The 64053-nt window shown below is 37.8% G+C and overlaps 2 protein-coding genes across 2 annotated transcripts; both read left to right on the top strand.

The window, feature by feature from the left end:
• Nucleotides 1-21427: 21427 nt before the first annotated feature.
• Nucleotides 21428-33634, top strand: MFAP5 (microfibril associated protein 5). The gene is made up of 9 exons (XM_019713463.3): nt 21428-21567; nt 22131-22190; nt 23210-23245; nt 26039-26083; nt 26416-26448; nt 26889-26924; nt 29683-29770; nt 30340-30413; nt 31691-33634. The coding sequence occupies exons 2-9, from the start codon at nt 22133-22135 to the stop codon at nt 31801-31803; spliced, it is 483 nt and encodes a 160-aa protein (XP_019569022.1). The 5' UTR covers nt 21428-21567; nt 22131-22132; the 3' UTR covers nt 31804-33634.
• A 13106-nt stretch (nt 33635-46740) lies between these two features.
• On the top strand, nt 46741-55760 carry AICDA (activation induced cytidine deaminase). Its single transcript, XM_019713475.3, has 5 exons — nt 46741-46879; nt 51328-51475; nt 53401-53671; nt 53984-54099; nt 54517-55760. Exons 1-5 carry the CDS (start codon nt 46764-46766, stop codon nt 54568-54570), a joined length of 705 nt encoding a protein of 234 aa, XP_019569034.3. The 5' UTR covers nt 46741-46763; the 3' UTR covers nt 54571-55760.
• Nucleotides 55761-64053: the final 8293 nt, after the last annotated feature.

Genomic DNA, 64053 nt, shown 5'->3' with positions numbered 1-64053 from the left:
TTTTTAAAATACGTCATATATTCTAGAAGCTTTCAAGACAGGTTTTAAAGATACAAGGTATTGTACATACCAGCTGCCACTTAAAAAACCAGTGTAAACCTTGGGCTAATTAGTATACTTTAACTTCGTTATCAGAGACTTGAAAAGATAAGAGTACATTTCAAGGTTGTTGTGAGAATGAAATGAGATTATACATTTAAGAGCGTTTTGTAAATTCTCAAACTATATTTTAAAAAGCTATAGTCCAAAAGAGCCTAAGTATATGAATATCTTCCACTAGGTTACTACTCTGTTAAATCTTTCTAGATCATATAGAATAAAACCAAAGGCAACAGATGACTGCTACGTACTTCACATGGAAGATTCATTGCCAAATAACCTCAGTCATTTATTACAGCCTGAAATCCCAGATATGAGATAAAATAATGTCCTAACCAGTTTGCCTACTTGCAGGTCACATCTCCCTTCTCAGTGGCCTCAGCCAACAAATTCTTTGCAGCACTCCTTTCCCAATCTTTTGAGACTGGTTTTTCTGCTGATTTCCCTCAGGGAACCTAGGGTGATAACTTCTGGAATGGATCAGATTTCTAATTCCACTTACCTATGTGACCTTCTGAAGAAACTTCTCTGTATTTTAACTTACTCAACTATAAAAAATTAATTATAAAATATTTTATAAAAACTAAAAATAGTTACCTACTTTCAAGGAGCATATTATAGACCAACCCTATGGTAAATAATATCTTTGAGATGAAATTGAAGTGCATCCTATGCCTGAACCAAAACACTTACAGATTTTTGTTCATATTCCTAAACACGTAAGAATCAATGGAGACCTTTAAAAAACTGATTAAATCAGAATATCTGGGATTGGAATCCAGTCACCAATGTTTTTTAAAAGCCCTCCAGGAAATTCTAATATACAGCCAAGCTGAAGACCAAGGTTTAGACAACAGAGATGTTAGAATAATTAACTATATATGACAGTATTGAAATGTACGTGTTACCTAGACATTTCAATTAACCAATCAGATTAGCTGGTTAGAATATTAGCTAGATTTGCAGCAAGAAACTTTTTTTTTCCCCTTCTTCCACTTATCCCTGCCCCACACTCGGGTTCAAGCCTTTGTTTCTCAGTCTAGTTGTGTAGGACACAGCTCCCTGGCCCATGCTGGTATTATGAGCCTTGCACTCCCACCAGCTGAGACAGTCAGTCGCCGGTGGCCAGTCATCAGTTGGCTGCGCACAGCAGCTCACGGCAGCTCATGGCAGTTCTCGCCGGCTGCCGGCCACTCACACTGGCTGCCGGCCACTCACGCTGGCCACTGGCCTCTCCTGGCAGCACATGGCAGCCGGAGGCAGCACATGGCAGCCTGAGGCTGCTCACCGCAGCCCAGCTCCAGCGAGAGCCGTTGTTCACAATCTTAGCTGTAGAGGGCGAAGCTCACTGGCCCATGTGGAAATTGAACCAGCGACCTCTGCATTAGGAGCGCAGGGCTCCAACCACCTGAGTCACTGGGCTGGCCCAAGAAACATTTTTAAAACTTATTGGTAGACAATATGAAGATACTAGGGGGAAGGCACATAAAAACGAGGGTTTGATGAAAACAAAATCCTCTCTAACAAAGTTGCCCAGCTCCAACCAATCCCATGAATGTCTGATTCTACTTGTGTTGCATTGGTGTATATCTACATCAGCCAGAAAAGCATAACTCACCTAGTATCTAGATTGCATATCAAGAAAAAATGTTTCAGTAGCCTATAGACTCCATCTGGTGCAAATATTTTCCTCCTGGGTTCAAGACAAGGAAACAAGCTGGCATTTGATCAGAACCTAAAGGCCTCAAAGTAGTAAAAAAGGAGAATTATAAACAAGAATGAATACAGGATTGTTATCAGTACCTAAAATTGTGTTCTTTATGGGATATCTAACATGGTTACCGTAAAATTCATGTGGCTGGAGAAAAGGTAGCAAGCGGGTGTCTTATATCAGAACCTACACTAGCAAATAAGAGAGAGTATGAACAGCTGCAGTAGATCTAGCTCACCCCACTGTTTCCTCTCTGCTAGCCGGCTAAAACCAGCCCGACAACAGTCTTCACAGTTAGAATAGCTAAACACTGATCTAGCCTGTCTCCACCCACATCCCCCTCCTTTTCCTCCACTCCATTTCTGCACATTAAACTGAGTGCCTCTCTAACTATGCTAAGAAAATGCCAATGCCAGACACAAAGAAGGATGGGGTGGGGAAAGGGAGGAAAGACTGTTGGCTGAAGCAGAGAAGGAAAGGATGTAAAGAAAAAAGACTAAGAGGAATGATGTGGGTTTTCCCCACCTTCTTTGTTTCTGGTTGTTAGTAATATTTCTTTTTCTCTACTACATAGGAATAATCTGGTATGCTTTTTAAAAATGCAGCTTTCTTGGCTGTCACCCTGACCTGAATCAGCCTGTGTATCTCCATTTTTTGAGCCAAACTCAAAGTTTATGGAATCAACCGTAAGTCTGCATTTTTAATAAGTATACCAAGTGATTCTTACATCCATGGAAGTTTGAGAATAGTGACTTAAAGAAACAAATAACCATTTATAAAATGCTCTTTATTTAAAGCACTCAACATTTATAAACTCATTTTAGCCTCAAGCATCCTTGTCAAGTTGATGTTGTTAGTCCCCTCTTACAGAAGAGAAAATTGAGGCAATAGGATAAAATCACTGGTGGCTATTTCCTAGTCTCCTGATTCCTGGTCCACTGGAGTATCCTAAAAGTATATCAATCTGGGAAGAATGGAAGAAGAGAGAATGGAATAAGTAAATGTAGAAAGGCAGTGTGTTCTCTTCTAAAGATTAGAGGGACCATCAAGTAATAAGAGGAAAAAAAAGAAAACAAGAGTCCCCCATTATACGCAGGGAAACATGACTGAATTGGTAGACATTTCAACCACAGAAATGTTGATATTCAAACCACACAAGGGCTGTGTAGATCTGTCACACATCTATGTCACCAGCAGCACCTTGAATGATTAACAACGTTTACAGACTGAATGAATGAGAGAATGTTGGAAGCATCCTAATGACCTACACCACCATGATTGTCCTGGTTTGTTTTGCTGTCTTTTGCACACTGAAGAAGTTAAACTAGGGAGCATTGTTCATTAGTGTAAGTTCATTTAGTTATCTTTAGTGCTAAGAAACAGTGCAAGTTATCTGTTCTGTACAAATCTTTTACATGCCCTATTTCTTCATTTTGTTTTTAAATCATTTTATTCTCTTGGTTTTCAAAACCATATTGGTCATTGAGCTAGAATTTTTTTTTAATCATCCTTGTTTTTCCAATTTAACCTTTCTTCCATCAAATCCACCTGAATCCCCAAACCACTCTTTCCTTGATTTTTCTTCTCTCTCAGTGCCTTTCAGTTTGGGTTTTATTCTAACCGCATAGTATAAAGTCAAAGGAGACAGTAAAGAGAAAGAAGAAAAAAAATGGAAAAGAGAATCTGTGTTGAGTGACACAATGGAATTACTAGGCAAATCTCTAATATATTTGTTCCAATCCTTTTTGCTTGTTCAATAATTTTTTTTGGACAACTGGGGCAGAAAACTTAGACCAAAATAGAGGATCTGTAATACTGGCTTGCTTAGTAAATAAATCGTGAATGAGGAAATTACCACAGAAATAATTGAAGCACAGATAGTGATATTTCTGTCCCCAGTCTTACAATAAACCTAATATGTCTTAGAACATACAATGTCCTCTGAGCATTTATATATATACGAATACTACCAACAACCCTACTGGGTTTGAGTCTCTCCATTTTACAAATGAGCAAACTGAGGCACAGAGAGGCAAAGTAACTTGTCCAAACTCACACAACTAGCAAGTGGTTAAACCATTATTTGAATCCAAGCAAAGTACATGCTCTTAACCACTTCTTATAATCCCTCCAAAGACTATGAAATTATTTTGTCTGCAGTTCCCCCCACTTCTTAGTATGTAAAGTTTTATTTAGATATCGATGCCTGCTGTTTTTGCTTATGTCTCCAACACCATACACAAACATTTGAAAAATAATAGTACATATATATTAGAATTTGTCGCAAATGATCTAAGAGTCCATTAACCAAGTATATCTATAAATATTCAACAAAAAATTATTACTAATATGTGTTGTTCTCCAAATATATACATAGATTCTATTTTGATTAACAAAGTACAGATCCATTTAAGTCATAAATGAATTTGCTAAACGCATAGAAGCTTTTTATCATTATGCTTTTTCTCAAAATTCAGATACTAACAATACAACTACTATCTTGAGGGAGACTGTGAAATGTTTGACATTTAAAAAAGGACCCACCATTACGTTCTTCTGTAAACCTGAAACTAATATAAAAAAAAAGGTTGAAAAATAAATAAATAAATAAATAAATAAATAAATAAATAAGGACCCGCTGACACATTGGGACAAAAAGGGTTTAGCAGAAATTCAGGGTTTAGCAGAGAAAGCAGGTTTTAGCTCCTAATAAAGAGGACAAAAGTAGGTCAGTGTCTCCTGGCAGTCACAGCTGGTAGAGAATGATGTCACCAAGAAATGGGGTGGGGGGGCAGGGGAGGTGGAATTTAAGGTGGGGAAGTAGAGAGACACTGAGGGGGAGAACTGTGGGGCAGGAGAGGAGGAATTTACAGAGGCGGGCTTAAGGCAGCCTCTTATAGGCTGATTGCAGAAACAGCTGAAGAACAACTTCCTCCTCCCCTCTCCCTGCCTGCTTTCTCTCAGGCCTCATTCCCTACCTCTGTATCACCATCAGACCTCCTCTGCCAGATACAAAGACACCCGAGAAAGGAATGAGAAGAAAAGCCTGGAAAAAAAATTATTTTGATAACAGAATTTTAATCAAATAGGGGAAACATGGAAGTAATAACAATGGATGGAGGCAGATTAAAAAAAGTAGAAAGAAAAGGAGGAAAAGATGGCTAAATGAAACAAAAGACATTCACGAATGAAGCAAAAGTAGTATTGGAAATACAATTCTAATAATTTCTAATTACATTGAAAAACTGAAGTGATCAACAAGCTGAGAAAGACATCATAATGTTTGCATTTTGAAATCATCAAAAATATGTACTTGTGGCAACAAAGCAAAACTGGGATGCTCCCCACTAAGACTTCTCTCCTCAGCCCACATCCAAGTTCAAAGTTATGCTGCCTCTGTGTTTATCTGTCTAGATCTAGAAGAAGATCTCGTGACGAAGTTAAATCTTCATTCTAGGTATAGGGGGTCCCTATAAAATTTTGTTAGTAATCATAGTAATAACAATAACTATCCTTACAATATGGAGATAGAATATATTTCAACACCCTTGCTTTTGAAATGTCATGCACGTCACATATTATTTTAATCACCAAAAAAATAATTCTCAAATCCTTTTTAATTAATCTCTGATCAAAACTGACTGTCTTTCCATATGTCTGCTAGCTTTCCTGACCAACCATAACAACAACAATAACAAAAAACAACCTTTTTTTCTTATCTAAGAACTGTTAATGCTCCTTTCTGGATAATTGTTAAGTTTTTAAATATCCCTTGGTGTAACTAAAATATACCTGTAATATACATATCATGATAAATCATGTCTAGAAAGAAATAAGGGAGAAAAACTAGGAACTATCTCACCAAGGTAACAGAACTAGGGTACATAGTGTCTCTCTCTAGAAGAATGTTGCTTTTCTTTCCTTCCTCTCAAATTTCTCTCTTTTCTAAGGAAGGAATTTCTATTGCTTCTCTTGTTTTCTTGTTCCCCCTTTCTCCAAATCTCCTTTTTCTTTTCACTTGTTGTAATGGCCTCTCTCTTTATTTCCATCTGATGGTGCCCCCATATTTCCTTCTGATTTTGTTGTGTCTTGGCTTAGTCAGCCAGACTTCCACTAAACTTTCAGAGCTGGAATCGGAACAGTGCTTTTGGCAAAAAGTCAGTCACACATACCACACAACCACAAACAAGCACTCTGACTGCAAAATCCTTTCAACAATACATTCCCGTTTCTTGCAGTCAGCAGCTCACACAGACCCATAATCTGAAATAAGCAACACATACATTCACATACATTCTGCATGCACATGGCTTCTGCAGTCAGCTCACAAAGACACAATATCTGCAGAGAGGTCTTGCAGGCAGCATACAGACTGCATTCTCCACCCCTTTCATGAGCTCTTCCTGACTGGCTCTCCCAGCCCCTCCTCCCCTCATGCTGCCTGGCAATGACTCCCCTCCTTTTCCTGCAGTTCTTGAAGTCGTAACTGCAGTGCCATCCATCACCCTCCCAACAGATCCTCAGGCAAAGCAATTGTTTTTTGAAGCTCCCTTTTCCCCTGACTGGGAACTTGCTGTAGCCAAAGGATTGTCAGAACAGTCCTTCTGGAACAAAATAATGTAGGCTGGTCCCTAGTGCCCTAACTCGATTCTACAGATTTTAATTTTGACATGAAAGGCTCTGGGAGAAGGCAGGGAGGAAGGAAAAATAAGAGGGAAAAAAGGGGGGAGGGAGAGGGAGAGGGAGGAACAGAGGGGAGGAGAGAGAGAGAGAGAAAAGAGACTTTAGGAGGAAAGAGTGGAGAGCAGACAAGAAGAGAGGAAATGGACCAGGTGTGAAAGTAAAAGAAGAAACAAAGAAACAAAATAAAATTATGAAACATTACTTATAACAGTTTCTTGAGCTTTTTGTTACTCAATAACTTACTGAGGTGACCCTAGAAGTAGAACAGAACATTTCTAGAGAAAGTTAATAGGAAAATCAGTGATAAAAATAGCAATCTTCTGATAAGATTGTACATTTTGAAATTTCCTAAAAAGACAAAATATCTCAACTATCTGCCACAAAGAAGATTTAAACTAATTAGTATTTAGCGGTGCTTGGAGAGAAAGTACATTTCAATTTCAGTTAGAACAATAGGTGATTTGTCCCAAATATTGCAGTATTTGAGATATACTAAAATTTTATCTGTTGTTTATCTAAAATTCAAATTTATTTTGACCATCCTGTATTTTATCTGGCAATCATGTCCTCAGGGGATTCTGATACATGATCGTGTTTGAGAAATACTGGTATAAAGTAAGAAAACCTGCATTTAGTTTCAGATCACCTATTGCGAAGTGGAGATTCTCACCCCCACCATAGACATACCAATTGAAATCCCCGAATAAGAATCTTTATTTGATATACAATAGATGGTTTTGATGTGCTAAAGTTTGATGATGATGACCACTGACTTCCCCACAATTCTTCCATGGAATCCTCCCTAAATTTGCATTAAAAATTGTTAAATTAATTGAACAGGGGGCCATTAGACTGAGGTGGCTCTAATGCCATGGCAGTTATGTAAGCAAACCAAAATCTAAGCCTATAAATGAGTCAGGGTTAGGAAATCAAAAGCTAAGGACAACCAATCACAAATAGCCAGCTAGGCTTTAAGCTATAGCCAATCAATAATTTCCTTGTTTTCACCTTTTCTCTATGAAATTCTCTCTTGGAGCTCCTGTGGGTAGAGCACTCCTAATTTGGTGTTGCCCAATTCAGTTTTTGTTCAAATAAACTCAAAAATGTTAACATACCTCAGTTTATCTTTTAACAGTTCTAGTGTCAGAAGAAGGAACCAAAGGAGACACCCGGTGGCCCCCAGGAGCAATGAACAAGCCAGTGTGCTGCCCACTGAGCCCACTGAGCTCCCTGCTTTCTCCTTGTATCTAGTGGTCATAGTTAAGTCCCTCTCGGATCCTAGCTCCCCAGCTTTTGTGTGACAAGCTGTCCGACTTCGTTTGAGCATTTCTTTTTCCAGACTGAGTCCAGAAACCAACCAGAATTGGACATGGTCCAACTTAGAAACCAAACTAGTTGGGGATGAAGCTGGACCTGACTTAAACTTGATTGGGTCCAGTGTGAGGCCTCAGGTGAATAAAATTTTCTTTTACGGCTGAATAAGTAGATTAACCTTACAAAAGATAATCTTGAATTACAGAGGCCATGGTGGGAAACTTAATCTGGATCCATTTTTGAGGTGCCCTGGAGAAAAAAGCGTTTCAGTCAAGCATTCACTATAAAAAGTAGAGGAAAAAATTTTTTCTACAGTTTCTAGTGATCAGAATGACATCTACTGGGACAGCCCATTCTTTCCAGAGCTTGCAGATGGGATCCTGGGAAAACTGGCATAAGCCAGCAAAGGGTGAGAATTCTTACCTAAGTCAACTCTCCCAGATCTCTATCTGTGTTGCTTGCTTGACAGAAGAAGGCAGAATTTCATGTTGCCCCTTCTGTAGAAATTCAGAACAAGTCATAAGATGTGCCTCTGTTGTATGCGGGCTCAAGAGAAACTTTTGTGTTATCCCCCACCCCACTACCTAAAAAAATTTAAATTAGAGGCCTTGTCCATAATGAGATTATCAGAGATAACCCTTTGACTTATCTATAGGGCAGAGCAAATGAACATCTACTCTTCCTGCAATGACCTCCTCCCTTCTGATCCCCTAAGTTGCCTCACCTCATCCTTAGCTCACAATGCTATGTGTACTTCATTTTAACTCTCTGCCCATGAACTTCTCCTGTGAGGTTCCCATACATACATATGTAATTAAATTTGGTTATTTTCTCTTGTTAATTTGTCTCATGTAGATTTGATTATTAGACCAGCTGAAGGAAACTTGAAGGGTAAAGTTTCTTCCTCCCACACATTTCCTTCCCAAATTCAGACTCTTGTGAATTTGGTTTTGGAGTACCCATTGATTATTGATTCTTTCTCTCCCAGGGACAACTATTGCCTCCTGTTTGACTTATTTTGTGTCCTGAGAACTTGGCTTGGCTTTCTACCTGCTTGGGGCATGCAGTTTGGCGACTCTTGTGTGTTCGGGTAGCTCAACTATCAAGTTAGAAGTCCCAAAAATATGACTGGACAGAGATGTGAGTTGCATGCATTTGTAACTCGATCTGGCTGGACAGAATGTGGGTTGTACTCCATTTGTAGCTGAGCTGCTACTGACTATTGCCGGCTCTCAGAGGAATTGTCTAAGTCTCTCTTTTGGCTATCTTTGGGAGTGGCTCTGTATCTTAGGAGAGTAGTATCTTTTGTACCCTCTTTGAGGACGCCTCTTGTGTCCATGGGGTTGTTCAACATTGCCAAGGAATATTCAGTTTGTCCCAGCTGAAACCTAACAAAATAGTTTAAAAGATTTTTTTTTTCTTAAGGTAGCTCTATACTGTGTTTCCCCGAAAATAAGACCTACCCGGACATCAGCTTTAATGCGTCTTTTGGAGCAAAAATTGATATAAGACCCGGCATTATATTATATTGTGTTATATTATATTATATTATACCCGGTCTTATACTATAGCAAAATTAAACCAGGTCTTATATTAATTTTTGCTCTAAGAGACGCATTAGAGTTGATGGTCTGGCTAGGTCTTATTTTCGGGAAACACAGTAGTCAGAAGTTGGCTCAATAGGAAGCTGATATTCAGAGCCTGATAGGAACTTTTTGGGGGGTCATTCTCTCCTAAGCTATAAAGAAGCTATGTACTCAGAGGGAAAGAAAAATATTCTGAGGCCATTGTGGAAACATTATTTTTTTTTAAGGAAGGCGCAGCTCACAGTGGCCCATGTGGAAATCAAACCCGCAACTTTGGTATTATTAGCACCATGCTCTAACCAACTGAGCTAACCAGCCACACACCCACTCCCACCCCATCCCATGTGGAGGCATTTATAAAAACATTCCAAAGACACACAGTTCTAAATCTAAAACATAGAAATCTGGATTTCCACCTTAGTTGGAAATCTCCCTGATATAAAGAAGCAAATTGAAAATAATGTAGGTGGTGTGGTGGGTCAGCCTCTCAATATCACTTAGGTTGCAACCCAATTCTTGGAGGGACCAAACACAACTGTTCTTGCTTTATAAATTGAATTCTTACAAGAACAGAAATGGAAGCTCTAGAAGCAATACAAAGCCACCTATCGTTTTCACCAATCCCCAAACTTCCCTATTCATCTCAAAAGGCTTGCAGATATTGTACAAGATCTGGATTTAGGAAACAAAAGCACTTCTTGGAGAAACTAACATCCTTTCTCTGTGGCTTTGAGGTGTAAAAGTTCTACAGTGAGTGGGCTTCTCTAGAAACCCAAATCCATCTCTTTGAAATGCAAACCTCAGATATTTAATGTCAACTGTAATTGAAAAACAAAAAAACAAATGCAAAATTCAGGGAGGTAATTCATATGGGGGGGGGAGAAAGCTATTTGGAAATTAAGGAAGTAAAAAATTTTTAATGTCTTTTCTTAAACCATCTGAACAGGTAACCTTTACTTATTCCACCTGCCAGAAACAATTTGGATCCAACTGTCCTTTTATTAAATTAGTGAGTTTTGCATTATTGTACCTGCCTCATAGCTAAAATTTTTAAACAAAAGTCATACGATTTATGCATCTGTAAGTTTATGTATGTCTATATATATATATGTATGAAGGAAAAATATACAGATAGAAATTATGAAATTTATCTGTGAACTTGCCAATCCACAGAATGGTAGTGTAACAGACATCCAACAATTACTTCTTAGTTTTCACTAAAAGTTAAGGTTTCTAAGGTTAGAAATTATAATCAATATATGTAATTAAAACCACTACAAATAATAAAGCTGAAATAAAACAACTGTGTAGGGAAAGTAAGTAATAAAAGTAAAATGCAGTGGGGTTTTTTTTGGTGGGGGGGTAGATAAGGAAGTCTGAAGAACACGATTTGTTATGGAGAAAAGCGCAGTTTTGTCTTAAAGTTGAATGACTGGTTGTTTCAAAATGAGAAAGAGGAAAAGTATAGGCCAAAAAAAATGAATGGAGGGGCCAGCCCAGTGGCTCAGGTGGTTGGAGCACTGTGCTCCTAATGCCGAGGTCGCCGGTTCGATTCCCACATGGGCCAGTGAGCTGCACCCTCCGCAACTAGAATGAAGTCAATGCAGCTGCCAGATGGCTCAGATGGCTCAGCTGGTTGGAGCGCGGGCTCTCAACCACAAGGTTGCCAGTTCAACAACTCGACTCCCACAAGGGATGGTGGGCTGCACCCTCCACAACTAAGATTGAAAGGACAACAACTTGACTTGGAAAAGTCCCGAAAGTACACACTGTTCCCCAATAAAGTCCTGTTCCCCTCCCCCAATCAAATCTTAAAAAAAAAAAAAAAAAATGAATGGATGGAAAAATGTTGTATAAGATTTGTCAAAAAGGAATTTTGAGAAAAGAATTTTATGTGTGGTCAAGCTGGCTAAGACTGGAATAAATTTAAGTTTTTAAACAATGAGTCTTTGTATCAAAAGTATAGTAATGAAAAGTTAGATTTTGATTTTCTGTTAAAGGACAAAATCTTCTTGGATTATTAACCTGCACATGGTAAAAGATTTTGAAAGGTTTTTCCTTACCTTTCAAGTAATTTGGCTGGAAAGCAAAGATTTTGTGTCTTTTCAGGACTGATTTACTTGGGAGAACTGCATCTTCTCTACATTAAAGAACTGGGTTTTGTTCACAAGTATGTAACCTTCTGTATTTGCCTTTAAAATCATGTACTGTAACTTTGGTTAAATAGATAAGTATGATTTTATAATGATCTGTGATTCAGTTCAATAAAATGTTCAAATATTTTAATGTTTTTGAAAAATTCCCCAAATCAAATTCTACATGGACTCAATTTGACCTAAAACTAACATTGAGGTATCCAGAGGGCCCCTGGAATACCTCAGAGGATTTGTCTCTCACCTTGTATAGGAGAGATGATAAACTAATTTGGTTTGTTTGGTATGTTAAATTAAGTGGGAAACATTGTCAAATATGTGATGGTAAACCTCCTTACTTTATATGTGTATGGAGATGCATTACTAACATAGATATTCCAGAAATTATTTGAAGTTCATAGAAATTGGTCAATACTCTCATTGTCCAGTTATTATCTTAAGTTGTTATATGCCACAGAAATAACTATATTTCCTTATCAAATGCATTTTCATCAGATCTTTAACCATGGCTTTTTGTTTGCTTTAGTTTTAGTCCTTTAGTCACTTACAGTTATAGTTTTACTCTGATGTTTTTCATATTCAGAGAGATTCATGAAAAGGATTCTGACAAGTATTCTAGAATACAATTTTCTGATGACTTTTAAGATCATACCAGTGAATTTCTAGAACAAATGGAAGAACTGGTTTCAAGAAGAACCAGAATTAATAACACAGGATTGAATTAACTAATGGGGATGATTATTATTTTTATAACTTTTTCTTTGAAATATTGCTGGTTCCTTAATGTTTTATTTTCCAAATTTAAGGAAACCTTTTTCTCTTGAGCTATCTATGACTTACACCAACTTTGTAATGCATACTTTTGTAAACAAAATTGAATCATTTACTTTTCCTACCAACCTGAATCCTTCAGGATTCAGAGACTTAGTGAATATAAATTCTCCTCAACTTGTGATGGAGTTATGGCCCCATAAACCCATTGTAAGTTGAAAATACCTTAAGTCAAAAATGCATGTTAGTGCACTGAACCAAATATGTGGGTTTTTCCCCCACATTGACTAATTCTCAAACACCAGCTCAGTGACACTGTCTACCTGGAGTTAGTGTCAGATTCCACAAGTTAAGGGTCAGTCTCACCAAGACTGCCCCCACCAACTCAGATGCCAATTGCAAGTCCTACTTCCCATACTTCTGACCAGCTGGCTATAAATCTGGGGTTCTTACAACTCCTTCCCAGAGTTCAACAGTTTGCTAGAACAGCTCACAGAGCTCAGGAGAGTGCTTTACTTATTAGTACCCATTTATTGTAACAGCGAAATGGAAGAGATGCATAGGGCAAGGTATGAAAAACTCTACTACATACTATATGATTCCAAGCATATATGTTGTGGAAAAAGACAAAACTATGAGAAAGTAAAAAGGGCAGTCATTGTCAGGGCTTAGAGGGCAGAGCAGAGCACAGAGTATTTTTAGGGCAGTGAAACTAGCATGATACTATAATGGTGGATACATGTTATCATACGTTTGTCAAAACCCGTAAAATATACAAGAGGATGTGCCAATTTATTACAATTGATAAACCTACATTGACACGTCTTATCACCAAAAGCCCAAAGTTTACATTAGGGTCCATCCACTTTGCTCTTGTACATTGAAATGAAAAAAAAAAAAAAAAAAGCAATGGGCTTAAGTAGGAGCATGCTTCTTCTCCAGCCATCTTAGAATTACTTGGGATAGAATTTGCTGGGTTGGTGGTGATCATGCTTTTCAAACATGTCAATCATTGAGGATATCCTAACTTATACCCAATAGCTAACTTGTACCCAATATCTGACTGGTACCCAACAGCTAACTTTCCATAGTCTTAAGCAGCCATTGCTACTGTTGAAAATGGGTTAAATCACTTGTTTCTTTATACGTCAGGGAATAAAGAAACTTCAGAATCACCTCTCCCATTAAATTCTTGATTCCTTGAATGTACTGTCTGATCCATCTTTTTAAAATTACCAATACTTAGTGAAGTGCCTGGCATTGAGAAGGCAACCAAAGTATAAATGGAATACAGATCTGAGTTATTAGGAATCTTCCATCCTGTCAGGCATAGCTCAAGGGTCATGCTACATGAACTACATCAACACTCGGTTGGAATAGTAAATAGGATGTAGGAAAAAGCAACTGGAACTGCAAAACTGGTCTAGAAGTTATTTGTTGCCCTCTTGTGTCCAGTTTTAGGAAATACAGCCTCTCCCCTCCACATTCAACACATCTTTCTGCTGCACAAAGTGTAGTCCCCTGTGCTTGCTTTTGGGCACACAACAGTAAACAAAGCATCGGTCCACAATGAGCTGCTCACTATACTGGAGACACTTTGGAAAGTAATCCAAAAGGGATATTGCCTAAGCTGAGTTATACAGGAGAGTAGAAATTAAGCAGCTGAACAATAACGATTGTGGGAAAATAAGGATTACAGTGGAGGTATTACAAATAGAATATAGCATGTGCAATGGCTTAGAAGCAAGAAAGAGTTTGGAGGTTTTGCAGAACTGTAAGTAATTCGGTATGTTTGGAAAGCAAGGTGCAAATGGATTAGGGTAGGTGAGTTGCAGCACTGGTGATGAGAAATATAAAAATTATAAATAGCTATGTATGCCATACGAAGAAGTTCCATCTATATTCTAAGAATAATGAGGAGATTCTTCAAAGTTGTTAGACAAGAGAGTGACTTAATCAGATTAGTGCTAGAAATATTACTTTTGGTGTTTTGTATTATGAATATGAGTGGGGGAAAACTGGAACTGGGACACCAGTTAAAGCAATGATTGGAAGAACTAAAGTGGTGATGGCAATAATGGATTTATAATAATGGATGTATTTGAAAGGTATTAAGGAGGTAAAATATCTTTTAAATAATGGGTGAATTTGAAAGATATTAAGGAGGTAAGATCAATATCATTTTGATGACAAAGGATGTTTGTGGTGTGTGTGTGTGTGTGTGTGTGTGTACCTGTGTGTGTGTTGGGACCTAAGGTGAGGGAAAAAGAGAAACTGAGGAAACTGAAGATGACTCACATATTTCAATTGGGTAACTGAGCAGATAGTGGAACCACTGTCCTTATGTGGGGGTGGACTATGCAGGGAAAATGATGACTCAGTTTGAGACATGCTAAGATATTGTAATTTAGCTTGCTCAACATTTATTCAGACTTTTCCTTCTCGTACACCTTTCCGCATTACAGAGTGGAAAACTAAAAACTACAAACCCTAGTGGGGGTGGCCAGATGGCTCAGTTGGTTAGAGTGCAAGCTCTCAACAACAAGGTTGCTGTTTCAATTCCTGCATGGGATGGTGGGCTGCGCCCCCTGCAACTAAGATTGAAAACGCCGACTGGACTTAGAGCTGAGCTGCGCCCTCCACAGCTAGATTGAAGGACAACGACTTGGACCTGATGGGCCCTGGAGAAAAAAAACACACTGTTCCCCAATATTCCCCAATAAAAAATAAATTTTAAAAAGAAATAAACTAAAAAAAACTACAAACCCTGTAGACTGTAGTACAGCTAGAGTTTGAATGTGATTTAGGTTCCAACAACTACATGCACTAGTGGCAGACTGCAAAACCAAAGTAAGTGAGGAGAGAGGCAGGGAGTGAGGGTCCATTTTGCTGGTGTGGATTGTAGCAGACCCACTGAGGTTCTAGAGCCTGAGCTATGACATCTCAATTTGGAAGGGGACCTCCAGGTGGAAGTCTCTTGCTAGTTACTCCTGGAAGCTCAGTGTACAGTCTGTTCTTTAGCTTTTCCCCTTCCTGCTTAAATGAGTCTGCTCTCTATAATTAAAGCCTGACTGACTCAAGGTGCCAATGGACATCCAAATAGAGATGTGCATTTGTACATTCAGACAATGGAGATAGATGTAGATTCAACTGAGGTATAAATATGACAGCATACACCAATAGATGGTAAATAAAGACATGGGAGTGGATGTGACTAATGAGGAAGAGAGTATAGTCAAAAGAGAGAGGTGGCTGGGGCAAGAACCTTGAAAACCACTGGCATTTAATTGTAATCAGAAGAAGAAAAAGAAATGTATAACTTTACTAACAATTGTCACCCCAATAAACTTTAATTAAAAAAAAAAAAGAAATGTAAAAGAACCCTGAGTGGAGCTAAGAGGAAAAGAAGGGACATGATGTCACAGATCTCAAGGGAAGAGGACATTTCACAAAGGAAGGACTGGTCAGCAGTGCCTAATGCTGCAGAAAATAAGAGAATAAGACTGAAATTTATAATATTGAGCATAAAAGAGGTATTTGTGTTACAGCTTTTCTTAGACTTGTGAAGAGAGGTGAGTTAGGTTTCAGGGAAAGGGCAAGATACAAATGTTCCTTGTTTGGAACTTCCCTAGTCTGTTGAAAAGATTCAGTTTAACGAAGTTTTGGTGTGGTCTGTTAAAACACTATTAAAGGAACTGGGGAGAAAGCTCTTCAAACGGAAAGATACAAAAGGTTCATGATAACCAATCAGTATGTAGGGTTTGAAAGAGTAGCACTGTACCAGTCTCAGGACAGCTTCAATAGCTTTCTTCACTCTTATACCAGAAAATTTTAAAGGTACAGGTGACCCCACTGAACAACAAGCAAATTCCAATTTCCCTGTGATGAAATTCTGTTCCAACTTTTATTAATCATCCACTCCATCATTCTGTTCCTAGAACTATATCAATGCCAAGTCACTAGAGAAGAAGTCTATCTCCAAAGAAATAATTCCAAAGCTTGCCTTAGAAAATGTAAGCAATATAAAAGCAAAATGTTGTCTGTTTTACTTATGCTATGTTCCAAATGCCTGTAACAGAATGGCTGGAGAATAGAAAGTTTCTCGTGTTTGTTGAATGAATAAATAAATTTTAATTATTCATGGTCATTTATTCAGGAAGTCACTCACTCTTAAGATACCATTTAAATTAAGCTCCAAAATAAATTCATTTTTATTCTATCCTAATTTTTGTGGAAATGGTAAATACTTATAAAGTTACCAAAATCTTCAAAATAGTATACATTTTTAAATTATTAAATTCTTCCTTCAGGTTTTCTCCTCTAAGCAAAATAACTTAAATTCCTTTAGTTCTTCCTTACAAACTATATTTTCAAAATGTTTAATTCCATGGTCCCTCACCAGATTTTCTACATTTCAAGTAAATTGTAGTACTAAATTATATAAAGGTTTGATTCATAGTGAATATTAAAGAATCATTCTATGGTTTCCACCTGAGTTCTCATGCTCTCTCTCCCACCCTTTCTGTTTCTCCCTCCTTTTTTTTTCTTCTTACTGTCCATCTCTCTTCCTTCTCTTCTGTCTCTTCCCCTTATCTCTTCTTCCCTTTCATCTCCCTTTTTTTCTCTATGCTTCCCTATGGGTGTACTAATTTCAAAAGAAGCATAATCATACTTGCTTTTTAGCACAGTGTTTAGCATATTGTGTTCCATAAACATCCGTTATTATTATGAACTTTATATTATTAAAATGCACAAATGTCATTATATTTATATAATAGATTCAATAATTATACACAGTATTGTAGTTATAGGACATATTAGTTATCTCTTTAGCTGCTTAAGACAACAAACATTTATTTTTCCAAAATTTCTGTTGATTAGAAATCCAAGCACAGCTTAACTGCATACCTCTGGCGCAGGATATTTCACAAGGCTATGTAGTCAAGGTGTTGGCTGGGACTGAAGTCTGATCAAGGATCCACTGAGAAAGGACCCACTTCCAAGTTCATTCACATGGCTTTTAAAGGCCTTAGGTTGCTGTCTGTTGGCTAGAGACATCTGTTCTTGCCACATGGGTATTTCTATAGAGTAGCTCACATCATGGCAGCTGGCTTTGTTCAGAATAAACAAGCAAACAAGAGGTCAGGAAAGAAGCCCAGAACTAGAAGCCAGAGTCTCTTTGTTATCTAATCTGGGAAGATACACCCCATTGTCTCTGCTGCATTCTATTTGCTAGTAGTCCCTAAATTCATCCCACACTCAGGGGAGAGGATTACACAAGGGGATCACTGGGGGCCATCCTACAGACAGCCTAGGCACATATAATCTATAAAAATATAAATATGTATTAATCGTATAAATGTACTAAACTGAATAATTATATTAGTGGTTATTATTTGTTAATAATTATATACATTTGTTAATAATCATGTAAATATAAACTTTCCTGGGTTTTTTTCATATATGCAAATTCCACGTTTTCTCTGTTTTCGTTTGTTTATAGGTAGATTGGAAAGATGGAGATTTCTCGCCTGTTAATGAATTTCTAGAGTTGTTCTATTTTGTTTGTGTGTAGCCAGTTTTAGCAGTTATTCATAATTTTTGTTGTGGGTTGTTTCAGGAACCTTAACAGCATCCTGAACTTAGACCGAGCATTTTACATTTACATGGTCAAGAGAGTGTGGATGTAACAATACAAGACCAGCAGCGCCATCAGAAAATTTCTACAAAGAAGAATGATGAGACAAAAGCACTAATTATTGTAGATATAAGTTACTTATGTTTTACATGCACTGATTTTAATTATAGCTTTTCTACTAAGATTCCTTCATTTCTAAAATAACCATTGCCCATTTCCTCTGCCTATTTCCTTCAGCTCTGTTACCTTCCTACCGCTTCAGAACATTGGCTAGTAGTTCCACTTGCTGTACTCTCAAGCTACCTTCTCCAGAACTTTATCCTCTACTTCTTGTTTATATATCAAAATAGAAGTCTTCATCTCAACTCAATTCAAATGACCAAATTTTGAGTTATGCGCTAATCATTATGTCAGCTAGAGATGAGTAAGACTTAACCTCTGCAATCAGAAACACTCAGTCTAATGTAGAATATGAACATGTAAAAGAAAAAATATAATAAAGTTGATGCCATAATTATAAAAGCAAAGAGGGTAGCTCAGTAAAGGGAGAATGATTAATTCTTCAAAAGCAGAGGGAACCAGGAAAGGTTTCTGGGAAGAGGCAGCATCTAAGCTGGGTTTTGATGTACATATAAGCATTTATTTACTGGAGTTGGGAAAAGGATATCTCAGAAAGAAAGAACAGAAAGTACAATGCACAGAGGCATGAAGAACAGAGCGTTATAGGCTACTAAGAAGGGGGAGGTTCTCCCCAGCCTAACTTTTCTGAGGACATATGTTGGCTGGCTCCTAAGTCCTGCACTGAGTCTATCTTTTAGGTTTGGCTGTCACTACTTTATTGCTTCATTCCTCTACTGCTCTTTTTATCATCCTCCCCCACCCCATATAACCCTCCTCCCTTCTTTTCCTCCCTTTTATGGAAATTTTTTGTGTGTGTCTTTAGGCCCTGGATTTAATTTAGTTGGATTGAACTGTAGTAATAACGTTTCTGTACATTTGCCCAGAGGCCTTCAGCTAATGGGTGTATTCTGTACAGGCCAATAAACAGATGGATAAATTCAATGTGCTGTCTCGTATCTCTGCCCCCCTTCTCTTTCTTTGCCCTTTGTCCATCTTCTATTGCTTGGAGACTTTTTTTTGAAAGCTAAAATTTCCCTAGGTAACTCAAACATTAGATTGCCTTCATTAAATTGCTTCTGCGCCTGCCATTTATTTCCATGGAGGACTTTCCTGATGCTGGAGAATGTGTTCTTTACCCACAGGAGATCCAGCCTATGTCGGATGGGAGTTCTGATGCCCAGGGAGCTCTTCCCCAGTGTCAGCAAAAACCTCTGAATATTACATGCTCACGTCTGTGGACAGTTGCTCATTTTTGACTAGTGATGCTGATTCTGACTTCATGTAATTCAATGATGAACTGATAATGGGATAGAGCAGAGGCTGACCAAAACACCTTGTGCAAAGTAAATCTGAGGATCAAAACCTGGGCTCTAAAATAAATGGGGAGATGACCTAGAAAAAAAGGGAGCCACCATAGCTGCCATGAAGACAAAAAAATTAACCAAACTACTTTGAAACACACCACATTGCTGCATGTCAATTAGGCCCAATGAGAATAGACAGTGGTAACTGCTCTTACACCAGTTCTTGACTTGCTTTTTCTCCTTTCCTTTGCTCCCAGCCTGCCTTCTCCCTCTCCCTCTCCCTTGCTCTGAACATTTTGTTCCATTTTCACTGCCCTAACTTCAGACTCCCTCCCAGGACCCCAGGAGAGCACCCCCTCCTATTGCCTGGGGAGGCTTTCCTACACCAGTTTCCAGCTAGGCCAGCACACTGAGGTCATTGCTCTCCTTGCCAAATGATTGGCCTGAGTTCAGTTTCTCCATCTGTCTGAGCTTCATGGAAAACATGAGTGTTGCTCTAGGCTCTTTACTGTATGTTCTGCCTTGGGTCTGCTTTGCATCTGCTTTTTTTGTGTTTTCCCCCACCCCCATCCCCTGCCTTTTCTTTCCCTGCCTCACCCCAGACTAGAATACATCTGTTTTCCAGCCTCTGAACTCTCACTGCAGAGCAGATGGGAGAAGAGCAAGTTCTGGGCCAACCAGAATAGAAAGAGCTGGGGTTTGTACTCAAATTTGTTCTAGGGACTGATCAGAATCCATGTATCTCACAAATGGAACACTTATAGCTCCCTCAGAGGAACCAGAGGTGCTATTTACTTGTTTCTCATTATGTCCATTGCTCTCCCTTCCTCCCAACCAGCTAGCTAGTTTTCTTCTTCCCTTCTTCAATCCCTTCCTTCCCTCCTTCTTTTCTTCCTTCCTTCCCCCAATCATTTACTCTTCTTTTTTCTAGTCTGTAATTTATTAATACTATCTGCTCTCTCTGTCTACCGGTACTCTTCTAATTTAGCACATCAGGGAGATACACAGTGTAGACTATAGGAGCTAACAGATAATTTGAAACTTATATGCTTCTAGTACATATAAGGTCAACCACTCCTCAGATTTGAGTTTCTATAATTTAAGTTGCTTCTCTCCAAAGTGGAGATATTTTAATGGCCTAATGACAAGGGTTTCTATAAATAAGAGCAAATACAAAGTCTTTAAAACTCCTGGATCTGAGAAAGTATAATATTATCTACTTATTACATGATATGAGGAAAAGTACTGATGGAAAATAACTTAAGCAGAATAAACTTGGTTCTTAATTTTCTTTGGGCCTCTGATGGCATTTTGTCCTTAAGATTCCAGAAACTAAGATTCTTAGCATAAGCTTAAACAAAGACAAAAGACAAAATACAGCTGGTATCTCCTCTCACAGAATTTCTCCACATTTCAAAAGTGTTGAGGGTCTGTATTCCTCAACTTTTCTAACCATAAGACAGCCAGGCCTCCTCTTGGACAAAACTCATGTGATATCTGTGTTTGTTTGGATGTGGGAATAAATAGGATTTCTAGAGGAAGAAAAAAAACAAGATTCTGAACATGTGCATCGAGAAAGAGGCAAAGAGAGAAGAGAAACACAGGAATAGAAAGGAATTTGTAGGTGTTGAAGAGATGAATTTTGAAAAAATGAAAGTGAGAAAAGAGAATGGAGAAAAAATTCAACATGGAAGACAGTAAGAGATCGGAACAGATTCTGGTGATGTGCGTTCCAAGGATGACACAGAACTATTTAGGTAAGAAGGAACCTCAGGGAAGGGGAGCGGTGTGTTGGGGCCAGATTGCAAGAGGGAAAATAACTCATGGAAGAAAGTCATACATGAGTTTGGGCCAGTCCTTCTAGGGAGCAGCAGTATCTCTCACCAATGTGGTCATAACCTTTGGAATGAGGGTGTGAGTGACTGCAATTTCCCATCCCTCTTCTCATTTCAGCCTCATTGCACTACTCTGGCCTGGCGCGTGTTCTCTCTCTTTCTCTCTCTCTCTCTCTCTCTTTTTCTCCCTCGCTCTCCCTCATCTCATTGTTTCAGGAGGCCAAATTTGAAGTCCTTCCCAGGGAGTGGCCCTGTTCATCTTATTCTCCAGCCAAAGTAGGAATAGCGTGAGAAGGAGAGAGACACAGTCAGCAGCCAAAGGACTCGGTGGAAAGAGCAGAGGACCATAGACAGTGAGTTGATTGTATAAAACCCTAAATAAACAGAGGGAGTGTGTGTGTGTGTGTGTGTGTGTGTGTGTGTGTGTGTGTGCATGTGTGTATGTGTGTGTACATTGAAGGGCTGGAGGGGAGCAATGGGGAATGTCACTGAACTTAAAACTGAACAGATATTCCAATTATTCATGACATTCAAATAAGAGGAGACACAAAAATGAGCAGATGAAATAAACAAGTCACAGATATCAAAAAAAAAAAAAAAAAAAGATTAGGCCCTAGAGGTGAAAGAGACCCCAGGGTAGGGGAAAACATGGACCATTTTGAATACAAAAGTTCCTCTGACTTGGTACAAAAGAATAATGAGAGTGAGAATAATGGTAAGTGATCGAAGAACAGAATTCAAAGGAGAAATAAATTTTGGGTAAAAGATAAGAAGAGAGACGGGGTTGAGTCATATGGAGGACCAAGAAAACTCCTGGGAAGACTAAGATATGGGCTACAGACATCCTTTCCTGGAACTGAAATGCTGGTGTGTCCCTGAGCATTCCAATTTCTACTCTCCCCACCTCCCCTGTTAGATATGCTGCTCTTGGGACCCAAGGCGCTGCTGTTTCTCACTGCACTCATCATTCCCTCGGGTGAGTCCCTACTTTTATTCTTCTCTCCCTAAAATGTCAGCCTCTCAGCTATACATGTGTGTGGCTGTGTGTATTAGAGAGTGAGATGGAAGGAGGTCAAAAGGGGATTGGGGGAGAGATGCCTGCTGCGGAGTTCTAGAATTTCTATGAAAGAGAAGAAAGGAATAGACTTTGTGTTAAAGAAGAAAGGACAGGGATGTGGATAGACGTGACCTGACTTAGGGGAAAGTGTCTTAAGAATTATGAAACTCAGGTAAAATGAAGATATACAAATACATATTAGCCAAGAGAGGGTCACACACATAAATATTCAAGTAAACAAATACTAAAGAAAAAGAAGCTTATACACTAATACATACACAAACATATAGAGACCACCTAATAAGAAAATGGACCAAATTTAACAGGAAAATAGTACGAATAGATACACTAAAACCTAACAAACACTAGCAGCAGCATACATACAAGTACATTCACATGCACACTAAAAAATGTGCCAAATTTATACACAAAAGAAAAATGATCTTCACAGATTTCACAGAAGCTAGCTAAAAGATTAGAAACAGAAAATGAACCTTGGATTTCAAAAAACTTTTACTCTTATTTTTCTCATTCTGCCAGATACAGTCTGTGAGAAGATCATCTTTTTGCCTTGTTCAGCATTGTATCTAGTGAGATGGCTGTGGAGAGAGAAAGACAGGGCACATTAAAAAGGCTGCTGGTCTTCTCTGTGGAACAGGATTCCATTTCTTTTGGTTGGCAATGAGGGCAAGAGGGCATCCTAAGTCAGGGCGTAACAGAGGAGGGGTTTGTTCTCAGAAATTTGTCATCTTTCTTGAGTGTTTCCATGTTTGTGTGTAGCACTAATGGTCTGAGTGATTTTGTATTGAACTATATAAAAATAAAACATAGAAAGATAAAGTACAACCATTTCCCCATCATTTTCTGGTTCATCTCAAAAGCCTAAGGGGTATAGAGTGCAAGTCGCTCACATCCCTTTTCTCCTTCTTTTGGTACAGATTGGACACCTCTAGGGGTCAGTGGTCAAGGAGAAGGTAGGTCACCCTTGGATCTGGGCTATGTTGGGGTTTTTATCAGGGTAATGCAGACAAATGGTCAGAGTTAAAGCATTGGTAATACAACAGAGATGTGTTGCCAAAGTGTGTGAAATGAGATCTAATTCACCAGTTTCCACAATCCTATCATCTCATTCATAAAACCTTGTCTTTTTTTTTTATCTGCTGAAATACTTTTCCCAAGACCACCTCTGTGCCATCTCTTGCTTCCACTCTCCTCTACTCATCTCTTATCACACTCAGAAAACGCCCACTAATTCTAACACAAAGCATTTACCTATCCATGAAACAGTGGAGAAACTAAAATGCAAACACAGGATGAGAAGTCATCTCAATACTAGAGTAAAATTATGGCACAACTGGACATAACCCAAAAGTTTTGGCTTCCAAAGGACCAACAGATAACTTTATTCAGCTTAATGAAGGAAACTCCACCCTGCCTCCAGACATTCAACACAATTATAATTTATCTTTCCCCACCCTTTGTGAGCACAGCAGTATATAACCCACTAATAGGTCATACAATCAAAATAGTGGATCCAAACTGGTATTTTATTTTTATTTTATTGGGGAATATTGGGGAACAGTGTGTTTCTCCAGGGCCCATCAGTTCCAAGTCGCTGTCCTTCAATCTAGTTGTGATTGGCCCATGTGGGAATCGAACCAACAACCCTGTTGTTCAGAGCTCACGCTCTAACCAACTGAGCCATTCAGCCACCCCACAACTACTTTTTAATGAATCAGGATAAACTGAAATAAAAATAAAGTACATGCAAATACGTTGTAAGAGTGAAGTATTATCTTTAAACTTGTTTCAGTTTTATGCATACACTGGGACATGACATAATTTCTTACTCTGTGTCCTGGAACAGATGATAAAAATATAGAAATTTTTTTTTTCTCTGATATGGATAAAATGTTGGAATCCCTGCATTTCTGAACATAGACCAGATTTTAACACTAGCAAAACTGAAAATCTGAATTCATTTCTCCGGGCTGGTTAAGGTCCAGTCCTGTTTTATGACTTTGTGATGCTTTTCTACCAGAAATATCACAAGATATGGTAACATGTCTCCTTAAGATTCCTTTTCATAGAACATTCATGAATCTTACATGAGCGTTTATATGGTGATAGCTCATGGAAACGGTGGGTAAACTGATGCATGTGTAGAAAAACAGGACTCTTCCCTGAAATCCTCAGAAGACAGCTAGGATACACTCTCAACCCCTTTGCTGTTTCCCATTGCTTCATTTCTGTTTCTGTGAGTGGCTGGTCTGGAATGTGAATAAAGAGAAAGGGAAACCAGGCCAGATTAGGCTACAAATGAGAGAGTCTCCACTCCCCTCTCCTGTCCCTGGAATGACTCAGGTCAGTGATTTTTTTTTTTTTTTTTTTTTAAGTATCCTGTGGAATTGAAACAGACTTGGATTCATTTTATCAAAATTTGTTCTGAAAGAAGAAAGCTTATTCTGAGCATTGTAGCTAAAAAGGCTCTGTTGTCAGATCTGATGATCTTTCTCTCTAGAATTTAAAACAAAAAAAGAAAGAGAAAGGAAGGAAGGAAGGAAGGAAGGAAGGAAGGAAGGAAAGGAAAGAAGTAAGGAGGTAAGCAGTAAGCAGAAGAAACTCCTTCAAATTATTTTATTGTGTTTTACCGCTATTACAATGATCAATAACTCTGATGTGATTTACAAAAATGCTTTTCTCACCAGATTTAAATCTGACATTTAGACTCTGAAGTTCAAAACAAAGCAAACTATGTGAATTTGCTGACCCCTAGTGGATAAAATAAACTATAACTATAACTATAGGCTTTCCACAATGAATGATGATAATAGTAGGTGGGATACGTGCTATTTAGAAGTTAACACTGCTTTGTTATTTTGCTTTTATAAATCAAGACAAGCTGTTCTAGAAAATGCTATTATTTATAGTTTCAGATACAGTTTTCTTGGTTTAACCCAATAGATTCCACCTTAAGACCTGGACCGTTTTTATTCCTTCTCCTCTTGCCTTTATTTCCCAATGATCAACTGCAAGGCATGCTCTACTAACACTGGCATTTGCCATCCCCTCTCTTCACTTCGCTTCTCACTAAGCATCAAAAAACTATCAACATCACTTTTTGTGAACACTCTAGTATATAAGCATATCATCAGATTGATATCTAATTACATCAAAATTATAAATATCAAAGTCAGTGTCCTTGGTAAAGACAATTTTCATTTTCAGTAAACATTGCAAAGTCACCAATCCATTGTACTTGTTAACAAGCTCTAAGACCGTGGGTGAATTGTTTATTATTCTGGTGCTCAGTTTTTTCATCTTTAAAAACATGGATTTAAACAGTGCCTGGCACACAGTAAACCCAAATTATCTAAATGTATTTGTTATCTGTTAGGATGAAATAATATGAATTATTCCTGTAGTCCAATGCTTAATCTAAGTCTGACTGAGAAAGGAGTGTTTGTGGAAGGTTATCTGAGGGCACATAGTTCATTTATTTCTCTGTATAATACAAAGGAAAAAGGATGTTCTAGGCTAGGACTTAAGGGAATATTCATGGAAGTAGGATTGCTTCATTGGGTTACAGGGAAAAGGACTTAGATTGGGAAGCAAACAGAACAATTGTGGTGTACTTACTGCCTGTTGGCTACTGTGCTGGACAATTTCACTTACTGGGAGGGCAAGGATGGGATGGGTAAAGAGAATGCTCAGAAAATATTTTCTGGTTAATTGTTTTGTGTTTTTGTGTTTTGTTTTTTATTCAGCCAATGTGACTCAAGTGACTTCAGAAACATTCACAGATGATCCTAGTAAGCTACCTTTGTTTATTTCTTGACTTTCATACTGGGGATAGAAGGATTGAGAATGGTATCTATACAAAGAAAAATGAAGACTAGAAAAGAGGGTGGTGGGTACTCTGAGCTCATGCAGTGCCGTCTTAGATGCCACTGATCTGGGCTATAAATCTGCCCAATCTTTTTCTCTCCTCAATTTCCTTTTGTGTTATTCCCTTACGTTTACCCCACAGTCCATTGTTTAACTTTGATTTTTCTCGCCCCGTTTTAGATCATTGTCCCATATCCTACTTCCCTTTCTCCTTTTCCTACCTGCATTTTTCATTCTCTGTGTTGTATCTTGGCAGATCTGGTCAATGAACCCTCTACAGATGAAACAGGTAAGTTTTACTACAGTTCTTAAAAAATGGCATGATTCTCATTAGTATTCACAATATTTATTTCAGCACTTGAGTTAATCCTATATTTTTATTTTTGGGAAAGGGATAGAGGGATTGTGGTCCCGTTGTTCAGTGACAATGGGATAAAATGAAAGCGAGGTCTCCTAGTCCTCTAAAAAGATGAAACAAAGTAGAGTAATAGCTAAAATAAGGCATGGAAGATAAGGGCTTCCAAAAATTAGTATAATGTCAATAGGCCAAATATTCTTCAAAATAATATTCACAATTACTCCAATTAACTATATTTTATTGGATATTAGACACAAACCCAGCCATAGCCTTGATTTTGCCCTAATATCTCTGTTCTGCCTTTTTCTACTCTGCCTCCCCCGTCACCAATTCAAAGTCCTTCTCACACCTGCTGTTTTGTGCCTTTTCAGTTCTGGCTGATATCGAACCTTCCACAGATGACCAGGGTGAGTTCAGACCTGGGATCCCAGGGCCACCGGGGCTGTTCTGGACTTTCCCCAGAGCTGACTATGGAAGGCAGTACAGCTGGTGAAGGATCCTAAGTAGACAGGGTTACAGTTTATGTATCACTTTCTTCCAATAATTAAATGTAAATTAATGACATTTTTTGATCCCCTAACAAGCAGGAACTGTGCTGGGCGTGTGATATACAAAACACTGACACGTGATCTTTCAAAGTTTCCAAGACTAGATGAGTAAAGGCAAGACATGTACACAAAGAAACGTATGGGAAGATAAAGGAAAACTTTCTAGAAGAGAAGAAATTGTCAAACTGAATCTTGAAGGAACTGGAGTAAGCCAGGCAGTCAAGGGGAATATGCATTTTAGCCAAAGGAAACAGCATGTTCAAAGATGTGAAAGCAAAATAGAGCTTGGCATATTGGGGAAACTGAGTTTTTTTAATGATTAGGGCCAAAAACTACAAGGAGCAAGTAGTAGGACATGAGAAGATAGAAACTAGATTTTTAACCAATATTTACTAAAAATCTGCTACTCAGGTGCCATGAATATAAGGGTGAAAAAACTGATTTTCTTCTACTAGATATCTTTTTTCTCATAGACAAGATAGATATCCAGATAACTTTATTCAGTTTCACAAAATGCTATTATCAGGATAAGCAAACGAAGCTATGAAAGACTCAAAAGAAGTCCTTGACTATATTCATTGTTGGGGGTTAGTCTTTTCTGGAGGGTCCATTGACTAAGTTGCTTCTTTAGAAGACAAGTAGAAGTGAATCAAGTAAGTGGAAGGGGAAGAGCTTTTAGGTAAAGAAAACAATGTGGGCAAAGGCTTAGAATGGAAATGAAAAACAATTGTAGAATAGTTTATGCAAAGGAAAGTTCTAATCAGATCTATGCATTGGAAAACCTATGAAGATGCTGTTGCAGTAGTCCCAATAAAAGATGATGGCCTGAAGTAAGGTAGAGGTAGTGAAAATTAACTGTGAGCTGTAAGGGAGAGAAGACTGCTGAGATGACGTTCAGTTTTCCATCAGGTAGATGGTGGCTATTGGGTGGATGGTAGTACCATTCACTGAAGAAATATTTCAATTGAAGGTAAAGATAAAGTCAGTTTGAGATATGCTGGGTTTGAAGAGCCTTTGAAAAATCCATGAACTCTTCCATAAAATGGCAATTGGATTTATAGGTCTGGAACTTAGAAGAAAGATCTGGGCTAGAAGTATAAATTTGAGAATTCTCAGCACATACACCTGCGATGGAGCCCATGGGATAGATAAGATCACCTGGCACACTTCCTATATTATCCTATTAGCAACTCTTCTGATCACATTTTTACAGGTCACTCCCATGGTGAGTCTATTCCCTCAAGATTCACCTTGTTCTTTGATTTGTTCTCCATTCAAAACAGGCCCACATTTAAACTACCCCTAGGTTAGGAGTGACTATGACTATGACCCTTGCGATTCTTTATCAAATAACTTTTATCAAACAACCCATAATGATTTTAAATTGAAAAAAAAAGGAGAACCCATGATGATGCATCTTATTTAGAGAGAAGAACATTTCTTTTTTGAGGAAGAGCTTCTATAGGATAAAAATCTTTTCTCTCTTTAGCTCTAGGATAAAGCTCATCTGAGCATATGGCTCTTTGCCTTGTATCCCTGCTAAATTTGCTTATTGTCAACAACACAAAGATACTCTCAATACAAAAAATTTCTCAACTCTCTAGGAGAGAAAGGCAAAATTACAGTTCCCATCCTAACTTCTAAATCTCTTTAATCGTGCAAATCAAAATAAACCATTATGGGTTTTCTTTTAGAAGTTGCTAAAAAAGAGTTATTAACTCATTTGTTTCCTATCTATATGGGTGTCCTACACGGGTCTCAAGTGAGATAACATGACAGTTGCAGAAGCAGTGACTTCTAGAACTAGTAACAACTGAATAAAATTTCTGCCTTCTAGCCTCGTCTAATGATTAAAATACCACTACATGTATGATTGTTTCTCCTAAGATTTTTTTTTTCTTCCTGAGGATGCCTTGCCTCCTTGTTCTTTGGAGAATACATCTTCTAGTGTACATCCAATTCCTTCTCAAAGAATATTTTTAGTATCCATTATTCTTCCTCACACATACCCTCTCCCTTCTTTTGAGCTCCTTTCCTAAAACTCATGGTGAAAGATAAAGATTGGACAACGGTTGCATGATCCTGAAACAATCCTTTACCTAAATTCCCCTTGGACTTTTTTATGGTTGGTGGGCTGGGAAGTTGCTGCGAGGACTCAATATTACTATAGATAGCACAGCTAAAATTGCTTTCTCTAATATATTGATAATTCTGATGTGCAGCTACGGTTGAAAACTACTGGAACAGAGAAATAATTACCCACCTTAGAAGTCTCATTCTTCAGAATGGGGTTATCAGCATTTGGGTTTGATATTTCGTATTGCCATCTGGATTGCCCTAGAAGGGTTTTTTTCCTAGAAGAGCCCTCAGAGATTATTTTAGCCACTTCTACTTCAATAGGGAAGCACCTAAATTTCATTTTAGTCAATTTCCGATTGCTCTGTTTTGGTGAGTAGGAAGGAGATGCCCAACTTACAATGATTCTCTGTAGAGACTATTTTGTGTGTTTTTTCCACTCCTCTTCCATCCCTTTAATTCTTTGTTTATACCTCTCCTGCTTGTTATGCCTCTCCCTGTTTGTTTTTTGTGTGTGTATGTGTGTGCTGGGCTTCTTCAGAGTGCCGGGATGAGAAATTTCTTTGCACAAGACTCTACTCTGTGCATCGACCAGTCAGGCAATGCATTCATCAGTCATGCTTCACCAGGTAAGGGATCCCAGAATGCCCAGAGAGCATCTTCCATGATAGTGTTTTCATGTCAGTAACAATTTCATGACCACCCACTATGGAATTGCAATCTTTGAAGGAACAGATTTTTTAGCATAACCCTCCTAGCTATTCCTGAAGGCACCAGCTAGAACCTGGAGTCTGGATTGAAGTATAGAGAGAACAGGTTGACTAACAAGTCTAGATGCTAGAGGGCAAATGAAGGTGAGGACTGGAGGAAGGGTAGTCATGGGGGAAACACAGATATATGGAATTTATTATCTCATAGTAAAAGACTGAAATGAAAGATCCAAGTCTGAAGGTAGAAAATAGTGGGGAAAAGTATTAAGCTTGACTCTAGGTGGAGTGTGCCAAGTGTTACTAAGAAGAATAATTAATACCATTCTATCCCCTCTACCTAGGAAGGAGGCGGGGAAGAAAGTCTAAAATACTTAAGGAAGTCCAGATAAGGAAGACAGGGGAATACAGGAGTACTAGGCCTATGCTAGTTCTCCCTCTCAGTGATTTCTCTGTCTCCTTCCTTAACCATGACCTTGGGACAATGGCAGTTTACGACGCATGTACATTATCAACAACGAGATCTGCTCCCGTCTTGTCTGTAAAGAACATGAAGCTATGAAAGGTAAGATGACATCTGTGTTTTTAGTGGAGGAGCAGTTATGAGCAACGTAAATAAGGACACAATGCTAATGGATCCAAGGTCTGGCTTTGGAGGAGAGCTTTAAGCAGCCCGTTAACTTCCATCTGTCCCTGCTCCACCAAGTTACCCCAAATAATCTAAGTAAAGCAACATGCTTAATACATAAACATGACCCTAAGAAAAGTAGCCCCAGATCTCTTCCCAGCTAGACTGTAACCCCCAATCTCTCCTGTATATAGAGTACTCTGAAGCTCTGGCTGCTTTGAAGATTATTCGCTGGGGTTCTAGGTGAAGAGGTTGAGTCAACCAGTACAAATAATAGACTCTACTAGTCTGCAGTCATGTTCCTAACTCTAAAAAGAAAAAAAGGAAAAAAACACATTAATTTAGAGACAGTAATGTTTGGAATGGGCCTACAAATGAATTAAAAATAGACTGGACATTTTAAAACTGGCTACATTATAAATACTCCACCACTTCCAGGAACCATTTACATTGCTCACTGTGAAATTCAGAGGTAGAGGAAGGTAGAAAGACTTTACAAAAACAATTAAAAGTGTTGAAAATGTGTGACCATGCAGGTGGGAACAAAGACACTTTTTATTTTTCCCATCGCCAGCCCCAAAAGGTGGCTGTGGTTGGTGAAGTTACCACAGACAAGCCACTTCTGACTCAGCAGCCCACCTTGCACTGAGCTCCTGACTAAGAGTTGTACTTAACTTCGCAGAAGGAAACTTGCTGCTTGCCCCCATTGGCTTTGTACAAGCCACCTGCAAGGGAAGCACCTTGAGATTGAGGATGAGTATTTGGGACTCTAGGCACTTTCAAGTGTCTCAGGGGACCTAGTCAAGTTAGCTGTTTGCACATAGTAAACACTTAAATATATATTGAGTGGTTGGACCTCATTTTTTGGCTAGTTAATAAGCCATGATTGGAAGAATTGGGAGCGAGGTGTACAAAGGAAACTAACATTTACTGACCACCTGTACTTTGCATATACTGTTTCATTTTAATTCTCACAACTAAACTGTTGAGGCAGGTGTTTTAATGCTTATTTTACAGAAGAGTCAAGTTCATAAAAGTTAAGAAACTTTCCAGTAAGTTGGAAAGAACTATTAAGTCTCAGAGCGGGGATTCTAACTCGGATTTATTTCTATTCAAACTTCTCACTCCACCACAATGCAGTCTTCTCTTTCTCTTAAAACATGAGCCCTTGGAATCTTCCTGCATTCTCATCCCATGGTCTGCTTCTCTTCTAGATGAGTATTGCCGTCAGATGGCTGGTCTGCCCCCAAGGCGACTCCGGCGTTCCAACTACTTCCGACTTCCTCCCTGTGAAAATGTGAATTTGCAGAGACCTGGTGGTCTGTGATCAACGGGAGAAGAAGAATGTGTGGCTGGGAGGAAAAGAATGCTCTAGGAAGAGGGAACTCCTTGTCCAACCATTGTCAGCTAACTCATCCACATTAGTATTTCTTAAACCAGTCCTTTTGCACTGTTTAGCTTTTGCCCCTACTCCCTGAGTTTTCACCCAGACTGATAACATTTATCTCATTTTTCAGTACTTACAAAACAAAGTCTATATTATTGCATAGTTTTACTGCTTCCCAATATTATAGCCATAAATGATGACCACATGGCTCATATACAAACACTCTACATGCAATTTCAAGGGAAAATAGACTTAAAGTTAATAATATTTACTATTGAATCTGTCTGAGATAGATTTTAGGGTGGAAGAAGCTATTACTGTCTATTTTGGCTAGCCATAGAACTTCATTTACTTTCATGAGTTTCCTAGATTAACTCCCCATTCATCTATAAAATCATAGTCCTCTTTACTCTTATTTTAACTATTTTGCTGATTGGCCTAACATTTGCCTGGAAGGTCCTCCTTATGAGAAAGATCATGATAATTTTTTGTATTCCTAGAAAATTCTCCAGAGCCAAGAGTTACACAACTGTACCAGCAATATAAAGACCAAAATGTTGTCTTCTGCTAAACTCAGAGACTGAGGCTAAGGAGAGGGAGTATGCCAAGTATAGAACTTGGACTCAGGATTCCCTATTCAAGTTTTGATGTGGTTGTCCAATCGGCAGGTAGGGCTGGAAAGTAAGTCTCATTTTTCTTGTTCATTTACGGTAGTATTGGAGTTAACCCATTTCCACAGGTTAATTAGACAACTAACATCAAATCATATCACTGGTCTGAGTTTTCTTGAGTTTTTGCTAACTTCTTTTCTTCTCACCACTTACCAAAATCTGTAAAGATTATTGTGCAAATAGGTTCTGGAATAGCCTGATTTGGGGCCTAAGAAGGGCATTCAGACCTGAACTTTAATAGACAGGCATTAAGTTTATCTAATGGTTTATAGGAAAATGTAAAAGAAACACAATATTTAAACAACTCACATTCTTATCCTGGATCTAGCAGTACCAGGTAGCCTCAGATAAGCCATGTTTACTCATTAAGCCCTGCTTTAATTTCCCCCTCTTTAACATGAGAGGTTAAATTTATGTTAGTTCTAAGGTTTCTTTTAATTCTATGATTCTCGAGATTTAAATGTATGTTCATATTTCTTGGAGCCTAGATACAGTCTAATTCACAACAACCATGTCTGCTTTATAAGGGAGGAAATACCCTATATTAGGACAGCAGTCCACAATATGATAGAACAAAATTCCACTATAAGTGAAAAATTATATATTATGAACCTTCCATCTGAATAACTCAGTATCCTTTTTAAAAAGTCAATGGAATTCAAGTAAGAGTTAGGAGACTGAGACAACCAGTTACATATGACAAAATGCCACTCGGTAGGGGGCGGATTTCTTTATTATTGCTGAGAAAACTACCATACCGAAGATTGGATTCTTGCTGTTAAGAAACAATTTAGTTTAACGGAATTTGCACAACTGATAAAAGAGAAATATTAGAAAAAGCTCCAAAGCATGTAATCTCTGCTCCAGTCTCTAGAAGTAAACGTACTCATATATAGACAGACATATTAAATTCATATTGTAGCCATTGCAGAAAAATCTCATAGGCACAGAGTTTCTAAGAAGAATCACGTAAGAATCTCTTCATGAACTTGACCCTCCTACGTCATATTGAACGAGAGGTGGCATTCCCACCAGAAATCACTTCAATCCCAGTATTGTGTATATTGCAAATTAAACATTTTAAAATATTTTTTCCCCAATTTCTTTCTCAGAAGAGAGAGGTCTTTGGTCTGGTTATTTCTTTTCTACTTTATGTTTAGAAAGAAGACCCAAATGCATGCTTTTATCCCACTTTGTAAACTAAATACCAATATTGTTCAAATTTCTCTGTTCTGCTATTCTCTGTTGTATCTTTCACTTCATAACTTTGCTGTTGGTTCTCCAACATTCCAAATTTATTTACTTTCTTCTGGGTTAGCCCCTCCTCAGTTCACCAGAAAATTCTTTTTCTTTTCTGCCCTCTTCAGGCTCAACTGTCTTGCTAGGTGAAGTTTCATATTTTATTCTTATTTCTCTTTTGCATGATCAAATTCCTGTGTTTTGCCATTTCTCATTGTTCTTATGTTCTCTGCCTTTTTCACTATTCTTGTTATGTAAACCAAAATTTCTTACTCGTTTCTCAGCTATTCTTTCCTCATCCTTCTAAAGTCTTATTTTCCTCATAACTTTCCCCTAAGAATGATCCCGGGACAAAGTTTTGGGGGTTGTTTTTGGTCCCAGTTCTTTCCTTCTGTATCCTCTTCTCCATTGGCAGAATTCCATTTGCCTCCTTTTCGTTTTCTTCCCCCCTTGCCTCATTTCAGATCCCTGATGTTCTAGTTTTCTTTCCTTGTTCCTCCCGTGAAAGGATTTGAAAACCTTTTACTCTTTAAGACATTAGTATTATTCTTTTCCTGGTGAACACAAATGACAACCTTCTTAAGCAAGGAACTTATGTGGATGAGAAAGAATTACTTGAACCAAAACAATAGATCTTTAATGTTGGAATTAAAGGATTTGATAAAAGTTAGGCAATTTTTGAGATCTAATGTCTTCCTGTACCTTGAAAAGATAGCAGTCTCTTCTGCCTACCCATAAGGTTCACCCTTATTTTCTCTTCCAAAGTTGAGTTGATCCTACTCTTTTTTCATATTTCATGCTTATGATTAAAGAAAGTTCTCCTTTCTCCTTGAATGAACAAGTTCTGGAAATTCAAGTGCGCACTGTACTCTCTAAATATAGTTCCATGCACACTTTCTCTATTATTTTGACTTACAGGCAGATGGTGCAAACCCCAGCTGGTGTCCCCACTTCTGGGCCTTACTTTTGATGACATCAAGCAGATATGACATCAGGCTGCTAGCCACAAGCTCCACCCTCCTCTGCTTCGAGGTGCTTGTGGCAAAAGTTAAATGTTTAACCAAATATTTTATACCTGGTCAGAAGGTGCGAGCAACTTGCAACCTCTAAGTTTTCCCCTTCCTTCTGTAACACAGTTGTAACACAGTGAAGAAGGATACCTGAGAAGAAACAGGAAAGAAGATAGAAGAGCACCAGACAAGAGAGTTAAGGAGATGGGAGAGTGATGACAGGTTAACATCAGGGCAGGGAAGCCTGCAGGTTACAAGATAGGAATTCACAAATCTGTATGGGAGAAGGGAATTTGGCAAGTGTGATGAAGAGGTCCTAAGAAATCTGGAACCTTACAGGGTAGAATGGAAGGATATTGGGACAACCGTGGAGGGACTGTCATAGTTTTATCAACTCAGGGAGGCAAAAATTTGGTTAAAAATACAACACTCCAATAAAAATTAAAATGCGTGTATCTTTTAGTGAAAGTGACTTGTTGAGTTTCTCTGATGGAGAGAAAAACAGGTGGCCAGTTCTTTTTGTTTTTTGTGTTTTTTTTCTCTAAAAGCCAGTCAAGCAAAGTGAGAAGCAGAAGCAGCAGTCAAACGACAACTTCTGGGCAGACTAAGATGGAAAAAGCAAATATTTATATAAATAGAGGTGCAGAGCCCATAGCTTCCTGTTGTCAAATGGAGCTTCACTTCACCTCAAACCCTCAACTTTTTTTTAAAATAGCTGCTACTAGTTTATGTTTTTCTAATTTGTTCAGTCACTTTCAATAAGGTTCTAGTATTTTCCAAACTGCAGGGTCCTGCAGTTTTTTTGTGTGTTTTTTTTTCTGTCTCTGGTGTTTGTCTCTTTCCTCTCCATTTTCTTTTCTTTTACTTAACCATACATATATACTGTGTAGCTTTATGGAGTACATTATTAAATTTATGTAACAATTCATAAATATTGAGTTCAGGATGATATCATAAATTTGTGTGAGATTCACCGCCTCCCTGAAACCCCTTAAAAAAGGTAACAGATGAGTTGGGGGTTTTTTTAATAATGTTTTGTATCTCCTTTGCATTTTTTTATTTTATTTTATTGGATAACAGTGTGTTTTTTCCAGGACCCATCAGCTCCAACTCAAGTCGTTGTCCTTCAATCTAGTTGTGGAGGGCGCAGCTCAGCTCCAAGTCCAGTTTTCAATCTAGTTGGGGGGGCGGGGGGTGGGGAGGTGCACAGCTCACTAGCCCATGTGGGAATCAAACAAGCAACCTTATTGTTAAGAGCATACACTCTAACCAACTGAGCTAACCAACCGCCCCAATAGATGAGCTTTGAGCAACTATATGGAAATATTATAATCGAAACCAACCTGAATTATACTTAAGGGATCAATGGCTATTGAGGTATCAACTGCGTCATTATATAATATTTCCTAACATGTTGTTCTGTCCCAAATGGTTGAACACAGGAATTACAATGAAGAGTAATTAGAACTGCACAGAAAAACATTGCTTCTATTTGTATAAAATTACACTCATATATCCATCCATCCATCCATTCTTGAATATGGATGAGATTTGGGGAAAAGGGAGGTAAAGTAATATTTAATACAAATAAGCTTATGAAATGTGTAATACTAACATCAAAATCAATAAGTACTGAAAACAAAAATTACTTCTAAAATGTTCACTTAATTCATAATTAAAGTATAATTCATAAGAATCACAATGTTCTAATGATATAAAACAGGAGTAATTTCTCTCTTGCCATGTAGAAACTAAAAAATATGTAATTTATGTACAGAACATCTAGACCTCAAATCAACATAGATCTAGGTATAATAATACGTATGTTTATATCATCCTGTTCATTTTACTATAAAAGAATTTGTGTTTCTTTCAGGGCTAGTCCTGACCTGGCATTCACTAGTCATGTGATCTTAAATGAATAATTTCTCAACTGTAAATTGGTGGCAATACATCTGTGTTTCTGAGAATTAATAAGATCATACATGTTTTCAAAGATTTTGCACCTATAATATTATATACAGAGGATACCAAAAATGTATACACATTTTAAGAAAGGAAAAAACTGTATTAAAATTGTAATACTCAACATATACCGATAACAAAAGAAGAATACAAGTCATGTATATACATTTTTTTGGCACCCCCAGCATTTAATAAAACTGTATGACATTTTTCTACTTAAACTGATTGGCTTCTCCCTAACTGTCCTTGAGTAGTTTGACTCTTCTATTCTTTCCCTTGTAACAAAATGAGGTGACTCTTGCTGGTTACATCGTGAGTAGGCAGGTGTAGAAACCTCTAAAGGGTGGACCATGAATACTAGTTTCTCTACAGCTTAAGGTTTCTAATTTAATTATTTTTCATCATCTAAAATCTTTTTAATAACATTGAAGGATCCAAGGTTAGTTTTTGTAGGCACAGCTGGCCCATCAGCCTCTGTTGCTCTAGAACTGTGTCCCTTGGAGGGCAGACAGGATTCAGTCCCTTGAAATCGCTGAATTAATCAGGAAATTTTTTTGAGGTGAAGTTTATATAACATAAAATCAACTATTTTGAAGTGTAAAATTCAGTGACCTTTCTGCCTCTCTGGATTTATCTACTCTGGATATTTCATATAAATGGAATCATACACTATGTAGCATTTAGCGTCTGGGGCATAAATTAATAATTATATAGCATATCCAGGATAATTATTTCAATAGGGATAATTTGAACTTGACTTCTTTTTATGCTGTACCCATACCTCCTTTAAGGAACCTGTGGATGAAGATCTAAACTAACCAGGATGCGTAGGAGGCGGGGTCATGGTAAATAAATTAACCAAAGTGCCGAGTATACTGAATGGCTCAGAGGTGTTTTTGTCTGACTGTGCAGCGGTAGTTGACCCTTCCTGTGCTACTCTCATAACAAAGTGAAGAGATCCTTGTTGGTACTTTTAACCAATGTGTGGACGTGGAGGGGGAGGGCATCAAAGGGGAGAAGGAAACCCAGCTCAACTGCGTACTAAAGAATTTGGAGCTGCTGATACGGTCAGGTGCCACTTAACAATGGGGATTCGTTCTGAGAAATGTGCTGTTAGGCAATTTCATAGCCTGTACAGCGTGTTACTGTACAAACCATGAGATTAAATCAAGCACAAGAGAAAATGATGCAATCAAGACTCAATAAACACAAGACTGTATGAGGCTGCTGCCCGTACATAACACAGAATACTGCTTACAGAGAACTTTTTTTTGTAAGTAGAAAGAGGACACTCTAAAATAATGATAAAAAGTGTAGGATAGCAAATACATAAACCAGTAACACTGGTTTATCATTATCAGGTATTATGTCCTGTACATACTGTGCTGTACTTGTATACGCCTGGCGGCGCGGTAGGTTTGTTTACACTAGCGTCACCACAGACACATGAGTAATGTGTTGCACTGCAGTGTCAGTAAGCAATTGGAATTTTTCAGCTCCATTATAATCTTATGGGACCACATGATTGTCCCATGACTGCAATTGTTTCTCACATCTCATCAAGAATACCGAATAATTAAGTCAAGAGGGGCTGTGATTTAATTAGCAGTAGAAGAAAGGCAATGATCAGCACAGACCCTAAAAAAAAGAGAACCCAGGAGGAAGAATTTGCCAATGTGATGCCAGGACAACCTAGAGCAGGAGGTGATCTGATTCAAATGACTGTTAGGGACTATTTAGATAGAAACATAGTATGAGAATCTCAGAACTACTCACTCACATTGCTGATCAGAAAACTTTGAACCCTGAAAACAAATAAGTCATTGATGATCACAATTATATTTTTGAAATGTCTGGTCTTCTAAATATATCAGCTATTGAAAGATAATATTTTATGAAAACAGTTGTTCTTTATAGGATACCTTCCATGCACTAGGCAACATGCTGAGTCACTTGTTTATATTACTTTTAACACTCCTGCAAGATAGTTTTTTCACTCTGAACCTCAGTGTTCATGTCTGAAAATTAGGATAATAATCCCTACCTCTTGGACTTAAGTGAAATAATATAAGCAACACGATCAGCACAGAACATAGCATAAAGTAAGTGCACAATAAAGGTTAGCTGTCATTATTATTTGTTCACATTTTACATATGGGAGAAAAATAAAACATAGGAGATGAAGCAGCACACTCAAAGACACTTTGCTAGGAAATGGTGCAGATAGAATTCAAGTCTTTATGTGCTTGATTACAAAACCAAACTTTTCCCACTACCCTCTACCATATCTTATATGTGCATGATCAATGAAGCTTCTTTAGGTAATTTTCCCATCAAAAATAACTCTCTTTTTTTAGCCTTTTGCCCAGTCCTAGGCTTTTGATGAATGCTTGCTTAGTTGCTCTCTCAACCTCAGTAAGTCCTGGGCAGCTGCACAGCAGAAGTTGAGTAATTCCAGTATATGTTTAAAGTCCTGTCCTTCAACTTCTTCATGCCCCAGAGAAATTCAGTGATATGGCTGGCAGTAAACTGAGAAAAACAAAAATTGGGAAATGCAGAAGTTGAAGTACTCCAAAAACCACACTTTCACCCAAGCAGACCCCTTCTTGGGGGCTCTTTCAAAAACAACAAGGTATCATATTGAACAATCTACCTGGTGTCCAAAAATAGTGGCCTGGGGAGTCCTGTCTGAGTATGTTGACTCAGTCACAGGAATGTGTACTCTGGAGGATTCCCAAGGGGCCTGCTGGATGCACATACTGGCCATAATGAAACCTCACCTTGTGCTTCTCATGATGACAATTAGCTGTGGTGAAGTCCAGATGTCCAACACTTAACCACCAGAGGCACAATTTCCAAGTCATGTTGTTTGTGTTAAAAATAAGCTCACCAGGTTGTCCAGGGGTTTTTCAAGAGAAGTTAGTGCAGGGAGAAGGTAGTTAGTAAGAAAAATAACTTTTAAAAATAGCTGAATGAAACCCCACAAAATTGTTTTTCTTAATGTCACTAACTCCAAATCCCCAGGAATGAAAAATGCTATTGTAATAATAAGAGATGTACATTTCCTTCCTTTAAAACAAGGAAGGTGAATAGGGAACACAATTTTCTGAGAAATAAAGCGATTTTTCTTATGCTGGACAAATCATACCTCTTTACTAACTGTTTTTTTTACAGCCATTATACAAGTTATTTAACTCTCGATTTTGTTAGAAAGTTTTCCTTCACAAGCTTGTATGAAATATGAGTAACATCTGAATTTTATCTGTCATCATTGTTTTGTTATGAGCCATCACTCAAACCAGACTCAGCTACTCCTCGTTGCTAAAACATAACGAGCACATCCCCACAGTCCCGCCCTTGCTCCTGTTCCTGTCACCCTGAAAGAGGATAAGAAATCTTATCAAGCGTATTCCACATATTCCATATACCATGCTTTCACATTCACATACATTAGCTAAGTAGATCCTAGGAATGACTTTATGAGGAAAGAATTCTCTCCCAATGTCATGCAATTAGTTCAATGAAAAGGCCAAATCTAAGTCTTTCTGTTTTCAAAAACTATCCTCCAGCAATTTTCTGCTCTATACTCTTTATTAAAATTATATCCATTCATCAAGATCTCAAAAAACACGTCTATCATGAAGCCTTGACTTCTATCATCTATGGAAGATAGATGGTATTATACTGTTATTATACAAAAGGGTAAGAGAGACAACTGTTTGTGATACTTTAGCCAAGGACTCATACTTCCTATAGAGAATCATTGTTTAATTTTTTTCCCTGTTAAACTGTAAAATAAGAAATGCCTAAGTATATGAGGATATAATCCCAAACAACCCATGTTAGGCTGAAATTGCCCTGGAATCTATGTTTTATCTTCAATATTTACATGGTGCTATATTAGCAACCACACTTGTGGGCCTGCCAGATGTGGGTTTATTGCACATACAGAGGAAAATTAAAATTGTTGAGATCTTCCCTGTTCTGAGGCCTTTAACTTTTTACATGAGTGTGGGGGAAAATACTGGGGGAAAACGATGCGTGTAAGGAAAACTAATGTGCACAGCATAGTCTGCTCTAAATAATTTTTTAAATAAAAAATACTGCTTTCTCATAATCTTTGGAAAACTTTTACATTCTAGGATAGCATGACATGTTTATCCTGGCTTTGACTTACTCCCTGATATATTGCTATGCACTCAGATTTAGGCGTATCTCCAGACATGCTTACCCTATTTAGAGAAGCATAGGGCTAATGAACACTAAGGTTCCTTCAATTTTGACATGCTATGATACTGTAATTTTCAGATTTATCTTTCATTAACACTTAATTCTTTTATATTGTCATTTTTAAGTATTGTCTATTTTTAAAGCTTGACAAAATTATAAACTTCTTGAAGAACTATAATGTACATCATTATTCCCCTTCAAAGCTCAACCTTATGTTTTCTCATTATAGACCTTCAACAAATATTAAATGAAATTCAGTTTTCAAAGATGGTGTTCACAAATTACTTTTAAAAGCACTTTTTGATTTCCACCAAAGGAATAGAACATCAAAACAGACACAATAGAATATTTTTGTTCTCTAGCACCTTCATTTTCAAATACTGAATATCTAAAACATATATGTTGGAGATAACCTTTATATAATCTATACACAAAAAGTAAGATTTTCAAAATAGAAGGAGACATATTGCAAGAATGTACACTGAGTATTTTGTGTGGTATGTATCAGATTTTTCCAATACCTTATCAAATATACTTCATAAAATGGGATAAATAAATACCCACAGATAATTCTGCTTCAGAAACCAATTTGGAGGAATTGACTCGATAGCCACCTTTCTATATTGTTTCTCATACTACCTGGTCTTGTATGTTTCCCAATGTGCAGCATTTCATTTTTCTTTGGCTGAGGCTCATGTCCCATCATTGAACTGAAACATGAGAAAAACATTCTGGCTAAAATGTGGCCAACAGATAGTCTTGACAAAACAAATTGCTCAAAGTTCTTGTTTCAAATGTCTAAATCTTTTATGTGAAAAATTGTATCTTGCGTAAGTCATTTATTGAGTTTGCTTGACATATACAACCAAACCCAATTCTAAATTATACAGTAATGTAGAGGGAAAATCCCTCTCTGTAGCTCTGATGAAGATTTCTAACCTGACATGACCAAACCAATTAAAATCTGTAGAGTTGATTTTACCAGCATGACAGTGTTGCATGTGCTTTGATGTAAGACTGACTTGGGTTCAAATCTCAGTTCCAGTCTTTCTACTTTCCAGCTATTGGCTGCCTGGTAGGTAACACATTTCTGAATAGAAGAATGGAATCTCTCCTGAAAGGCTAAGCAGAAAGGAGGGCCCTTACCTGAGAAGTTATTGTACCTTTTAAAGCAATAGCTTCATAATTTTGGCCGGATTTGGGGTGTGTGTGTGTGTGTGTGTGTGTGTGTGTGTGTGTGTGTGGTTGAAATAGCTGCCATTAAGAAGCATGTGATCACCAGATGGGTACTTGACTTATCAGGGGATCACTTCATAGACTGTGTAGATGCCTGACCACTGTGCTGTACACCTGAAGCTGAAGTAGAATAACATTGAATGTCAACTATAATGTATATTATATATAGTCCCGGGATGTAAAGTACAGCATATGGAATATAGTCACTGGTTTTGTAACAGCTATATACGTGTATGATGTCAGAGGGGGAGTAGACTTGGGGGGGGGTTATCACTTTGTGAGGGGTGTAAATGTCTAATCATTATGTTGTTTTGTACACCTGAAAAAAAAATATGATCCACTTCCAGTAGTTTTGAAAACAGGGACTCAGATATGTATACACATTATTCACAATAGCCGAAAGGTGGAAACAACCCAAAAATCTGTCAACAGATGAGTAAATAAATAAAAGCGGTGAGGCGACCGGATAGCTCAGTTGGTTAGAGTGCAAGCTCTGAACAGGTTTGCCAGTTCGATTCCCACATGGGCCAGTGAGCTGCGCCTTCCACAACTAGATTGAAGACACAAGCTCCTGATGAGCTTCCGGAGGGGTGGCCAGATGGCTCAATTGGTTATAGCACGAGCTCTCAACAACAAGGTCACCGGTTCAATTATGATAGGCTGCGTCCCCTGCAACTAAAGATTGAAAATGGCAACTGGAGTTGGAGCTGAGCTGCGCCCTCCACAATTAGATTGAAGGACAACTACTTGGAGTTGATGGGCCCTGGAGAAAAACACTATCCCCTAATATTCCCCAATAAAATTTATAAAAATAAAAATAAATAAATAAATAAAAGAGGTATATACGTACAATGGAATATCATTCAACCATAGAAAGGAATTAAGTTCTGGTACATATTATACCACGGATGAATCTTGAAAATGTTATGCAAAGTGAAATAAGCCAGACACAGAAGGACAAATACTTATAAAATTGGCAAATTCATAGAGACAAAAAGTAGATTAGAGGTTACCATGGGCTGGGAAAAGGAGGGAATGGTGATTAATGGTTGCAGAATTTCTTTTGGGGATGAAAAGATTTTGGAAATACATAATGGTGTTGGCTGCACAGCATTGAATGTAATTAACGCCACTGAATTATACACTTAAACAAGCGTGGAATCACAAAAAAACAAAAACAAACCAAACTCAAACCAAATAAAAAAGAAGCATGTGGCTAAGCAATGGGCCAGTTTTTTTTATTTCTGGCTGGAACAAAGGGGCATAATTTAAAGAGAATATGAAAGAAGAACTAATACAGCTTTGCATAGTCATGTGACATACAAACTGCAATATCAGTGTGGGAGCTTCTCACTGGGGCAGTTGGGAATTTTTTATTTTCTATTTTTTTGGATTTAGAAATGGTACCATCTCTGAGAATTAAAATTTATCTTTTGGAAGAGTGTGTGTGTGTGTGTGTGTGTGTGTGTGTGTGTGTGTGTGTTATTCTCTGGACAATTGGATGAAAATATGGTAATGTCCAGAGACAACTTAAAAGGATCAGATTTCACATGTCTATACCCCACTGTGGCTTCTGCAGAAGAAGTCTCCTTCCCTCCTTCCCTCATCCATCTATTCTGTGGAATTGAGTACCAAAGGTGACTACCATCTATTGTCTTTCTGGCACCCTGCAGAATTTTTTTCAGAAATAATTAAGACTTGGAGACATTAATGTCTAGAGAGGAAGCATAGGTCCTTGGGTGAGAATAATCCATGAGAATATAAGGCAGTGCTCCCCTGTGGAAACTGGAAAAACAGGCTTTATAACAGAGTAGACTCAAGGACGGGAACAAGGTTAGGAATGGGTTGTGGTCATGAGCAGGGCCCCTGTGAAGAGTTTAATTTTGGGGAAATTTTCTCTTAAAGTATAATAAAAGCCATAATAAACCTATTAATGTATGACTTCTCTCACATGCATTAATTCCCTTTGGTTTCTCTAACGCCTCAGTAAAATCTGCTGTATCTTTACAATTTGTTGTGGTTGTGTTGGAGTAAAGTGAGAGATCTCATGGTAAAGACAAGTGAGGCTTGCCCACATTAAATTCACTCCCTCCTACAGAACCCTTGGGAGTAAACTAGCATCATGCCATCCTTGTCTGGGGACCCACAGTGAAGCTAAGAGGAATATGCAATTCATAGGATCAGTGACCATGAGCACAACTCAGGAGTACACAAGAGACTTTGTCCCTACCACCAGCTTCCTAAGTATGCTTACTGTGTATTTAAAGTGATTAGCACAGTGCCTAACCATAACAAACACTCAAAACTCTTAGCTGTTACTTGGATAAACCTACTTTAGAAATTTTCCTTAATGTCCTTGGATCAATGGGGTGAGGAGAGAAAGGATAGAGCAAATAGGGAACTCTAAACATCTCTGATTTAACAAAGGGTGAAATTAGAAAATTTCTACTTGGGGCGTGGAATGCTAAGAAGCACCAGCGAACACTCTTTCTTCAACAACCCAATCATCAAAGAATCTTCGACTGAGAAGGGAGATAAGAGGTTGTCTATTACCATCTCCCAACCAGTAGTCCTTTCACTGAATCCCTGGGCCAGTCAGGTCTCTTGTTATGTGATGTGTACTTTTCTTTCACATCAAACATCAGTTTTAATTATATATTTACATGTTCAGTTATTTGAATGATGTGTCTTTCCCACTTGACTGTAAGTTCCATGAGATCCTCGTTGATTCATTCAATAATATTTTTCAGGGTCTGCTACATGCCAACATGCCAACATTGTGTATCACTATGGGGGGGAAAAATCAGACAAAAATCCCCCTCATCATGGACCTAAGATTCAATGAAGAACATAGACAATCGTGTTATTTTAGGTAATAAATGCTAAATACAAATACAAACTAGGAAAGGGGAAAGTGTTTGGATGGTGAAATATGTTGAAATTTTCGATATGGTCACTAGGAAAAGCCTCAACTACAAGAAAGTATTTGCGTAAAGAAATAAAAAATTAAGAGATCAAGCCATAACTCTATATAGGGAAAGAACATACCAGACAGAGGATCCAGCAAGTTTAAAGGCAGAGGCAGGAACATGTGTTCTTCGCGCAAGCAAGGAAGAAAGTCAAAGATGATAAGGTCAGACAGGTAAAGCAGGAGCGGATGGTATAGGGTCTATGAGCCACTGTAAGGATGTTGACTATTATTGAGTCACAGAGAGTTTTGACATGATCTAAAATGTTTTTGAAAGGATTACTCTAATTCCTGTGTGGAGAATAAACTGTAATTGAATAAAGGTGGAAGCAGGAAGACAGGTGGGTGGAAGCAGGAAGACCAGGTGGGAGGCTAAATGCCATAATGCAGTCTACTTGGATGTGGAGGTGGTAAAAGTGGTCCATTTCCTGGATTTACTTTGTAAGCAGAGCTCACAGGATTTGCTAATGGATTGGGCATGGGACTTAAAAGGAAGAGAGCAATCAAGGAAGACTGCCAGGTTGGCCTGCGCAGTGGGACGAATGACACTGTTATTGAGGTAGGGAAGATGACAAGAGGAGCAGGTTATGTGTTGGGAGAAAGAGCAAGTGCTCAGTTTTAGGCATGTTTAAGATGCCAGTCAAACATCCAAATGGAGACACTGAGGCAGAAGTTGGATACATTTGCCTTGAATTGAAGACTATAGATTTGGGCATCATCAATGTATAGATGGCATTTAACGTCTTGAGGTAGGTAGAGAGCATGGACTCTAGCTTCTCTGCTCACCACTGTATCCTCAGTGCCTGGCACAGTTTCTATCATGTAGCATTAAGGCTCTATTGAATGAATCAATAGAATGCGTAAGGAGTGAGATGGGAGAGAATCAAAATCTTTAATAGACTGCATTGTATGAGGACAGGAACTTAAAGCCTCTTCTTTAAAAGCCCAACTTGTTTTCCAAGTTCAATGCAGTCATTGAGATGCTGATTCTGTCTGATGAAACATTCTTTTTTCACTGTTTGAGATGCTGCTACTTCTGACTTCAATTTAATACATGGCTTTTGTGGAAAAGACGGTTTATGCAAAAATTGCTCTTTGGTGTAATCATGTAGTCTTCTGGCAATTCTTGTAACATGATCAGAAAGAAAAAAAACCAGTGGTTTGGGAGGCAAAATTTCTGTTTTTGTGCTGGTCTCTATTGAGATTCATTCAGAGATTGTCTAAACAAGGGAATAGATGCTTTTAGCTCTGGGAACACAAGATAGTATTTAAATGAACATTACTATTATGCTTTTAAAATTAAAGATATTATTTGCTACCAAGATTACAGCTGACACAGTGTCTATTGCTACAGTCTCCCGATCTTTGTTACCTGTGGAGCATGGTCTGGATTTTTAGAGAAGCAGCCCTCAAGGAACCTGTACATTAAGCAGAGGGCCCTCAATCATTTTCATCCATGTGACTCTGCCATTGACAACCCCACCCATCGTCACTGGACCCAAACAGGAGGAAGGCCATTGGGGTACCTGAGGGTGGTGATGCTGTGGGAGGAGGAGCCCAAAAGGGTAAGCTCAAATTTGAATGTGTGGGGCCAATGCACTGTCAGTCAGTGAAGCAGCTGGGCTTGAAGCAAGCCTTTCCTTGGCCTCATACTTGCAGGGAGCCACGAAAGACACTCTGGATTCCACTATGGACAGGTAAAGAGGCAGTCTCCTCATGGGTGGCTGCACTGGCTTTTCTCTCAGAGAAAATCTGAGGAATGACATACCTACCCCTTTCTCTTCTATAACTATCTGATTCACAAGATCTGCTTGGTCAAGATGCACATTTATTTCTCTGGATCTGTCTCATCTTCTGTGCAGATCTTACATGCTGTCTACTTAGTTCTCTCTTTCTCTCTCTTTTCCATATTTATACGAACATATATGTACCGTGTATTGACTTGTACTGAGATTTGTACTGCCGTTAGATCTAGTTTGTGGTAATAATATTAACACAGCAAATGTTTAGAGACTAAAATCATGACAAGGAAACAGCAATACTATACTAAAAACAGTAGTGGTGATTGTAATAATAATTTTATAAATACTCAACTATAAAAAGCAATGAAGATAAACTTACCTAGGGAGATTTTACTGAATAATTTAGTTACGTAGTAAGGAAATTATTTCATTAAATGCCAATATTCAAAATAAATTGCTTGAAAGTCACTATCACTGTGTCTGTCATAAGGAGAAAAATTTAGTCAAGCAAGTTATTTAATGTTATAGGTCCAATTGTTAAGCAGTTAATGGTGTTTTTCTTATTTACCTAGAAATTTCAATTTCTTTAGACATGGCTGGACTTACTTCTTAAATGTGTATTCTGTAAGATTTTCACAATGTCTTCACATGCAGTTTATGTCAGTTAAGTTACTATCACAGAACTTATTTTATTCCTGCTTATGATTACTACAAATTTATGAGAATGATACCTGATTTATATACTTTATCTCAATTTAATTCTTTTACAAAGAATTTACACTTACAGAGTTAAGATTTTTAATGGTAGAGTAAGTGTTCTTCAGGATATGTTCTTGAGGGCAAAAATGTCAAATGTCTGCTCTGTTTCAATAAAATTTTGAAAACTAAAGTATAAGTCAGAGGTAAAGGGCTCAGTGGAGATACTTGTGTAATAAAATGTAAAACAGTGATAAAATCAGTAGTTGAAATTCAGAGAAAGTCAAATAAAAAAGGAGGAAAGATGCAATTCAACAGGAGAAAAAGGGAAATGTATGATTATCATTAAGGAAAATAATACCTGCAGAACTCATTAGTGATGGCACCCGGCAGGAGAGGTTGATTTTATCACAATTATTTTTAACCCATTTGTCTCTGGTTTGCATTGCTGGGGATGCAACTAGTGTTCTGCCTCAGGGAGCACAGCTGTCCAGACAGCTGTCAACCTGTGCGCCTGAAAACTGCCTCTTCAAAGTCCTTTGTACCCAGAAGAAAACCCAACAGAAGAACAAGGTGCTGCCAATAGGCTTCTAGAAGTGGTGGATCAAGACAGTTAATTAACAAGTCACAGTCATGCAATTCACTTCACTGTGACTAGTAACTTTTGACAGAAACAGTAAAGAACTATTGTATTTTCATGTGGAGTAGGAAGCAAAAGTCCATCTGAATTCCTTTACCTATGTCATGTCATTTTCTATAATTTTCAGAACACATTTTCTTCCTCATGGTAACAAGACCCGCCACACCCCCTGCTGTGCTTGATATAGTTAACCCTGCCCACCCTTTATCATCCATGTAGTCCAGAGGGTAGGTTAAATGTAAAGGAGAGTCATTGGTACTGAGATGATGCTAAATCTGTTTAAAACTGACTGGGCCCCAAAGAGAGATTTTTTTTTTTTCTTTCTCTTCAGTATTTACTAAATACTTATTATATATTCAACTTACATATGCTATGGGCTATTATACGCTAAGTATGTAACCATAATAAAAGTAACGGTGGTAGTAGTACTATGGTGATTACCATATGAAATTACTATTATTTTAAAATAAAGCCAATTATTATTAGATCTTTGTTAGCATCCATTTCAGATTCCTGCCAAATATGCATGTTTAATTCTAAAATAATATGGTTGGCTAATTTTTATATTGTCTGACACACATAATATGTATATTGGTGATAAATCTCTGCCACAGGATTGAAAGTGTATTCATGTGTGTAAAGCAAGACATTTAAATTGAGACAGCTATAAAAAGTTCTTGTCCTCGCTTATCTTCTTAATAAGGTTGACATTTAGATACTTAACTTTTAAATTCAGGGTCTACCACATGTATACAGTATTAAAATATCAATCCTCAACATATGTCCATACAAAGACTGGTACATAAATGTTCACAGGAGCTTTATTCACAATAAAGTGACATGTGGAAATAGTCCACATGTCCATCAACAGGTGAATGAATAAACAAAATGCGCTATGCCCATGCAATGGAATACCACTGTGCAGTAATAGGGAACAAACTACTGATACAAGCAACATCATGAATAAATTTCAAAGTCATTATGCTAAGTGAAACAAGTCAGATACAAAGAAAGAGATGATGCATGATTTATATGAAACCCTGGGAAATGAGAAGTAATTTACAGTTACAGAAAGCAAATTAATGGTCGCCTGGGGTGGGGAGGGGAAGAACTGACTGAAAAGGTGAGAACTTTGGGGGAGGGGTGCCCTGGCAATGTTCTGTATCCTGATTGTGGTAGCAGTTTTGGGTGTTTACATTTGCCAGTACTCATAGAACTGTACAATTTAAATGGCTGAAGTATGTAAATTACACCTCAATGTAAAAAAAAAGTGAAAAAAGTTTCAATTCTCTTACCAGCAAACCGTATTCAAATCCTTGACGAGGTGTTTATTTTTACAAATTCTTTTCATTTCTGCCAAGTGCCATTAGGTGGCAACATTATTTTCACAAATTGGATAAATACATTTCTGGAAAGGACTAGGGACAAAAACCAGAGACACTATTGGTGCTTTGGGACCAACCACAAGGTGTAGCTTATGTTATGTTCCCAACAGCAAAGAAACTTGAGTCAGCAGAGAGTATTTCAACAAATTCAAATCCACGTAGAGCTTATGATATGCAAGATACTGTGCCAGGAGCTAGGAAACACCAAGCAAGAAGACCAGTCCCTGCATGTGAATATACCATAGTATTTAGATTACACTGCCGAGTTAAAAGAGCAGAACACCAAATTATATGAGATCTGTATAATCAAAATCAGGTAAATATATGCTTATAAAAAGACTAGAAGGAAAAACATAATTTTAACAGTAATTGTCATTAGGCACTATGTTTAATTATTAGATGCTGACTGATATTCCAAATGTTAAATTTCTTTAATATTTTAAATTTTATAACTTTCTACTTTTTCGTAGTATTCAAGTTGACAACAGTCAAGTATTGCTCTTAAACTTTTAAAAAATATATTCTTCATAAAGTGACACTTTCTGCCTCAAAACACAGAAAGTCTAATCAGAGAGACAGAGGTATCAGCAATCAATTGATAACAAAGGAGAAAGTCTTTGATAGGGATAAGCTGGAGAACAAACAATGGGAAAACACAAGAGGGGTTTTGGTTGCTGTTATTTCGATTTTTGCCTGGTACATTTGGGATAGTGGTGGTGGGAAAGGCCTTACTAGGAGAATTGAAACTGTGGTTAGGCTTTGAAAGATGTGTAGGTTTTGCCCTGTGGAAAAAGGTAGGGAAGCACTTAGTCAGGGGAAGTGCCATCAGCAAGATGCCTGGAAAGAAAAAGGAAAAGGACTAGTGCCAGGGGCCTGCTGCAGAGGGGGCCTAAGTGATGGAAAAGGGGGGAAAGTACCAGGAAAGAAGGCAGAGATGTAAATTGATGTCCAAATGTAAAAACTGGCCTAAATACCACATCAAAGAATTTGGAGTTTATTCTGTAGGCAGAACAGAATCGTTAGGAGCATGGGAAAGACATGGTCACATCTGGATTTTGGCGAGATCACTCTAGTATAGCTTGGATAGCTTAGATTGAAACAGAAAACAGGATAGAGCAGGTACAAATTCAAGAGATATTTGGAGGTTTGAGTCAATAAATTTAGAGTACTAAATAAATATGAGGAGTGAAAAAGAATCAAAGATGGTCCCACGCTTTTGGCCTGGCTACCTGAGATGGAAAAGTCAGGAGGACAGGCAGGGCAGTCTCATGACAGGGCAGTTTAGGAATAAAATTTTTGACCATATTGAGTTTGAAGTACACATTGGGCATTTAGGTAGAGATTGCCGGGGAAACCTGAAAAAATATAATTATGGGACTGAGGAACAAGTTTGTCATTCCAAGTTATCAACATCTAGAAGAGAGCTGAGGGAGGAGACTGTCCTGTGAGATCGTATGGCTTTGGGGTTCTTGCTATCTCTCAATTGGTCTTAAATATAAGCATGAAAAGGGTTTATAATGGATTCCAAGCTCAGTAGGTCTTAGGCTTCCAGCAAAGGAAGCAAGAATATCTTTTCTGGTTTGGCCCAAGTAATTATAGATTTAAAAACAACTGAAGGAAAGCCAGGAGTGACCAGAGAATGAGCTGTACTCCTACATTTTTCTTCCTCCTCTTACCCACAGCCTCCTGATGAAGCAGAGGAAGTTTCTTTACCATTTCAAAAACGTCCGCTGGGCTAAGGGTCGACATGCGACCTACTTGTGCTATGTGGTGAAACGGCGAGACAGTGCCACCTCCTTTTCATTGGACTTTGGTTACCTTCGAAACAAGGTATCAATTAATATTTGCTTCTGAGGTAATTAAAAGCTAAACCGTGGGCAATTTTAGAGCTCCCTACCTGCTGATGGTACTACTTTCAGCCTGTTTTGCATTTGTCCTCACTAGATTCCTCAAATTTTAAAAAATATTTTACATGTCAAATCAATCATAATAGATACACCCCAAAGGATGTCATTCAATGTCCTCCCCATCATGCTGGGCACATTAATGCCACACTTCGCTTCAATGCCAAGAATAACTGCTCCCAAACTTTCCTCCACTTTCCCCAGCATCTGAATTGCCTTTGAAATTAAGGAAGAAATCAGAGGTAAGAGCCTTTTGATTTGGGGAGAATATTATCAAATCATTCAAGCTAAATTTTAAATGTGAAAAATAAGTTGTGTCTCTAGAATGTTTGAAAATTAAGGAAGAAAAATTTAGGAAACATGAACAATGACTCAGTGCTGTTTTCCCAACAATTTCTGTTCCCTCTGGCTCACATAGAGCATAGGCCAGTGAGTACGTTCAGCATGGCGAGATCCAGAAAACTCAGTATGTTGCCATGTATTATGTACTCCCGTGTGTAATGTGCACCCATGTTTTTGGCCCAAACTTTCAGGGGGAAAAAAATCTTTTGTTATAGTTTTTTAATTCCAATTTGTATTTGTTTATATTTAGGTACTTGTTTTTTGTATTATAAAGAAACTTTAGCATTTATTTACTTATTATTGCACTTTTAACTCAAAAGCATAAATAAAAGAATTGAAAACATTTATATAGAGATGGAATTAGTACTACCCATGTGCGATGCGCATCCTTATTTTTCCTTCACAAATTTGGACAAAAAAAGTGTGCATTATACACGGCAAAATATGGTAAATCAATCTCTCAGCAGCGGAGATCAGAAAATTGCATTTCCAAGAAACTTTTTCACCAAAATCCAAATGGGTTGACATAAGCTTCTGCTAATGGATATTTCCTCTCTCATAACATGCAGTGACATCTGGTCTCGAAGAACCCATGGGTGGAATGACATCATCTAGCTCCTTGTTTAGTGCTTATTTTACTATTCAGTTTTCTTTGCCTCCCTTCCTATTATGTAAATTATCTCACTGTAATTGTTTTACATCCTAATCTCTTTCCTATTTGGTGATATGACACATTCCAACTATAGAAGGCTTTGCTGTTACCAACCCTTTACTTCCCTCTCATGTAATGAGGACAATACCAGCCTATTTTACTGATAAGATTAGAAGATCGAGAATTGGGTAACTTGTTTAAGTCACAGGAGGGGTGATGCCAGGAAATGGAACCCAGGTTTTCAGATTCTGGGACCCAGGACTTCTCTGCAGTACTAAGTGGACTTGCTATATCTCACTATTGCGATTATTACTACAATCACAGGGCTCATACAATGAGCAAACACATTATTTAATTGCTCTCCGTCCATAGCAGTGCCTACTGCCTCTCCTACAACACTGACCTGTGGGCTTCACAAAAATCTATCTTACTCTTCCAGCCCTCCCAACCATAAATTTCCCTACCTCCACCTAGTGGTATATTTCTACAATGTTGCATCACCAAGTACTTACAAGCCAATTTCCTTCCCCTCAAAGACGCAAAAAGTAACTTCACTAACAAATCCAATCTCTACTGAGATCATGTGATGCTACTCCATCTAAATGCAACTCATTTCATCCTCCCCATTCCTCAGACTATCCATAGCCTTTCTCCACTCTTCAGGGCCTAGGGTGCAAGCGTTCTGGCTCAGCAGTGCTCTTTCCCCCAGTTGCTTAACCTTTCAGTAACTTAAGGACAAAACTACAGCCACCCCAAAAAAGATCATTGTGGGAGGGAGATGGGTTAATGACTGCAAAGCTACCAGCACCGCAACAGAGGCCAGTAAACATCTGCTGAGTTCGGTGCTCCCTCCCCAGTCAGGTTGCCACGTGGAATTGCTCTTCCTTCGCTACATCTCCGACTGGGACCTGGACCCTGGCCGGTGCTACCGTGTCACCTGGTTCACCTCTTGGAGTCCCTGCTACGACTGTGCCCGGCACGTGGCTGACTTTCTAAAAGGGAACCCCAATCTCAGCCTGAGGATCTTCACCGCGCGCCTCTACTTCTGCGAGGACCGCAAGGCTGAGCCCGAGGGGCTGCGGCGGCTGCACCGCGCTGGGGTCCAAATCGCCATCATGACCTTCAAAGGTGCGAAGGAACCTTTCTTCTCAGACTCAGGGTAGCAGCTCTCACTTGGGATTGCAATCCAGAATACTAGGAGTCAGAGGAGAAACCCGACGGGAGGGGTGTGGGGGCGGGTAAGAGAACTATATAAGCGTCTAGTTCACCTTTGGAGCCCAAAATTATCAACTAGAATTGGAGGAAAATTAATGGGGTTGGGCACATGGCCTTGGGAGAAATTATTATAGAATTAAAAAGCGTCAGGAGCTAGGGATTTCTTTCTTTCCTCTTGATTTGGGATCTAAGCGATCTTCTACTCCCTCCCCTCCTCTTTTAAAGATTATTTTTATTGCTGGAATACTTTTGTGGAAAATCGTGAACGAACTTTCAAAGCCTGGGAGGGGCTGCACGAAAATTCAGTTCGTCTATCCAGACAGCTTCGACGCATCCTTTTGGTAAGGGCTCCTTTGCTTATTTTCTTTCTCTCTCCCAAGTCGTCTCCTCCTGGAGTTACTTACATTTTCTTTTCTTATATTTCTGACGTTTTCATATATGTATATATGTTTGTGTGTTTATCACTCTCTCATCTTCCTCTGACGAAAACCTTATTTTCTATTTGTATTTTTTTGTTGTCATTTCTCCTACAATTGAGTTTATGCTGTTGTTTCACAATTCAGTGCCTTCGGCTAAGATTCCTTCCCCCTCATCCCGCCTCACATGACTTCGTTCTGTTAGCCGTTCCTCAGGATGTATTCCCCTCCTGGTAGAATTCCTTCCTTTCCTCTTCCGATCTCCTCTTTCTCCTCCTTCCTAACTTACCTTCTTCCAAAATGCTACAGTCATCCACTCAATTTATTTCTCTTTCTCCACAGCCCCTATATGAGGTTGATGACTTACGAGATGCATTTCGTACTTTGGGACTTTGATACCGACCTTCAAGAATGTCACTTACAATGAAATATCTCTGAAGATAGTGGGTGAAAGAAGGATCCTTCAAGAATTGTTTTTTCTTCAGCTCTCAATTTCTTAAGAGTTTAAAGAAATAATATTCATATATATGACTTTAAAAAGATGTATGTCTTGGAAAGAGAGAAGGAACACAGGCCCGGCAGGGTGATACTGAACTGGTACAGTTTTTAACGCAACAATGTCCCCTACTGGGAAACGACAGAACTGCAGGGTCTGGGAGCAGGGAGAAAGCAGAAGGTAAATCCTTAAAAGCAAGGTGGGAGGATCGTGTTTTCATAATCTGTGTCCTTTTTTATTTGACTCATTCTGAGTTTTCGATGGTATCAGTGATAAATTTTTCTCTTTCCCTTTGGGGTTCACTTTCAAGTGAATAAACTTCCATCACGTCATGATCTATGGAAACTCCTAATGAGAGAATCTGAATAATTGTAACTCCAAACCATCTCTTCAAAGCACTACTATCCAAGCATGTGCTATATGTTTTAATTATCTGAGGCATGTGTTTATGTTTGTACCTAAAAGCATTTCCTCTTAATATGGAATATGCATGGTCACCTTCAGGCTGCTTTGTAATAAAGAATATGAGGACTGTGAAGATGACACCTAAAATGAGTTGGTGTTTCCAGTAACAAATCTGGAAGCAGTCCATAGTTTAGAAACCACACTAAAACTTTACATATGATAATTAATGAATGCTTAGAAGGGAGTGGCTTGAATATTGAGAAGAGAAAATTCTGTTCTCTGCTATGGGTTTTTAACCTCAGCAGTGTCAACCAGGTCACAATTTTCTACTTTTTGTATGTACATGATGCTTCTCTCAAAGAAATGCTCACTATATAAGAGAGTGTAACAGGAGAGAATAGTATTTGGGAGTGAAGGATGACAGAACATTGCAAGGAAATAAGATTTTATCCAGCAAAATGTAGGGCGCCAACATGGCAGAGTTCCTATTTGTCCCTTACAACTATCCTTGACTGTGAAAAAAATATTTAGAATAACCATATCACTGTACAGTTATTACCCAGCAAACCTTGCAATACAGATAAGCAGATCCATAGGGAAAGTTGAATGCACAACTATATTGTTTTAATCTTATTGTATATAAATTTGTGAAAGAGTTAAATATTAAAAATCCTTATTTTGTGTATCCATTCATATTTTATATTATGCTATATAGTATCTAATATTCTTGTTATTGTAATTTCCTTTTCAGATATATTGAAATGGATTCCTTAATGTCTCATAAATTTATACCTTTAGAAATGATTCTAATAATTAAGTACATAATTGTAACATAGTCTAACATTGTCATAATATTGCTATGAAACCATTCCCTTAATTTTTAGTAAATTTTTCCCACAGGAAATTTAATTCTAGCTCATTTCGATCAACTGAATAAATGATAAATTATTTTGGAAGTTTTGGAGATAAGATGCTGAATAAAATTAATTATAAAACTGATTTATAAAAAGTTACATTTAAAAAATCAGTATGATGGATTAGACTTGAGAGTCGAGAAATTAGCCCTTTCGTCTATGTTCAACTGATTTCTGACAAAGGTACCAGGACCATTCAATGGGAGAAAGATCACACTCTTTTCAACAACTGATGCTGGGACAACTGGATATCCACATGCAAAAGAATGAATTTGGGCCTCTACCACATACCGTATACAAAAATTAACTTAAAATTTGTCAAATATCTAAGTGTAAGAGCTAAAACTATAAAAATCTTAGAAGGAAATATAGGTGGAAGTCTTCATGACCTTGTATATGATAATAGTCTTTTAAATGACAACAAAAGCACAAGCAACAAAAGAAAAAAAATAGAGAAATTAGACTTCATCAAAAACTTGTGCATGGATGGCCACAGGGTTTTGAAAATTAATTTGGGGAATGTAATCAATAATGTTGTAAAGATTTTGTGGGGTATCTGATGGACACTTGTCTCATTAGGGAGACCACCTCAGGGATGATGTAGATGCCTGATCACTGCATTGTACACCTGAAGCTGAAACTGAACAATAATGAGTATCAACTACACGTTTATGTGTATATATGTATGTATATGTATATATATTTGTGTGTGTGTGTGTGTGTGTTTATATATATGTGTGTGTGTGTGTGTGTGTGTGTGTGTGTGTGTGTGTGTGTGTATGTGTATGTATATACTCACAAGAAGCAGAGTACAGCATTAGGAATAGAGACAGTGGAAATGTAATGGCTGTGTGCGATGTCAGAGGGATAGTGGATGGGGGGAGGGGGTTCACACAGTGTGAGAGATATAAATGATAAACATCTAAGTATTACTTTGTCTTGTGCACCTGAAACTAATTTTAAAAAATGTAAAAAAAAAAACCTTGTGCATGAAAGGATAATAGTGAAGAGTCAACTTAACAGAATGGGAAAAAATATTGACAAATAATATATCGGATAAGCAGGTAGTATCCAGAATATATAAAGAACTCTTACATCTCATAACAAAACACAACCTAATTTAAGAATGGCCAAAAGACTTGAATAGACGTTTCTCCAAGGAAGATTTACAGATGGCTAATACACATATAAAAACATGCTCAACATATTTAGCCATTAAGGAAATGCAAATCAAAACCACAATGAGATACCTCTCAAACCTACTAGGATGGCCATAAACAAACAAATAAAAAAGGCATAATAACAATTGTTGGTGAGAATGTGGAGAATTTGGAAACTTCATATATTGGCTGGCAGAAATGTAAAATTGTGTAGTCACTATGAAAAATAATTTGGTGGTTCCTCAAAAGTTAAATAAAGAATTACTATATGACCCAGCAATTCTACTCTTAGGTGTATACTCAAGAGAATTAAAAATGTATGTTCAAACAAAAACTCATACATGAATATGAATATTCATAGCAGAATAGCCAAAAAAATGGAAACATCCAAACGTCCATCAACTGATGAATGGATAAACAAATGTGGTATGTCCATACAATGGTATTTTATTCAATCATAAAAAGGAATGAAGTACTGATACATACTACAACATGGATAAACCTTGAAATCATTGTGCTAAGTGAAAGAAGCCAGAAAAAAAAATGCCACATATTGTATGATTCCATTTATGAAGTGTCCAAAATAAGTAAATCCATAGCGACAGAAAGATTAGTGGTTGCCAAGGGCAACCACAGGGAGAAGGGAATGGAGTAACTGCTTAATAGACATGGGGTTTCATTTGAGGATGATGAAAATGGTCTAGAATTCAACAGTGGTGATGGTTGCAAAACATTGTGACTGTACTAAAAAATCATTGAATTGTATACTTTAAAATTATGTGAAATTTATCTCAACTTTTTACAAAGTCAGTATGACTTCATAGTCAGGCTATCCTGAATTTGAGTTCTGGTTCCAAGCAACAGTGGGCAAGGTATTTAACCTGCATAGTCTTAATTTCCCATATGTAAAATGGGTATGATAATGTTAACTTTTCATATACAGATGGTCCCCGACTTATGATTTTTTCAACTTATGATTTTTTGGCTTTATGATTATGCAAAAGCAATAGGCATTCAGTAAAAACCATACTGCACATTCTGAATTTTCACCTTTCCCAGGCTAGCTATATGCATTATGATACCATATGATTCTGGGCAGCTTCAGTCAGCCATGCAATCATGAGCATAAACAACTGATATTCTACAGTGTACTGTGTTGCCAGCATTTTTTAAATATTGTGTACTGATCACACTTAAGGTTGGCTAGGCTAAGCTATGATGTTTGATAATTTAGATGTATTAGAAGCGTTTTCAACTTATGATAGTATTTTCAACTTAGATATATCAGGATGTAACCCCATATAAGTCAAGAAGCATCTGTATTTTTGGTATTAAATTGGAAGATAACACAAAGCTGGTACTATCTTAGTGAATAGTAATCCTCTCTATTTATAAGTCAGAAACCTACAAATCACCCTCTGACGTCACCTCCTGCCATCATATCCAGTACTATAGACGTTGTATGCAGGACATTGGTATTTATTTACTTTTATCTCCTCTACTAGCACCTGAGAAACAGAGAAAAAAAAAAAGAAAGCAGCCACTGATAGTCAAAAGCTGGCCTGACAACCATAACCAAGGTATATTTCCCTGTTCGACATAAACAGTCTCATAGAATACCAACCTCAGACAAGATTACTCTGAAACCATGATAAAATGAGAGAAAACAAAGCCACTTTATAAAGTGTCTGAGCCACCGCAAAATACCAAATACCCTCTCTTGACTAAAAGGAATGACTGCCACTTCTTAGATTTATTGACATACCTAATCATAGAATTGACCCCACTTTCTCACAATATCTAAACTAAAGCAAATCCTCTTTTTCTTAGACCTTCTGCCACCAAACCAAAGCCTAAATTCTATAATTGAATTTATAGTCATGAAGTGTCTCAGTAAGAGAAACACCCTCTAACTAAGACACCTCACTGCAAGAGTAATAAATCCAACTTTTTCATCTATAGGTGTGTTCTTTGTGTGCTCTTTGGCTGAAGGCCGTTGACACACCTTAGTTGGAGCTATCAACATCCCTTGCTTAGTCCATTGCAATATCTATGGTGTTCACTAATTCTTATTACATTTTACTGCAAATTATTTTGTGGTGATGACGATAATTGTTGTTTTTAAGAAAATTTCACAAGCAATAAATGCCTCATCTGTTAATCATTCATTCCTAATATTTACTAGGTGCATAGCATTGTGACCAAGTCCAGACCTTTATAGAGCTGCAAAGTATTTATTCTACTTAAGACAACAGAATTTAATATCTAACATGGGCTAGAGATTCAGGACAATAATGTAGTTGCTTATTCACCAGATATTCCAGACCAGAACACAGAATCTGAAAATTATATAGTTCCAGGATTATAATGTTAAGAGTAAGAATGGACCCATGGGCCCTTTTGTACGGTTGGTTTGTCAACAAGGGATTCTCAAGTACCCTCAGCAACTAAACTTTATTTACCAGATTTGGATAGATGAAATTTGGCACCCCCTACCATGTTGCAGCTAAATTCTTGATTGGATTCAACTACTTGCCTCACTGGTTGATTTGATTGTGGATTCTTTCCATAGTCTTGACTACAACAAAGTAGTCATTCTAAAGTCCAGAAGTTGAATAACAACGCAATTACAAAGCAGTTTGAGAAGTTGCTATATTACTTAATGACAAATAAGTGTTAACAGTTAAATCTTTGGATTTTTAGAAGGAATAGATTACTGTGGGTTGAATAAACCAAGAAAGGATTTAGAGGAGTTTGAAATTTAACTGGACTTTGGACAAAATGTTAAAGAAATATATTAATGTTTCCAAAAATTCCGGTGGATAGAGTGATAAATGGCTCAGTTGTGATCTGCATGAACTTGGTAGAAGTATTTTAAATATTGATGATACATATCATGTGATTAAATAGTAATCCCATATAATTTTGGTGGGAGAGTCAACTATTATATTACTATATATTATATTATATTTAGTTTACTATTATACTAAAATAATGTAGTATTTTAAATATATGTAATCTTTAACCCAGCAATTCCATATCTAGGAATCTAATCTAAAGAATATCTCTTATATATGTACCCAAGGTTACATATACAAGGATATTCTTTCCTATATTATAGTAGGGAGCAACTCAACAGAACAGTAAACATATTATAGAACAATCACACTTAGTAATGAGTATGCCACAACTTAAGAAGAAACAATGTAAAGGCACACATATGTATATACAGAGAGACTTAGAAAAATAGTCAAAACATATTGCTAAGTGAAAACATTGTTTTAAAACTTTGCATAGCTTGATCTCATTTATGCTTTAATACGTATATGTGTGTATGTCTATAGCTAGACCTTTTTAAAACATAAACATTCATATACATATATGCTTAGCAAAAGAGCTGGAGACAAAATCCAAATTATTAGCAGTGGTTATCTTCAGAGAGAAAAACTGGATAAGAGGAAGAAGGTGGAGAAAACAGAACTTTCATTTTTACCTCCACAAACATATACTTCTGTAAAAAAATATAACTTGTAAATTTTAATAATTAAAGTTAAATACCATTTAAAACATAGAACGCGATAGGAATTCCTTATTTTACATTCTCCAATGTTTACTTACTAACATATAGACTATTCCAAAGCTTTAAAGAATTGAGAAAATTTCAATAAAACAAGTCTAGCAAAGGGGATGGCATGGGTCTTTGAGTGTCTAAAAACTTTCCTGCTTCTACCAATGATTTATGAAACACTTCATAGGGTAGACAATCTGCAGGAAAGAGAGTCTCTCAGTCAGGGTTCAACCAGAGAAAGAAAAACGAGTAAGAGATATAGATTAAGGAATCGGCTTACTTGATTGCAGGAGCTAGCAAAGCCAGACCAAAATCTGCAGTGCAGGTCCTCAGGAAGAGCTGCTGAAACTCTACAGCAGAAATTCTCAGGTGGAACTTCTCTGTGGAAAACAGCCTCAGTTCTGTTCTTAAATCTTTTGCACTAATTGCATCAGACTCACCCACATTATGTAGAATACTTAGTCAATTGAACTTTAGACAGAACTACAAAATACCCCAGAGCAACACCTAGATTAACCTTTTGATTGAATAACTGGGGCCTAGCTGAGTTGATGAAGAAAACAGCTATCATGGAGAGTTAACATTTTTGAGTGCAGCCTTATGCTTGTCACGTGCGAGTTGTTTTACATACTTTACCTCACCCACTCATTACACCATAACCCCAAGGTGGATTTAAACTTCAGGACAGCTGACTCTCAAGTCTGTGATTGTCTTAGGGTCGCTCATTTAGTTGCAGATAACAGACCAACTCAATTTACCCAAAAAAAGGATATATTTTATGTCCATATATAGACAGTAACTGGAAAAGTGAGATGCTTTTACTAAATGACAGATGGTTCTAGTGACTGGCTACATTTTTCTGTTTCTTTTGTCGGTCACCACATGGCCTATCTCTCTTAGTGTCTCCATTTCTCCCGAAGGGTTCCTTCTGTTCACCTCCTTTATTCGCTGACTCCCTCTGCTTCCTCAAAGTTTCTGTTCCATAATACCTTAACTTGTATATAATCCATCACAGATGCTCCTATTGTCTCTATTTTTTATTCTTAATTCTGATGGTTAATTGGCAATTTTTTCAAATTCTCCAGAGAAGCACAAGTTACTTGGTCCAACTAATCTTTTGGGCCATTCAAAACATGTTACTACTAAGGTGGTATCAAGAGGAATTAGAAATGAGAGGCAGAAAACAGTTATAGAGGCTTAATTTGATGAGGTGAATGACTAGATATGAAGATTGCAAAAGGAGAGTGAATTAGAAACAAACTGCTGGTTTCTCCACTGACTAAAGCTTTGCCCCTTGATGATAGTTGTGATGTAGGATGTTGCTTAGTGAATGCCGGGGTTCATACTCTCGTGGAGCCGAAGAATGGATACTCGGATCAGGGAGAGGCAAAAAGTTGCACAGGAAGATAGTTTATTATAGCAAACAAAGAGTTACAGCTCCCGAGCGGGAGGGGGTACCCGAAGCTGGGATACCCACTAGCTAAGGCAAAAGCTGGTATTTATATACCTTTATTTCTACCTGGGAGGGGGATGTTGGGATGTGGGTGCCTCTGGTTACAATGTTTGCCAGACTCGCTCTACTGCTCAGCTTGGGGGAGACGAATGAGACAAAGCCATTTGTCCCAGAGTATGATTGATGATATTTTTGTCCTGGGATGGTTGTCCTGGTATGGTTGCCCTATGTTCTGTTTTTGGTCTGTTTTTGCTCAGTCTACCAACGAATTTCTAACTCCCTGATGTCATATTAACTAACCTGTCTAGTTGTACTTGAGAGAAATGTACTGCATCTGAGCCCCCAGGTCTCACCCAGCAGCCCCAGTCCCTTGCTTAACTGGCTGTCTCTCCTATCCCTGGTCTTATAGTCAGTGTGACTTGCACACTGATACCTAACAGCCCTTGAACTCCAAACTCAAAGCCCAAATATGAGCTTGTGTTTCTCACCATCACCCAGAATCCCTTTTGGCTTATTTCTGTCCTGCCTGTCCTCTAAACTCTAGTCTCATTGAATTACCCCAATTCTAATCTCTTGTTCTAGGCTTTCAATCTATATCTATCCCTGAAATTTGCTTCTTGGTTCTCTTCTACTTAAGCTGAGCTTAGACCTTCAGTTTCTGGTAAAGGTTGTTGATTTTAGTAGGAACAGGACTCTGTCAAAACTCTGTGGAATCTAACTCCAATTTCTCGTGACTATGACCAGTCAGGCTGCCTCTATCTCCTTCAAGCAGAAGGAGAGGAGTCATTTGTATCTGTATCACATATCTTTTGAGTACCTACTACTTTGTTGAACACTGTGCTAGGTGCTGGTCCTACAAAGTTAATGAGAAACAGTCTTTCCCCTTAAAAAGATCCTAGAGGAGAGAGAGACCAACAATCTACAATTACACACAGTTTGACACAAATACACAGATGTATGCATGGAAGAAGTCATTTTAATTAGCTTGAAGTTTCAAAGAAGGCTTTCTAGAGCAGGATACCTGTGAGCTTAATTCTTTTTAAGTTTTAAATAACTTTTTAGTTAATGTATATGTACACAAAGTGCATGAATCATAAGTGACAGTTTGAGAATTTTTGTAAATGTATGACAAACTAAGACCAAGAAATAGAACATTACTAGAATTCCAGAAGCTTTTTTCTTGCCCCCGCCCAGTCCTTTTGCTTAGATTAAAAGAAGTTAGTAGTGAAAAGTGGTAAGGATATACCTGACAGAATTGCATGTTTGACGACTGAGAGGTTAAAAGTAGTGCAGAAGATTAAAGGAGGTATAACTAACTGTAGTGGGAGGAGATAAAGCTGATCTTCACATTAGCAGGGGGGCCTGATCATGGAACACCCAGGATTAAGCAGAGGAGTTTAATTTTTAAACTGAAAACTATAGAGAACATCTGAAAGGATTTTTTTTTAAGGGGGAATAACTTGATCCAATTTGCCATTTAGAAACATTCTGGCTGTGGTGTGGAGGAAGAATTAGAGCATCAACTGCAGACTGGAAGGTTTCTTAAAATACTACTGCAGTTAGGCCAGGATAAAAGGTGTGAAGGCTTTAAGGCAGAATTAGAGCCATGGATAAGGGAAAGAGGCAATGAATACTAGGGAGTAGCATCTACCTTTGGCTAATTAGTTGTGGAAGAGATTGTAGTTGAGGATAACTCCTAATGTTTTCACTTTGAAGAATGATTTGATGGTAATCCCATTACCAAAAAAGAAAATAGAGGAAGAAAAAAAGAATAGGACAATAAAGATAATGAGTTAATCTTGAGACATGTTAAAGCAGGTTGTATATAGAGGTCTGGGTTGGAAAAAATAGATTTGGTTGTCATTAGCCTTATTTATTAAATT

Source organism: Rhinolophus sinicus, chromosome 1 (genome assembly GCF_057876585.1).
Source record: "Rhinolophus sinicus isolate RSI-liver-muscle chromosome 1, RSI-T2T, whole genome shotgun sequence".
Lineage (NCBI taxonomy): Eukaryota > Metazoa > Chordata > Mammalia > Chiroptera > Rhinolophidae > Rhinolophus > Rhinolophus sinicus.
Note: the sequence above shows the minus strand (reverse complement) of the source record. Positions and strands in the feature narration are given on the sequence as shown.

Coding starts and splice junctions, on each gene's coding strand:
- MFAP5 (XM_019713463.3), top strand. CDS start 22,133: ATGCTGCTCTTGGGACCCAAGGCGCTGCTGTTTCTCACTGCACTCATC. Junction 22,191..23,209: donor TGCACTCATCATTCCCTCGG/GTGAGTCCCTAC, acceptor CTTTTGGTACAG/ATTGGACACCTCTAGGGGTC. Junction 23,246..26,038: donor GGTCAGTGGTCAAGGAGAAG/GTAGGTCACCCT, acceptor TTTTTTATTCAG/CCAATGTGACTCAAGTGACT.
- AICDA (XM_019713475.3), top strand. CDS start 46,764: ATGTGTGGGGCCAATGCACTGTCAGTCAGTGAAGCAGCTGGGCTTGAA. Junction 51,476..53,400: donor TTGGTTACCTTCGAAACAAG/GTATCAATTAAT, acceptor CTCCCTCCCCAG/TCAGGTTGCCACGTGGAATT. Junction 54,100..54,516: donor AGCTTCGACGCATCCTTTTG/GTAAGGGCTCCT, acceptor CTTTCTCCACAG/CCCCTATATGAGGTTGATGA.